The sequence below is a fragment of the Trifolium pratense genome, linkage group LG2 (assembly GCF_020283565.1).
Source record: "Trifolium pratense cultivar HEN17-A07 linkage group LG2, ARS_RC_1.1, whole genome shotgun sequence".
NCBI classification, from domain to species: Eukaryota; Viridiplantae; Streptophyta; class Magnoliopsida; order Fabales; family Fabaceae; genus Trifolium; species Trifolium pratense.
In genome coordinates this window covers 55,184,765-55,256,853 of record NC_060060.1, presented here as the reverse complement: position 1 = coordinate 55,256,853, position 72,089 = coordinate 55,184,765, and the positions used below count along the sequence as shown (strand labels likewise).

At 35.0% G+C, this 72,089-nt stretch overlaps 4 protein-coding genes and 1 pseudogene across 4 annotated transcripts in view; 2 read left to right on the top strand and 3 right to left on the bottom strand.

Annotated features, from left to right (window-relative positions):
* Positions 1–549, top strand: part of LOC123903956 (FCS-Like Zinc finger 6-like) — a 1,820-nt gene extending 1,271 nt beyond the window's left edge. The window contains exon 2 of the mRNA XM_045953644.1: positions 73–549. Within this exon, the coding sequence (XP_045809600.1) occupies positions 73–232 (160 nt within the window). The 3' untranslated portion in view covers positions 233–549. The remainder of the gene's footprint in view (positions 1–72) is intronic.
* Positions 550–20,047: 19,498 nt separating this feature from the next.
* On the bottom strand, positions 20,048–23,754 carry LOC123903955 (inositol-3-phosphate synthase). Its single transcript, XM_045953643.1, has 10 exons — positions 23,280–23,754; positions 23,117–23,185; positions 22,889–23,024; positions 21,799–22,046; positions 21,466–21,692; positions 21,265–21,380; positions 20,933–21,109; positions 20,653–20,841; positions 20,500–20,562; positions 20,048–20,376 (listed from the first exon to the last, which is right to left on the bottom strand). Exons 1-10 carry the CDS (start codon positions 23,465–23,467, stop codon positions 20,257–20,259), a joined length of 1,533 nt encoding a protein of 510 aa, XP_045809599.1. The 5' UTR covers positions 23,468–23,754; the 3' UTR covers positions 20,048–20,256.
* Positions 23,755–37,121: 13,367 nt separating this feature from the next.
* Positions 37,122–43,693, bottom strand: LOC123904980. Its single transcript, XM_045954582.1, has 2 exons — positions 39,771–43,693; positions 37,122–37,215 (listed from the first exon to the last, which is right to left on the bottom strand). The coding sequence occupies exons 1-2, from the start codon at positions 43,691–43,693 to the stop codon at positions 37,122–37,124; spliced, it is 4,017 nt and encodes a 1,338-aa protein (XP_045810538.1).
* Positions 43,694–56,872: 13,179 nt separating this feature from the next.
* Positions 56,873–57,842, top strand: LOC123903954 (protein DOWNSTREAM OF FLC-like). The gene is made up of 2 exons (XM_045953642.1): positions 56,873–57,141; positions 57,371–57,842. Exons 1-2 carry the CDS (start codon positions 56,994–56,996, stop codon positions 57,700–57,702), a joined length of 480 nt encoding a protein of 159 aa, XP_045809598.1. The 5' UTR covers positions 56,873–56,993; the 3' UTR covers positions 57,703–57,842.
* Positions 57,843–58,613: 771 nt separating this feature from the next.
* Positions 58,614–59,950, bottom strand: LOC123904979 (annotated as a pseudogene).
* Between the last annotated feature and the right edge of the window lie 12,139 nt (positions 59,951–72,089).

The window sequence follows — 72,089 nt, the reverse complement described above, 5'->3', positions numbered from 1 at the left end:
AGTATAAAGTAGTTAAGTCTTGTTTTGAGCTAGCTGATTAATTGATTGAAACAAAATTATTATTGATTTCAGGGGAGATACAGCATTTTGCAGTTTGGAGTGTAGGGAGGAGCAAATGAAACAAGATAGGAGGAAAGAAAAGTGGAAAATGGGCGTTTCCAAGAAAGAAGACCACCGTGTATCACCACCGTGCACGGCCACCGCTAAAGCTTCAACTGCAACTTGTACTTGAAGTTGAAGGGTTGCAAACTTGAATAATTATAATAATAGAATAGTATTAGTATTATTATTATTATTATTATTAACTAAGAATGAAAAAAGTTTGTTCACGCTTACCATGCTTCTCATGTGTGTGCACTTAGGACAAAGAAGGACCACCCCATTTCTCTCCCTTGTCCCAATCAATATGTTCCTTATGGCTTTTTTATATTGATCTTTGTTAACATAATGATTCTGCTACAAACTTTGTAAAGAAGGACTTATTGCTGTATTATTAGTATTACTACAGCTATTCAACTTTACTGATATCTTAATCTTTTAAATTTCTCATGTCTATTATTATTATGCCATAAATTCAAGTATTTCCTCCATAAAAAAAATACAACTTTGGTTGTAAGATACCTTATCATCTCCACAATGCTCTTAATATAGTAAGATACCTTACCTAAAGAATTTTAAGTCAAGTTTCACTTGAATAAATGATAATAATGTTGCATTAATAATTTCTCGATGGATAGACCAAATGACAACTCGTTAAAAACTCACCCATTTAAACTGGAAATTGAATTTGAATCATAATATCTAACTTAACAATTTTGATATTTTTAAAAATAACAGCGGTAAAACTATATTATACTGAATTTGCTTCCCTTTGGTTTGTTCCAAAAAGTCACACCTCATAGTATATTTATTAAGATTTATATGACGCACAGCATTAACATTTAACACTAGCAAACTCCAATATACTCCCTCCGTCCCAAATTATAAGGAAAAATAAAAAAATCACACTTATTAAGAAAAAGTAAAACATGAGAATTTGAAGTATGTTTTTGTGGGTTTTACTTGGAATAAGTTGCATAGGAAGTTGTAAAAACAATTTTTATTGGTTGTTGTTTATTGAGAAAATGAGAGAGAGAAGAAATTAAATGCAATTTGCATTTAATTTTATGAAAATAAGGAAAAAAACATTCTTGAAAATGATTTTTCTCTTATAATTTGGGACAAAAAAAATGGGTTTTTTTCCCTTATAATTTGGGACGGAGGGAGTATATGTGTTACTTTTGCAAAGTGGTAAACGTAATAGAGAGGCAGTTGACAAATTCAAATACAACAAAACTAAAGAAATTAATATTGGGCCCACTTCAAATTCATAAAAGCCATGTTTGAGCTATCAAGTATCAACAAAAAACAAGAATCTCAAGCTTTAATTTTTTTTTAGTCCATTTCTTTATCACTCTCTCATTGAGTGGTAGATCTCAGGGCCAAGAAAGCATGCACATTCTATTCCTTTTGTCTTTTCCTCCCTAAAATAATTGAAAAGTTTAATAAACTAAAAAATGTGATTAAAGAATGAAGGAGATTGATGGTACATCAACTCATCACACCTCTAAAGATCGAAGAGGGAACTTGGTTTGGTGACGCCATGTAGCACTCTTTATTTCTCTTTATTTTCTCCCACATATTATAATGTTTTATTTAGAGCCTTAAAATATGGTCACTTACCACTATAAAAAAGTAAAATAGTCACATAATTATTTAGTGTCACTCACAATGCAGACACTACTTATGTATGTCGTAATCAACTTAAGTATATACTTTAAAATTAATTTTGAATAAAATAATTTTGGAAAAATATTGAATAATGAAATGAGTTAAAAATAAATTTGAGATTAAAAAAAAAAAAAACTACACAAAAACAAATATTAACTCTAAATTGAAATCAAACATACTTTTATAATATATTTTATTTGTGTTTTTCTTATAAACTATTAAAAACTTACACATATAAGTGGATGGACTATTTGTCAAAAAAAAAAAATTAGTGTCATTGTGTCCAACACAAAGAAGATATTAAAGTAATAATAGGAAGACAAATTATTCCCTCGACAACCGTCTCTCTCTTAGAAATTGCCACAATGGTCATCTACTCATCTTAGAGGTCGATTTCAAGAGAAGGTTAGAGTATGTATCTTATGACTCTTTCGATGATCGGCGAAGCATTATCCATGATAGAGAGGGTTTTAATTTCCAACCCATACCCTTGTGACAGTCAGATTGATAATAATTTTATTTGATATTAGTGATTGTTTAAGCGACTTTAAATCCAATGTTCACTTAACTAATTATGGGTACATATACAACTTTCTCTTTCAGTCTCAAATTAATAGCCAAGATAAACTACTACATGAAATTATATATGTGAAATTGCAATTATATAAAATTTGGCTCCCAAAATATAACTAGATTGATGATATTTTCATCCGATGGCTGAAAATAATTCATTTTATTCTCATATGGCATGCGCTACAATTGATAATTTGTAAGTATTTATCCAAAATGAGAACAAGACATGCATGTGAAATAAAATATGATTAAAAATTAGTTGTAGGTATTACATGCAAATCTATTTATGTTTCATGATGAATACATAGATATAAAATGCAGTGTTCAACAATAAATGGAATAGACTGAATTGGGGTCTTGTGGCGAAAGAGATGACCTCCGTAGGGACGTGGGGGTCGTTATAGCAAGTTGTAATAACACATAAAAGTCCCACTTCTTTTTGTCACGATCGAACCATATTTCAAGAGGTCCCCCTCCCATCCCAATTGGCACTTTTGTTCAATCAATGAACCTGAAGATTCCATGAATATCATCAGTGCACTTGAAGGTAAAAAAAGAGCTGAAGAGAAAGGAAAAGAAAAGTACAAAATAAAAAGGTGAAAAAAGAAAAAGTTTGTGACCGTGAAATGCACTGGTTGTTGGTAATAAAGGGTGAAGTTTTGGGTGGGCACAACAATTTGGTTACACTATTTGGTCATACACATAAAAAGTAGAAAAATATAATAAAAGAAAATGCTATGAATTTTACCTATTTATTCTTTTTTTTTTATTGTTTCCATTTTTTGACACCTAATTAAATTAAATGGTACAAATATCAATTTGCAACATCTCAAGTCAAAAAAATATTAAAATAAACCTTGACAAAAAATATTAAAATAATCAACTATACACTCATATTAAAAATTATTAAAATATTAAAATAATCGACTTCATCTCAAGTCAAATTAGGAAATGAATCAAGTAAACATGATAAAAATAGTAATTTCACTTTAAAATAGTAATTCATATTTTTTTAATATTAATAATTTTTACCGAAACCTATATTCTACTGATATATATTTAGGGATGAATATAGTAATTTTTATGGATCTATATTTCTAATCATATATATTTAAAGTTGGAGGTAATAATTTTTACGGGACCTATATTTTTTTTTAAAAAGTAATACAAACAAAGATTTCAAAGGTGATACTATGAAACTTAGATAATATTTTCTTAATCGGGATAGCATGCCAAAGAGATAACACATTTTCACATAAAAATTGTTGCATAATGAAATATATTGTAGCTTCCGTTTGGTTGGTGGTAAACCAACTAACCAAACGGTATTCAACAATATTAACAAAGTAAGTATATTCTTTTGAATTTAATTTATATGTACCATCAGTATGAAATTATTTTACACATGCATCCAGTAATATACTAACACATCATGTATGGTATTTAAAAACATATGATGTGTCACATTCATTAAGGCTATGTTTGGATTGATGGTACATAACGGAATAGAGTGGAATGGAACATAATGGAATGGAATGGAGCGGAACGGAATGGAACACAAATTCTGTTCCATTGTTTGGATATTCAATGATGGAATGGAACAAAATTACCACTCCGTTGTTTGGGAAGTGAACGGAATGGAATAAAATATAACATTTTTATTCCAATTTTACCCTTATTGTAAAACATATGTTATAGACAATAACTTCAACATTGAATATCAATTTGAAAGTTTTTTCAACTATGAATTGTCTTATTTAATTAACTATACTAATGATCAAGACTTATTTAATTATCAAAACCTACTGATGGAACTAACATACTTTACTACTTTCTTATCTCTGCATATATTTGAGATATTGCTTAGCTTTCAAAGTTGGATGTTTAGGGCTCCAAAACCAATCAATCATATTGTAGCACATTCATGACTGGTTTCAAAACTGAACTGACAGTCTAATAGAACACCTTCAAATGAATCTGTCATGGTGGTGGGTAGGAAGGATGAAAAAGATACAATAAAGAAAATGTTGCTATCACAGAATAGTCAAATAGCAAATAGCAAATTCATAATCAAGTCTTTTGGATTCATAATCAAATAGCAAAAGTATGGCTTTTGGAAGCCAATCCATAAGACAGAGAAAATTCCAAAACCTGGTCTTAAAATAAAATTACAATCCATAAACATCCAAATCACAACTTGGACTGAAAATCAGTACTTAAAACAAAATTACAATTCATAAGCAACTAAATCACAACTTGGACTCAAAATCATTACTTAAACAAAATAAGTCAAGCATTGGATTCACTACATATGTTAATACTCTTCTTTAAGGTTTGTTCGGCACAATGAAAGGTAACATTGCCTTGCGCTTATCAATTGGAACTCCATTAAAAGCTTTCAATGAAAGGCATGTGGCCAAATTTTTACGATGTTCTACTTGATTAACCAGGCTTCCTCATAATGTCTTGTTTCTTGGAACAAAATATATGTACTTAATAATCTAATCAAGCATGACACAATAAGTTAATTTGACGAGAGAAAAAAACGATTCAAGTAATCTTATATGCATAACTGAAACCAGACAACAAAGCAAAACCAACAAAACCAGGAACAATCTATTTTAAAGAAAATGCATCAGAAATATGGGTATTAACCAGAACAATTTATTTTCAATTTCTGGGCAAACAATGATCAATAAAAATGGCATACCTTGTTGGGAAAACGTGAAGAAATGAGCCGTCGGAAGAACACAGAGGAAGAGGTGAAGTAGAGAGTGTTGTGAAGAAATAAACCCTTCTTGCGTGAAATATGAGTATTTGAGAAGAGGAAGAGACAAATAGAATAAGGGTAAAAAGGTAATATAAAAAATATGAAATTTCATTCCATTGGATACACCCCAAATTGGGGGGAATGGAAAATTGGAGGATTGAGTGGTATACAATGGAATTGGTTCCATTGGGTTCCATTCCATTCCATCAGCTTTTTGCAAATCCAAACAATGGAATTCAATTATTTACCTTTCCATTCCATTCCACCATATATCACCAATCCAAACATAGCCTAAATGATGTGGCAACACACCATTGGATGCATGTGTAAAAAATCTTTACACTGATAGTCCACAACAATTAAACTCTATTCTTTTAGGTCCGTGTCAAATAATAAAAGGAGAAACCTTAGGTTAAATACCATATATTTTTTTGTCCACTTCTTCACTTAAAATTTGACACATCAACAATTTTTTTTATGTCAGTTTTTAACAAATTAACACTAAAAATGGAAACATAGGATGTATATGAAGCCCTGATACATGACACGATATCGATACGATACTACACCGATACGGCGATATGGGAAAATTTTAAAAATTCTTGATACGATGCGTCCGGGATACGTTATTTAAAAATTAAATTTAAAATTAAATATATAAATGCACAATATATAAACATAACTAAAGTTGATAATGATAAAAATTAACATTAAATTACTCAAAATAAGAAAACAAGTGACAATTACATATATTAAGTTAAGTAATACCCAAAAAGGGGGGTTGGATGGGTAGCTTAATTGGTTAAGCTAGTTGAACTAAGGGTTAAGGAGTTTGAGGTCCAGAGTTAAAGTCATGACAAGGAGAAAAACTAATAAAGACATAGTTGGTAACATCATACTCTAACATTCAATACTTCAGAGAAAATATGAATTGTATCAGTCTCCTCTCCTACGTTTCCATCATCAAAGAACATTAATTGCCCGATACTTTTTCGATCGATACGCGTATCAGAGAAGTATCCGACAAGTATTGGTTATATTTTATTTTAAAAGATGATATTAATTGTCGATACTTCTCCGATACGATACTTCTCTGATACGTGTATCGGAAAGTATCGGACGAGTATCTGTATCGAGTACGTATCGGACACGATACTTTGTCATTTTTGGAGTATCGGGGCTTCACGTGATGTATGGTAAAAAACTGTTGATGTGTCAAATTTTAAGTGGAGAACAAGAGCAAAAGGATGTATGGTACTTTACCTAAGTTTTCTCCATAATAAAAATGGATTCATAACGAAGAAAAAAAAAATCAACAACTTTTTTTTAAAAACAAACATCTCTATTTAAATTGCAAATAACAACATAATAAGATTAAAAATAATAGTCAATTATCCTAACATTAAAAAAGTTGAAATTCTAGCAGACTGGTGGAAAGATGATGCGAAAGATGCTACAGCATCTCGTACCAGTACAGAACACAATAGACAAGTTAAAAATAAAATAAGTGCAGGAAGATAAATAAGACATATCGTTTGTTAACCCAGTTCAGTGCAACGTCACCTAATCTGGAGGATTATCAATCCATGAATGAATTCATTATAATAGCTCTAGTTCAAAGCCCTCGACCAACACCCGGTACTTGACTTCTCGTCTAGACACTACCCGTGCAATCCTATCTAGGAACCTCCTAGATAATGAGACCCCGTCCCAAATTCCCTCTAACAACACGTATCATGTTGCTGAACTTTATAACGATCAAAGATGGAGTTACCCTTTTAAGAAACTAATACCTAGCCAATACTTGACTAAGTTCACAATTTGGAGTTGCTTACAAGCTTCCTCCAAGTACAAAACTCAACTCATTACCTATAGGTTTCTGAGTGAGGACATAATGACCATCTCACAACCCGAGTGGTTCACTTACACCAACTCTCCTAGAGAGTGGCTCAAAGACACGAAACCTTAAAGACTACATCTTGTTGAACAATGGCTTCGGTGCACAAATAGGTCTGAGTCTTCATGTATTTATAGCCTTGAATTGTCTTGATGTGTAAGCTAGGTTTTCAGACCCTCATAGCTGGAGTATTACGGCCAGCCCTAAATTATTTTCAAAAATATAACCAAGTTTTATTTAACGCAAAAATATAACATGTTATATTTTTGTTTTAAATAATACAAACAACCTTTCAGAAACTTGAGGAGCAAGGCTTCAAATAAACAGCTGGAATCTTCATTGGCCAGCTCACAAGATTAATTTCAAAAATATATCCAGTTTTTTTCTTCACGCACAAAAACACAAAAATATAATCAAGTTATATTTTTGTTTTAAATAATATTCCTTAAGCCCACTTCCTGAAGCTTGGAGAAACAGGCTCGTTTTGGTTAGACGCACATGCTTGCATATATAATTGAAGCAAATCTTGTCTGAGATTTGAAATAAAAATTCTGCGCAAAAACAGAGCATGATAGTGCGGTACGATAATGCTACAGCATCTTGTCCAGCATCTGGCTATAATTTATTTTTGCAAAATGTAGCCAACATAAAAACCTCAATAAAAGTTATAGTAAAAAAAAAATTAAAAAAAGTTGAAGTTGAACTAAATAGACAACGTTGAAGTTGCACTAATAAATAAAAAAATTAAGAGTTGATTAGCAAATTGGGTAGGGTTGGGGTAGCTGAATCGGTTTGAGCCGAGTTAAGAAATAAAAGTACATGATTCAAGTTATGGTGAGGTGAAAAAATTAACACTAACAACTTAATAGTAGTAACTTTGGCCGTTTAATGTAAAAAAAAAAAAAAAAAAAAGACTTTGGCCGTTTAAACAAAAATTAAAGGGTTGATTTGCAAATTAGTAAATAAAAGTAACTTTTAAACAACATTTACAAATTTCAATTTGATGCCAAAGTATGAAGCATCAACACAACATGATTAACAAGATATGATATAATTCTTTTTAACGATATGAAGCATTTTCACAATTAAGAATTCACACATTAACATTACCAGGATGAAAGGGGTGTGAGTTACTGGTGTGGGAGGGAGATGGTTCCTTGATATGGTGAAAGAGGCCTAGGAGGAAGATAAGCAAGCCAACGTGACTTACAAATTGAGGAAGAGAGAAGTTTGAAATTTGATGTTCTATTTTATATTTCAATTTTGTCCTTGCAGAAAAATTCGGTTCGCATAAATTGAATTTTTTCTAGTGCAAATTCAGAGTAAATTTCGGTTTTTAAAAACCAATTTTTTTTTTCAAAACAAAGAAAAATTCAGTTTCTAGAAACCGAAGTTTTTTGCAAGAGCAAAATTGGAAATTCAGGGGTATAAAAAAAATACGAGGGTCAGAAGGGAAAACATCTTGAAATTTGTTAGGCCTATTATCATATTGGGCTTTTTTTCACATATATTCCTCTTCTTTTTTGAGATTTACTTTTGCCACCCGGCTGGTTTTCAGGCGCACCCTATGAAATTACCAAAATACCCCTGTCTGCTACTTAAGTAGCGAATTCTACGTAGGAGGGTGTTTTTCTCTCAAAAATCTCATTTTTATAACATCCGCTACTTAAGTAGCGGATTTTAATGAGAAATTTTCATGTTAGAGGGTTGTTTTTTCTCTCAAATTTCACATTTTTATAATGTCCGCTACTTAAGTAGATGAATCTATCCTCTACTTAAGTAGAGAACTGGTAAAAATCTTGGTAAGGTGTTTTTTCCTCAAAATTTCTCATTTTTATAACGTCTACTACTTAAGTAGCGGAAGGGTAAAATGGAAATGTGTAGGGTGCGCAAATAATCAGTAGGATGACAAAAGTAAATCTCTTTTTTTTTTGGTCTGGGCTTGAGCTACCTAAATTTTGTTAGGCCGTTCATTTTTTGAGACCCTAGGCTATGGGGCTGGTCGCCCTGACCCAAGGTCGGCCCTGACATCAAGATGTTTTCTCTTCCGACCCCCCTGTTTCTTTTATACCCCCTGAATTTCCAATTTTACCCTTGAAAAAACTTCGATTTGTAGAAACCGGAGTTTTTTCTGCCTTTGAAACAAATTTCGGTTTCTAAAAACCGAAATTTATTCTGAATTTTCACTAGAAATAATTCAGTTTCTGCGAACCGAATTTTTCTGCAAGGGCAAAATTGAAATATTGGGGGGTAGAAAAGAATCACGGGGGGTCGGGAGAGAAAGCATCTGACATCAATCATTACATGAGCAAATTGTCGTATAATTCTAGAATTGGTTGCTTAATCAAGTTGTATCTTAGGCTAAGTTGAGGAAAACATGTTTATGTCTTCAACACATTTTTAATTGATGTAAAAGTGTTAAAAATGTGTCGAAATAAAGATTTTTTTTTAAAAAAAAACACTTGTCAAAGTTGACGGATATGTTTCCTACGAGTGTTTGACACCGATGCGTATTGAACACACCTAATTCTAGAAAATGTCCATGCTTCATAGTTTAGAGTGGGGTTGAACAACAATGGTGTTGATCAACAGTGAGGTTGAATTTGGTTATGCTAACATACCGATGAATTCTCTTTAGGCTTTTAATATACCCTAACGCCCCAACGTACTTGGAAAATTTGGGGGACTTAGAGATATTGAGAAGTCCAACGAGAATCATCAAACATACTTTAAGAATTATTGTGGGTTGAGTAGAGCTTTAAACCCAATTTTATTTAATCCAATCGACCCAACTTGAATTGGGTCAGGCTGGGTCGGGTCATACATTAAGGTGTTGAAAATTACAAATCTATTACACTTACACCAGAGAAAAAGAAGAAACATGAAAAGGTAGCATATGGAAAGACCTTTGCACCAGACATCCAAACTAGGCAACAATAACTAATACAATGTAAAGTTTCCATACGTGACACGATACCGATACAATACGACATCGATACGGGAAAATTTTTAAAATTCTCGATACGTTACGACCGCGATACGTTATTTAAAAATTAAATTTAAAATTAAATATATATAAATGCACAATATACAAACACAACTAAAATTGATAATGATAAAAAAAATAACATTCAAATTACTCAAATTGAGCAAACAAGTAACAGTTACCAAAAAAAGAGAGTGGGATGAGTAACTTAACTGGTTAAGCTAATTGAGCTAAGAGTTAAGAAGTTGAAGATTCAGGTTCAAGTCCTAACAAGGAGAAAAACTAATATAACAATATAATATACTAATAATTTGCTTATAAAAAAAATACGTACTACCCAAAAACATAGTTGGTAACATCATACTCTAACATTCAATACTTAAGAGAAAACATGAATTGTATCAGTCTCCTTTCTTACATTTCCATTATCAAAGAATATTAATTGTCCGACATTTTTCCGATATGCGTATCTGAGAAGTATCTGACACGTATCAGTTATATTTTTTTTTAAAAAAATTAATATTAATTTCCGATATTTTTCCGATACTTGTATCGAAGAGTATCAAATGAGTATCAATATCAAGTACGTATCGAACACGATACTTCACTATTTTTAGAATATCGGGGCTTCACAGCTAATACAAAGATACAACTTGCCACTTCTACTCTCTTCGACCTTTTTGATGTTGTGAGATTCTTTAATGTTTCAAAGAGTTTGAGAGAGAGAAAAAGGGCAATTGAACTAGAACGATTTAATGTATTTTTAGAAGTTTAAAACAAATTTTAAAATGATACAATATTTCTATATTTATACTTATATATAAATAGATACAAAAAAATTTGGTGTCGACTTTTATAATACTAACAATACCATTGACTTTTATTTTTACCAGCAAAAATCTTTTATTAACACACTCACAATAACATAAAACTTTTTTTGACATAAATTTGCATAATAAAAAATATGGATCACACATACAAGCGCGTGGCTACTAGTTTTATATAAACAAAAGGGTAAATAGTGTTATACCCCTGCAAAATAGGCGAGTTTTGCGTTACCCCCTGCAAAATATTTTTTTGAGATTACCCCTTGCAATGTCAAAATTCCTTGCGTTACCCCCCTGGCTCAACAAGTGGGCATATGACATGGACGAATCTTGACGTGGCATGACACGTGGAAATTAATTAATTTTTTATTTATTTTTAATTGTCAACTCAGTAATTATTTATTTTTTAATTAAAAAAAATGAAAAAAAAAACCTTTTTTTTTTTAAAGAAACTTTTTTTTTACGAACCTAGGTAAAAGAAAGTTATAATTTTTTTTTTACAGGGGGTAACGCAGAACTCGCTTATTTTGCAGGGGGTAACGTAAAACGCGATTTTGCCCAAATTGAAAACTTTCTTCGTTTTTGCCCTAATCCCCTTGGTTTGATAAAAAATTCGGCAACATAAGACTTAATTTATAAGGTCTTCCTTACTTGACAAGATAATAAAATCAGAATAAAGTACATAATGTACACTTGGTAACTACTGCACTTAAAGTGCATCATTCATTAGATAGTAATAAGCACATCTAGTGCATAAGTCATTACAACACCAAAAATAAGCACATAGAGTACTGTACTGGGCCATGGACCAGGGTGTGATTTGTTAAGGCAAAAATAACGACAATTCTAGTGTCAACACTTTGCAAGCCGCTGTCGTGGAAATACGGCGTTTGCAGACTCAGATTGCGGCCATTGAGGCTGAAAGGGCAGATGAGAAAGAAACAGACGTTACAACTTGACATCTCTTTTTGGATATATCTCTATGTTCTTATTATTATTATTACTATTATTATAGTTTGGATCCGGATTTTGTTTGGCTCCACTCATCAATTAAGAAAGAAGCGTGTATGCGGAGAATCGCATCGTGTCTTCGTCTTCGCATCACCATGCATATGTTCTCACACCATCCAAGAACCGCCACGCCGCCACTAACACACTGTTTTCTTCACGGCAACTCTGCTCTCAATCCGGGTCGTGTTTTGTTCCAAAACTCACGCGTCCTCTGCAGCACCGACGTTGTGCATCACTGAGAGAGAAGGCTTTATTCATACGTTTTCGTTGTTGTCATGTTGGCCAAGCTCCAGGCGGAAACAATGAAGTCGCTATCGCCGCCGTTATATTCGTTAAGAAATCGCCTCCGACGTCAGTTGTGGAGAAATTGTCATAGCCGCGGTCGGTTATGGAGGAATCGCCATCTCACCGTCGGTCGTTTTGTTCGTCTCGATCAGGTGTTAACGTTCTTTTCTTTTAACCTACTATTTAATCATATAGTTCTATTTTAACAAACATGCTATTTCTACATGTGTATATATTGTCGGTTTCAACATGATTGAATTATAGTTGATGAATCATGTTTTATTTTCATCGAGTAAAAGAGAAGAGAATCAGTACTTATATCTTTCAAGTTTGATTACTAAGAGCGTCGCCCTTGTTTGTTATCACTGTCAAAATCACTTTTGAGTCATTCAAATATAATTTGGTAAACACACACAAGAACACCTTTATTTGCTTTCATTTATTTGAAAATGAGATTTATACTACAAACATATGATTAACAATTAATAAAATCGATGATAAGTTGATAATGAATTAGATAGCAAGTTAAAATTTGGCAAGGATAATCAGTCACCTTTGAACAACGTTTGTTTCCGAGAATGTAAAGAGAAAGTAGTGTATTTTGGCTTTAGAATATATTTTACTGCTATAAGTAAAGTCAGCACATATTCTATGTTTTTGGTGACGGTGGAACGTAGTTAAATTCTAACAATATCTCTTGGTCCTTGTTTATTGATGAAAGTTACTTTCTTGCAAGTATTACTTTGTTTCTACTTGCAAATAATGTTCTCATCATGATAAATAGTATTAGTGGCAGTCCTAGTCTAGGCGTTTGCCGGATCTTGCTATTTATGCATCTATCTAATTTGTAATATCGCTCCACAAGTAACATCCTTATTACATATTATTTTGGAGATCCTTGTTGCTTGCTTCATGCACATGTTTATGTTTAATCTATCGTTTCCTTTATGCACAAGATATCCTTGTTACTAAAGAGCTGCTGTAGATGAGAAGATCAATGCATAAGTGTAACGACATGGCTTTCATTAAGTCCCTGACACACACAATCAGGAAGGACACCTACATAGGAGATCATAAAACACAAGCAACTGATCATGGATATCATTCGGCGAGATAGAAGTCGCCAACTAATATTTCAGGTTGAAGCATATTACGCGATGACTACCGCAAAGGAACTCAGTCTCGCCTCGCCAAAACATAATTGGTTTTCTTGCTAGACGAGGAGCATCGCAACAAACCGCCCATGGCGGTATCATTTTCGTTTGTTTTATTTTTCATATATTATTATTGTTGAACTTCTAATGTATCAAAGCTTGTTTGCAGAAAATAAAGGAGCAATGTGACACTCTTTTCTCTTGAAAAAAAAAAAAGAGGTTGCAAGGCCTTGGCGTTACCTGTAAGTCTTACGAGTTGGGTACGTCAGAAAAAGAAAAATTAAACAAGGTTGCAAGGCCTTGGCGTTACCTGTAAGTCTTACGAGTTGGGTACGTCAGAAAAAGAAAAATTAAACAAGGTTGCAAGGCCTTGGCGTTACCTGTAAGTCTTACAAGTTGGGTACGTCAGAAAAAGAAAAATTAAACAAGGTTGCAAGGCCTTGGCGTTACCTGTAAGTCTTACGAGTTGGGTACGTCAGAAAAAGAAAAATTAAACAAGGTTGCAAGACCTTGGCGTTACCTGTAAGTCTTACGAGTTGGGTACGTCAGAAAAAGAAAAATTAAACAAGGTTGCAAGGCCTTGGCGTTACCTGTAAGTCTTACGAGTTGGGTACGTCAGAAAAAGAAAAATTAAACAAGGTTGCAAGGCCTTGGCGTTACCTGTAAGTCTTACGAGTTGGGTACGTCAGAAAAAGAAAAATTAAACAAGGTTGCAAGGCCTTGGCGTTACCTGTAAACCTTACGAGTAGGGGGCGTCAGAAAAAGAAAAAACAAGGTTGAAAGGCCTTGGCGTTACCTGTAAACCTTACGAGTAGGGGGCGTCAGAAAAAGAAAAAACAAGGTTGAAAGGCCTTGACGTTACCTGTAAACCTTACGAGTAGGGGGCGTCAGAAAAAGAAAAAAACAAGGTTGAAAGGCCTTGGCGTTACCTGTAAACCTTACGAGTAGGGGGCGTCAGAAAAAGAAAAAACAAGGTTGAAAGGCCTTGGCGCTACTTGTAAATCTTACGAGTAGGGGGCGTCAGGAAAATATACAGCAAAGAAAGGTAAGATTATCAACACCACCAACAGAAAAAGCTTACACACAGTCAAAACAAGGCGATTCATTATAACGTCAAATCGTAAAATACTAAAGGCAAGGAGGGCACAACCAAATCGTTCGTCACGCTAGCAGAAACAGTCGTCATGCAGCGAAACAAGGCGACATATCGCCATATTAGTTACAACCGCCAAAAGGCAACAGGTATAAAGTTATTCATAAATGATATATAATTATATTTAAAGAGCTAAAGACATTGCAGGTGCAAAGTTAAAAAATTTCAAAGGCGAGATTATTTTCAACACCAGACACAAAGTATAATGGAAAGGCGACTCCGAGCAGCGCCAATTCTTTTTAAATCGCCAAGAAGTTACAAAATAAGGCGTGCAAGTCTGGCAGTACGAAAATCAACTACAACAAAGAAGTGGCGAGACAGATTACGCCAGAATACCTATAATCCTCAAATTTAGAATGTCAAAAGAAAATAAGAAACTCATGTTGAGTAGAAGAAGCAGAAGTACAGACCAACAAAGTTACTAGCCTCAAAGTTTCAATTTGATTTCAAGAAGACAAGGAGGGACGAATCGCGAAAGATGAAGAGGCGAGATTGGTGACAACGCTAGCTTGAAAATGCAAATACAATGAAAAAAGAGGAAGGGCGACTTGCCAACTTGCTCAAAGTCGCCAAGAAACAATGACAACAATATTCAAAGCCACAAATGGCGTACATCAAGATATTCAAAAGTCATAGAAGGGCGAACAAATTATCTAAGAAATATCAACAACAAAAGGAAGGACAAGGCGACAAGCAAACAAAGAATATGAGTCAGCAACAAATAGGCGACATAGAACAACATCGAGGCATAATAATTGCCAAGTGATTTCAATCAAAAGCACTTCGCCTTCCTGAAGCCTCGTGCTTGGGGGGCTGTGTACTGGGCCATGGACCAGGGTGTGATTTGTTAAGGCCCAATACAAAAAAGCCCAATCAATTATAGTCCATGAGGTTCACACCAAAATATCTTATGTTTCTCACCATGATGATGACACGTAAAGATTACCACCACCTCCATGATCTACCATAGCTTGGAGAAGAAGGAAAAGAAGCTTGGAGAAGAAGGAGAAGAAACCACCCACTACCCATGAATTCCTCCACAAGCAAGGCGGTTATCAGCAACAAGAGGGAGATGTTTTGCCTATAAATAGGATCTTCTTCAAGAGAATAAGGGAGGGACTCTCATTCTGAGAAACCACCATACTTTCATTCTTGTAAAGAGACCATACTTTCATTCTTGTAAAGAGAATCAATTTTTTCTCTGATCATACTTGTATCAATTATCAATCTTGAATAATACAAACCCCCTATGTTCTGATCTTCTTCCGACTTGTAAAACTCTCAGGGTTGTTGGGATTGAACCAAGTGTAATCACACTATTTAATCAATAATACAACCCCCTTTGAGTTTTTACCAGAACAAGTACATACTAATTCATAACACCACCAAAATAAGCACATATAGTGTATAAGTCATAATAAGCACATATAGTGCATAAGTCATTGCAATATATGCATCCGCACTTGACCAATTGAGCTATATGGGAATTATACAAAACTAGAACTTTGACCCATGCGGTGCATGGGTCTAATTAGGTATAATATGTAACAATAAAAAATAAAATACAAAAGTTCTAAGAGCATTTTCAATAAGAGTAGTATAGGGAATTTCATGGACTAATTATTCTATATTTGTTTATGTGCTTATTTTATATTTTATATATTTTTTATATAATTTTTGAACCCCATCGTTTTGTTTACTTATTAAAAAAAAATTGTTGATAACTAAAGGTTAAAAAATTGATGATAATTAAAGGTTAAAAAAAAAATTAAAGACGTAATCAAGAACATAAACTTAAGTAGACATCCATAAATAAATAAAAATTGTGATTAATTCCACCGTTCAAATTTATTGAAAACAAGGTTAACATATTAGGATTCCTAAATTTTTTCATAATTGAAGCACATATTTTAGCGGTTGAAAGGTTTTATTGTAAGTAAGAGATGCAGGTTCGATGATAAATCTGTATATTTTTAATATAAAGCTACAATAAAAAGAAAGAGAAAATGAGGGGAAAAAAATTTTGTTTAGGGTTAGCTTATGTTAGCAAGCTTATAATATAAGAGATTATCAGTTTTTAATTGTTTAAATTGTGCAATGAAAATTGATGGTGCTTAATTGTCGTATGAAATCTTTCCTATGAAAGTTGATGGAGCTTAACACTTTGTGGACATAATTTAAATCACAATTGGTCTGCTAGTGCATATTATATCAATTGATCATCGGTTAATATTAAATCTGCAATATTAAAAACAAAATAATGAATATGATTAGTGACATGACTATGGTTGTGTTGCAAAAAAAATTGATTTAATAGAATTGAGTTTGATAATAACTTTCCAAATCTTTGCGTCAAAAAAAAAAAAACTTTCCAAATCTCACATGATAATTATTCTCTAAATTTATGATCCGGTAGAAAAAAAAAATCATTGATCAGGAAAGACATAAAAATATTTCGTGATGAATAATATAGTCAACAGTAATTTTGATATGATATACTTTTAAAATTGATGGTGCTTATCAATTATTGCACATAATTTTAATCAGAATTGGTATACTTGCTATAATGGTTGGAAATATTGCCTTTCATTGAAGGGTTGCGTGTTCGAATCCTAGTTAAGACAAAATTGTATTATTTTTTAATAAAAATTGCAAGATAAAATGGAGGAAAAACAGGGGAAACAAATTAGGGTTTAGAGTTTGCTTGTGTATACAAGCTTATAATATAAAAGATATCAACTTGTTGGTCTTAAATAATTTTTTTCCAAAACCGAAAAACTTTTAAAAAAACTGTTTTTCTTTTTTTAGATTTAAAGCAAGAGTTTGAACCGTCCGACATCATCAAACACATAAAAAAGTTATGAGACTTATCAAGATAACTAAGGAAGTACATAATTAAAACATTGAATCCACATAGAAAAAATAGTTTATGATTTATCTCTCTTAACTAGTAAAAACATTGAACCATTTTTTTTTTGGGGTACAAATTGAACCATTTATTTTAGTTTTATAATATTTTATATCATATATGGTTGTCTAACATTCCTACATGGTTCAAAGATGATGATAAAAGCTAACTCAATTGCTAGGAACGTCATATATAAATATGCAGATATCAGAACTCGAACACTCCACTTAGGGATGTCAACGGGGCAGGGAATGTGCGGAGGAAGTTTCCCTGTTCCCCGCCCCAAAGTGCATGAGTGGGAGATTTTGCCTCCATCCCCGTCCTCACGAGGGAATATTTATCCCCATCCCCATCTCCACAGATCCCACAGTTCCCGCGGAGATCCATGAATATCAAATATTAACAAAATTTCTATATTTTTTGGTCAAATAATGATAGTAGTATGACATTATTTTTTCTTATCTTATTTAAAAAAACAAATATTTTGCATCTTTCTTTTTTAAAAAAATGAAAACAACACAGAATGCATTCATAACCAAAAAATATTGCAAAAACATTTGCCTACTAATAATCATACAAAATCTAACAGCCAAATATTCCATAGAAAAGTATGCATAATCATACAAAAGTTCATATGGACGGATTCGAGGAATCCGCAGGGACGGATGCTTCGTCTTCGATCCCCGTCCCAAAGTGTCTGCGGGGGAATTTTTGGCTCCATCTCCGTCCCCACGGGGATAAAATCCTTGTTTTCGGAGCTCCGAACGGGGCAATCCCCGCGAAGATCCGCTCTGGCGGATGCAAATTGACAACCCTAACTCCACTCATTCATTTAAGGGTGAAATTTCAACTACTAAACTATTTAACCCTTAAACAAAACAAAACAAAGAAAAGTGTCTGTAAGTGAACATGATTGAAGGTTTGATAGAAGACAGGATGTCCATTCGAATAAATGGGCCATGGACGAATTTTGGACTAGTACCATAAGAAAATTGCTCTTTCGACCCCCCTATGTTGCTCTAAGGACTCCCGTTCTAACTAAATTACCCCTAGTTAGTTTTGGAACTTACATTCCGAAATGACTTTTTTTTCAGATATTTCGGAAGTTACAATTCAAAATTAACTAATGTTGGAACGTACGTTCCAAAGTGACTTTTTTTTTTCTTTCAATTTTTGATATATTTCGGAAGTTACAATCCAAAATTAACTAATTTTGGATTGTAGGATCCGAAATTAATTTTTTATTTTCAGTTTTTTATTTTATTTCGGAAGTTACAATCCAAAATTAGGCGTTTTCAGATTGTATCTTCCAAACCATCCCAAATCCAAAAAGCAAGGGTATTTTTGGGTTTTTGAAGGGCCTAAAACCACTGCGGCGGGTCTAAAAAGCAATTTTCGTACCATAAAGGCCACCAATGCATTATGGTCCAATAATATGTTTTGGCATTTGAGTGCAGTGACCAGTGATGTTGAAACCATGGAAGATCCATTCTATTGTAGGGTCTCATAACTAATTATTGTATTGGTACCACGTTGCTAAATTTCACTAATAATTCAGCTCTTTTATGTAGACTGATTGTGATTTTTTTTTTTTTTTAATTTTATCAAGACTGATTGTGATATTGTTGATTCCTTATTGTGGAAAAAACAAACCATAGTCGACATTGTTTGGTAATGACATGTTGATAATGAGTAAATTTAATCAAGGGTTAAAGGAATAAATACACGTGATTACTCAGATGATTTGTTAAAATACCCGTGAAATATTTGGTTTGGTAGGTTGTGTAGTGTAATCTACTTGGTTAATGAGAAACAATATTTTATTTAAAGATGAGTTAGCAGATTATAGTACATTATTAGTGGCAAAGATAAAAAAGCTGGTGTCTATATGGTTCATAGGAAAAATGAGTAGAAAAGTCGGATTAACTTGATTGGTGTTTGTTAGCTCTATAATGTTTGTAATGTGATTTTTGTTGTTTTCTTGTGTTGGATTAGGGCTGTCAATTTGCATCCGGTGGAGCGGATTCCCGCCGAGATTGTCCCGTTCGGAGCTCCGAAAATAAAGATTTTATCCCCGTGGGGATGAGGATGGAGGCAAAAATCCCCCCGTAGGCACTTTGGGGTGGGGATTGGGGACGAAGCATCCGTCCCCGCAGATTTCCTGAATCCGTCCATATATACACTATATATTATTATTAGTATGATTATTAGTAGCCAAATGTTTTTGCAATGTTTTCAATATGATTATTATTAGTATGATTATTAGTCCATTCCCCGAACTGCCATACTTTGCAGGACCGGTCCCGAGTATTTGGAGGCCCTGTTTGAAAATTAAAAATATATTTTAATAAAAAATACATTTTTTTTAAAGAAGTTATTCTTTATTTGAATTGTAAATAACATAAAAAATAGTCACCATAGTAAATACCATCTAAAAGCAACATATTTTAATCAATAACATTAAAATATTCCCCCGCGGGGATGGAGATGGAGGCAAAATCTTCCCCGCATGCATTTTGGGGCGGGAAACGGGGAAGCTTCCCCTACACATTCCCTGCCCCGTTCACATCCCTAGTTGGGATACCCTTGTACAGTTGTACTCTTTAGAATAATATTTATTTTGATTATGAAAAAAAGTAAACAGGTTGCAAAATTAAAGGTTATATATATTATATTATACCATTAAAAGAAAAGGTAGAGCCATAAACACTAATTGAGCACAAAGCACATAAATATTTATAGATTTTCATGTACTAAAACACAAGCTAAGCTCTGCTCTAAAGCCACTTGGGAGCAAAGACTACCAAATATTACACTTGTGAAAACATCAGCAAACATTCTCAAAAGAAGAATAAAAGGGATGAAAAGAGCAAGTTCTGATTCAGCTAGAGGGAGTTCCGACTATGATTCTATCCACCGGCTTCACTTGTACTCGAGGATCATGTTGTTCTCTGGAGCCAATCCAACACAAGCCCTCATGATGTTTTCGAGCATTGCTCTCTGCTTGGACAATGCATTCACCACTGGTGTGCCCGGTGGAACCTGTGATATAATGATGTAATATTATAATAACAGGATTTGTTTCTTAAAACTGAATTTCTATATGAAAGTAAAAATAATCATGTGGATATGTAATCCAAATTGAATCAGATAGATTGAACTCACCAAAGGAGCCTTGGTCAGGTAACTGAGGATGGTAGCTACAGGGTGGAATGTGTGAAACTTGTTCTGCAAGAACCAAAACATAGTTAACCTCAAATAATACACAGATTATATAGTACAGCCAAGAAAAGAAATTAATTAGCATTGCATACAGACCTCAGCTTCAGATTTGAACTGAATTCTAGTGCTGAGCTCAGCAAGAAGAACCAAATCCAAGATAATAGGAGCAGCCAAGAGGGAATCTTCACACGTGTTGTGCAACACGATAGTGTTCTTTCCACCCATGAAAATTTCTGAAGTGTACTCATCCATGGCTCTCTTGCTGTCACCAACATAAGGCACATACTACAAAGGCACCAAAGTGAAGAGAATAAAAGACTTGAAAAGGTGTGACAGTGTAGAGAATCATAGAAAAGTTGTGTGAAATAAAAATTACCTTAATGACTACAACATGGTCTGGATGCTCGCCAGGCGCATAGAGGATGGCATTGCTGTTGACCATATCGTCAACAACATTGCTCTTTGAAATTTCCTTGGAGCGGAAAGTTTGTGGTGCTGAGAGGTTCATACCATCATTGTTTCCAAGATGATTGTAACTCACTATTGATGTTGGCTGCATTATCAACAAGACGCTTAAAATTCTTTCCATGTTGCCAAAATTAAATCAGCATAATGCAAACATAACATACACAGAAATGCTGAAATTCATACATAAAAGTAACACCGAAAACACATGATATAACAATAATCTAAAGAATAATAATGTACCTTGATACCAGCTCCTACAAGGAAATCAACCAAAACAGATTTCATTTTGGTTTGACCACTCTTGAAGTCATCACCACCAATCAAACTGTTGTTCTTGATGGCAAGATCAATCAGCCCTGACAAGAACAAAAGCAAAGTTAACAACCATGAACAAATACAATCAAGTGAAAGATTTAGGGAAAATAATGACAAACAACAAACCTGGGACAAAGGTGTTCTGAGGGCTTCCATTAATGAAAGGAACATTTTCCAAAACACAAGCAATACCAAACAAGGTGGAAGGAGAAATCTCAGACTCATTTCTGTCCACAGCAGCAAAAAGGTTCTCTGTGGTGTCATTGAGTCCAACAACCAAATTACTGTACCTCTCTGTGTTAGCAGTCCAGAGGACAACAACCCTGTCCACTTTGTTAGCTTCCTTAAATTCCCTGAGTTCATGTCAACACAGGAACATATTCAGCAAATTTTAAGCTGGTTAAAAGTACAAGTGTATTAACATAAACCCGAAAGTAGGTAGATTAAAATCAGACATACCTAATGTCTTTGATGATTTGGTTAATTTGTTCTCTCTTTGTACCCTTGATAACATTATTAGCACGTTCTCCTTGATTGGCAGCAATGAAATCCGGGTCATAAATACCGGGAAGTGGAACCATGGATTCCATATAAGGCCTCAATTGCTTTTGCAAATCGATGTCGAAAACCCTGGCCCTGGCCATGGCATCAGCAAGGTTCATGTTACTGATATCCCATCCGCCAAAAACAATGTCATCAGGGTTGACCTGCATATGATTTTTAACAAAAATAAGGTCAAGTTTATCATCCTTAATTCAAAGCCTCTATGACTCCAATTGTTTTTCATAAAAAAAAATAAGAATGTCACATATTAAAAGCTTCAGTTCCAACATTTTTTTTCTTCCAATTCACTGTAATTAGGATCTTTGACCCAGTAGGGGCCAAGGTTCCCACAAGTTAGGCCCATTGGGCCCACTATGGAACTAATTCTCGAGTCGGCAGCGGAATATCTATTTTCGTTTTTTGCCAGGTTGGACTACCTCCCAAATGGTACGTAGGCTCCACGAATCAAACCCGGATTCTTTTATGGTAGAGTGTTTCCAACTTTCCACATCATGTTGGTTCAATAACTACTAACCCTTACTTATAGTATGCTTAGACTGATAGAAACTTACTAAATAAGTAATACAGAAAAGAACACTAAATTTCATCATTAATTTACAACGCTCAAATAAAGAATGGTTCAAATAACCATTAGTGCTCTTTTATTTAACAGGACAAGAAATGATTCATTCATTTCTTTTATTCTTATATTTAATCACATCATTTTATTTCTTCACATCATAGTATCATAGTATAATTATACAATAAAATAATTGTCCCAGTGAACCTAATTCAATTGGTATAGATGTTGCATTTTATATGTAGAGGTACGAACCCAGGATCTCCCGCTTATTCATCTCAAGGGGTGAATTTTCAGTCAGGAGTCTACTTGACCAAAATAAATAAATAACTGATTTATTTTATTTTATAACAATAATCACATATGAAAATTAAAGTTTCAATTAAACCAATTAATTAAAACAAAAGGGGTTAAGAAATTGTTTACCATTGGAAGCAAGCTCTTGAAGGGAGCATGAATTTCCTCTCCTTGGAAAGATCCAACACGGATAGCTGAAGCTTGAGTTAGGGATCCAAAGTAATTAGCTTGTTGAATATTATCTTTGGTTGCCCATGAAATTCCCCTAAAAATCATAATCAAATGTTAATCAACCATAATTATTTATCACTTCTCATCAATTAGTAAAATACACAAATCAAGAATTAAGAAACTAACTCTCGATTAGCAATAACACCACCAGTCAGGGTTGAACCGTTGTTTCCACCCCATCCCACAAGCATTACCCTAACAAAATCAAACCAATAAGTAAATAAATAAATCAGAAAATAGGAAATTAAATAAAGAAAAAAGAGATTATGAATGAGATTAGGGAACTAACCCCAATTTAGGAACCTTGATATCAGTTTTAAATTCATATTTAACAGTTTTAGGTTTAACAATCCACTGATAAGTGCCATTTCTGTTTTCATGAACGAGTTCAGTGGTTTCATAATTGTACACAGACTGAATCTCAGTTTCAGTGTACTTAACATTGGGACTTTCAACTTTGAAATTCTCGATAAACATTTTTAGTGATTCTACTTCCTAATTAACAAAAATGAATTTCAAAGTAGAAGAAGAAAGTGAAGAAAAGGAAGATGGTTGATCTATGCATCTAAATGAAGAAGAAGGTGGTTGTATATATAGAAGAAAAAAAATAGAACATGTGACTGTGCTGATCACGTGAGATGAATTGAACGGGTTTTACTTTTTCATTTTTTTGATAACTGAATGGGTTTTACTGATTCCTCTGTAGAGTAGCGAACTCTTATTTGAATACTCACTCTTTAGTGAAGTGGCACCACATCACTCTCATATTCCTCCAAATCAACATCTTCAAATATTATTAAATAAATACACTATCTTTTTTGAAAATGGTTAACAAAACTTTCTTTTTCAAAAATTAAATTATTCAACTCAAATAATTAATGAGATTTTTTTATTTATATTGCGACTAAACTCTAAATTATCATGATTTATTTATATAGGATCTATTTTTAAAATGAAAAATAAACATGGATAAAAACGTTCTATTTCAAAGGCTCGCGTCTTGCCATATAGAGCCGTGTTTTCTTTGTCCTCCACTGTTTCATTCCCTTCTACTTTTCGGTTATCAACCAATTTCATATACTGTAACTTTTTTTTTAAGTTTTATATAGTGACTAAATTCCACTTTTAAAATGAATATGTTAAATATTTAGAGTTGAACTTCAATTCATGTATGTATAACGTAATATCTCTACTAATTAAGTTAAACTCGCGAGAATCTCAAACACTAACTTCTTTTTTTTTTCTTCCCCTTTTCTATTTTTTATTATTATTAAATTTGAAATTAATAAAAATAATAATAATAATAATTTATTTGACAATAATAATAATAATTCTTATTTTACTTCAACTTGACAAAAACACATAAATTTAAATTATATACACTGTAGATTTTTGTCAAGTAATGGGAAATGATTAAATTAAGTGAAAATAATAATAATCTTGTTGTCTTATTTTATAAAGGTTCTTTTTTAAAAGTTAAGATGTATTAATTAAATTTACACAATAATAATTTTTTTGTAGTCTAGTGGACTAAAATTTCACTCTTAAGGTAGATAAGTGGGATGACCGGAATTCAAACTTCGGCCTCTTGCATATATAATGTGATGTCTCTATCAACTAAATTAAGTTCACGGGACTACAAAATAATAACTCTAATTAAATGAGAAAAAAAAAATGAAAGATCACAATATTTATCACTTTAATAATTGAAAAATAGTTTTAAAAAGAGAATATATGTATATTATTGATAAATTTAATCTAAAAATAATTTTTCTTAATTTTTATTCTTTTGTCAAAGAATATATTCTTTTTCAATATGTGGCTTATATTTCACTCAAGGAGCTTTTTACATGAGCGAGAATTCACTCTTTCAATGTGTGTGGCTTATATTTTGCTTAAAGAGCTTTTTATATGAGAGAATTCTCTCTTTCAATGATGTATTGTCGTTTTATTTAATGGATTAAAAAATATATACTTCTATTTTTGGTACAAAGCATCTCATACTTATTAAATAATGGGTTAAATATATTTGTTTGCTCCTATAAGATTAACAATAAAAAAATTCTCATGTGTATAGTGTATATAAATTAAATAAAATATATATTACGATATCATATGAAATTCATATTACATTTTTCTTTTCCAATATGAGTCCATAACCAATAGAAGATAAAAAATTTCATCAATTTTTTAAATAAAAATTGAAATGGGAATTATAACTAGTTCTGCATAAAACAAATAATTTATAAATTATTGATTGTAAAATATCCCTATTATTACACAACTAAATGTATTTAATTAGCTAACCTTATTATAAACGTAATAAAATTAATATCAAACGAATTGAGGTCTTATTACTTAGGCGTGTAGTCATGATATTATTAGGCTTTTTGCTTAGGTGTGTAGTCAAATTCTTGGAGAAAATTTTGATTAATTAAAATTAAATTAATTATTACAATTAAATTTATACCCCATGGACAATTTTTCATGAGATTAATCTTGCAAACTATTTACAAAAAAATTATTTAAAAATACAAAGTTTCAGCTAGTTTAAAGACTCATCTTACATATAATTTACTTTGAACTTTAATACAAATTATGTATAAGTTTTTTTTTTTATCAAAATTATATGTACAAGTTATGCTTATAAAAAATAATTTCAACTAATGAATGTTGATTTAGTTGTTAAATATATAGTCGGCATATTTCCTTAGTTTAAATATTAATTTTCATCTATATGTTGAGTTTCAAGTGTGAGTGGTTAAGTCTCACATTGATTTTGTATTGAAAGAATGTTGGATTTATAAGAGAGGTACCCGATTAACCTAATGTCTTAAGGTTTTGGGTGGAGATGTGGTGCCTCCCGTCTTTTGAGAATCCTGGAGCATTAACTCATTGTTTCTCCCGAGTTCCTCCAGACTCTCCAACAAGTGGTGGTTCGGCTTGGTGAGGAAATGGAAGGGGATCCTGGTATTGGATCAACTATAGGATGTGAGAATTCATACTTGGGAGAAAATGTTGGGTTTCAAGTGTTAGTGGTCAAGTCCCACATGGACTTTGTATGAGAAGAATGTTTGATTTATAAGAGATGTGACCTATTATAACCTAATGTCTTAAAGTTTTGGGTGGAGATGTGGCGTCTCCAATCTCTTGAGAATCCTGGAGCATTGACCAATTGTTTCTTCTGAGCTCCCCCAAACTCACCAACACGATCTTTGTTATAAGAAACAATTTATATTTTTAAATTTATTGAATAATTTGATCTATAATTTAGTCTAAATAGTATTCAATTAATCTAAAAGTGTAAAATGTTGTGGCAGTACAAGTTAAGTCTTATATTATTTAGAAAAGTGAAGGTTCAACACTTTATAAATAATATGACTCATAAACCTAACACGTTAAAGTTTTGAGTTAAAATGTGATATTAAACCCACTTATAAAATTGTTCTTAAACATAATATGCAGATGATCTCCGGCTGGCTCCTTATGAACGAGTGACCCAACATAAATTGTCTCGTATATATATAAAGAACACGAGGGAGTAGTAAATTATTGATATATGAGGGGTCGGGGACGGATGCAGATTTCCTGCAGTAGTTTTTCACAAAGTTTTCACACAGTTTTAATTCTGGACCGTTGATCATAGATCAGACAGTTCAGATCAACTCAGTTGAAAAATCACATGAAATAATCTCTACCACAGGTTTTTGATCGGATGGCTGTAATGCAAAATTTTGTGGAAACTGTGTCAAAATAAACTGCAGGATATCTGTTTCCGTCGGGGACATGCATGTAACAGTGATTGAAAATTGAGATGTTTGATTCAAAGGTATATTCGTGGCAATGGGGTAAGAGGCCAAGTGCATAATAATGGTGGGTTTGTGAAAAGAAGAAGTAAAAGACAGACTCGTGAATACGTAACACAGATTCAGGAAAATTCGATGAGTTCTGGAATCTTGAACTTGGCGCGTATTTGCACGCTCAAATGCTACCGGTTAGTTATCACTTGTCACACATTCATTCAGTGCATGACTGTTAACAAGTGCTCCTCAAGACACGTGGTATGGATTGATCAATAAAGTTGAAGATGACTCGGTCTCAGTGAAAATAATTGCAGGATCAAATGCCAAGTAGGATTTTCACCATGACCATTAATATGATTGGTCCAGATCATAAAAAGAGTGTGATTTATTAATCATTTGGTACAAGATCACATAATGGTTTCATAAAGACATACCGTAAAGACATTGTATCGCTCATGTCAAAATATAAATAAAAAAAGGAAAATGCTAACCAGTGCCTAGGGACACTAGTTAAGGATACTAATTATAGTAAAATTACATTGAAACTTGTGTAGTCAATGTTTGTAAAGTATAAAAAGTGTCATTTCCAATACAAAAATTGCTTTTTTTGTATCCTTAACTAGTGCCCGGGGCACTAGTTAGCATAACCCATAAAAAAATTCCTTAAATAAAATTGGTGTATTTAATCCAAATTTATATTTTGAGACGAATGGAGTATAAGAGTTGGATTTTAAGTTTATTTATTTTAAAGAGTAAGTTTTTAGTTATGGAAAATGCTAAACAGTGTTCCCGGGGCATTATTTAAGGAACCAAATATAGTAATATCATATTGAAGTTTGTGTAGTCAATGCCTCGAAAGTCTAAAAAGTGTTATTTTCAATTTTAAAATTTCCTTTTTTGGTTTCCTTAACCAGTGCCCCGGGGGCACCGGCTAGCATGACCCTTTAGTTATTAAATTACTCGATAAAAAAATGTTCTATTAACTTTAAAGAATTCACATACTCCAAAATAAGTATATGTGAATGAAACACAAACCGACAATAAATTGCACCATTAAAACTAATATTTTTGAAAACAATGCGGACAAATCTCTTTGATGCTAGGGGTGGCCATAGCCACACCAGCCCAATCCAGCCCAATTTATTTTTTAAAAAAATATATCTATAATCTATAATAACAATAATAAAGGCAAAACATTGTTTTGGTGTAACTTTTTTTTTCTTCCAAATATACCCTTCAACTTACTATTTCATTGGTATTTTTTTTTTCATATCTCTTTCTCTCTATTATCTTTAATCCATTGTATATCTCCAACACAAACTTTAAAATAACTGATATATTATCAATTATGCCTCTCTTCCTCTCTTTTTTATGTTTCTCTCGTATCTATTTTGCTTCACAACGAGGGTACATGCGCTGCAATGTATAGGCACTTGGTATGTGCTTTTTTTTTCCCCTTTCTTTTCATCGAAACAAATTTAATTTACTTTGTCAAAGGAAACCATAAATTTTCACTTACTTGCAAGCAATCAATTATTATTTCAAAGTTTTTTTTTTCCTTTTGTTTGGATGTCATGTCATTGTCTATGCATTTAACATTTCTTTTAATTGTTTTGTAGGCATATTGTATGGACATGTTTCAAATCAAAGATAAAGATTGAAGTAAAGAACTATGTTAATAAAATATGAATCACTTAATTTGTGTACTTATTTTTATTTTTGTCAAAAAACCACTCGATTTCTAAAGGTATATTACATTGTTGTGAACATCGACTAATTGATTAAATCATATTCTTTCTTGCCTTTTTTTAAATAAAAAAATTATTTTTGTATAGATGTCATTAATTTGTTAATCTATATTCTCTATAATTTAGTAATCGTTATTAGTGATCATTAATGGATGCAGAAAAGAGGAAATTGCGTTCGGAATACCAATACCATGCTGCTCATTAGTTCTGGCATCTTTTCTTTTCTTTACAAGCAAGCATGTATCGATCAACCGTGGGTTGGATTCTCGTTAGACTATTTTTCTCAACATGATATGATTAAATCGGGAAAGAATATACTCCAATTGCATGCATGTATATATTTATTATTCTCTTGTTAATAGTGGATATTTATTTATGTTAACAAAAGTGAAAGTGACAACAATTATCATCGATCATTATTAGTTGGTTAAGTGGTGATTGACGGTGAACTTGTTAGGGAGGATCACGATTATATCCCCGCAACTACGATCGGAAGGGGCTGGAACAACTTGATGCCGAAACTGACCCCCAAACCATATTAAACTGATGGTGAAAGGAAAAAAAAAGACAACAACACCGAAAACCAAAAAAAGAAGAAGTGACAACAACATCACTCCCCGTGAGCTTAGCTCAGCTAGGTGGGACATCGCATTATATATGCAGGAGTTGAAGTTCGAATTCTGAACATCTCACTTGTTCAATTAAAGGTGAAATTTGTATCCACTAAGCTACTTGAAAAAAAATGACAACAACACCAAAAATTCTTATACGAAATTATGAAATTTTGAGTTCGAAATCAAATAAAGATATTCAACCTAATGATATTATCAGTTTTGTTAGATTTTATAAACAGAGTAATAATGATTTATTTTTTTTGGTTAGGTAACCTATTAGTTAGAAATTTCACCGTTAAGGAGAATAAATAAGGGTGTTTGGGTTCGAACCTCTACTCCTATATAATAATAATAATAAATCTATATAATATTATAAATGTATTATTAATGGATTATGATATTCAGATTGAGGTGTGTTATTTTTACACAATACTGAGACGTGTTATTTTTTTTGACTCAAAATACTGAGACGTGTTATTGAAAACACATATTTTGACACAAAATGACACATTTCACACGGCTCATAATATTTTTGTGGCTTGAGGCTTTGGGATGGTCAAGATTAAAAGCAAGAGGCATGACAATCGTGTGGCTCTTCTTAACCGAAAATTTTATTCATACTACAAAGTGTCAAATTAAAATTGCCAATTGTGTCCTGTAAATCCCTTCCACTCTTTTTGTTTCCCAATTGGCATCACAATCTCGATCAGAAACCAACTAAAAACTTCATACCAAATAGGGAAATAGAAATTACAAATCTAATACCTTAAATTTTATAAATATAAGAGGTCGAACATTTTATAAGTTAGATGACCAATAAATCTAAGATTTAAATTTTTGGATAAAGATGTAGTGTCTTTCTCACTTGTGTAGTTGCACCCAATTTGGATGATATTCTAGTTACCCACATATTTCAACAGTAGAATTAGAGTAGATGATCACTTTGCTTGGAAAAATAGCACTATATAACTAACTAACTCCCCTTGTGCAAAAATATATTAGTGTCTAAGTCACTTGTTTGGTTGTTATTTATATATGAGTACATAAAATACACGAGATTGCTCTAGATTTGAATAATTGTGCTTTTGGAATGCCAATAAAATTGAATTTGAAAAAGAGTAGATGGTGTTGTTGTATCATTATACACCACAAAATTTCTTTGGATGCATTTGATGCTCTCTTCTTATTTTAGGCCATTTTGCTAGGAAAACACAATTTTATGAACCACAAATATAAAAGGGCCGATTGTGGGCCCTGTAAAATAAAAAGCTCAGCCTCCTTTAGAAATTGCGTGTAATTTTGATGTATGAGTTTTTTTTTTATAAGCAAAAAATTGTATTAATAAGGAGTACAAGAAGTACTCAAATCCTTACAATACAATGAAATTCCTCAAATGCTAATAATACATTCTACAGGATTAACACACCAGTCATAGTACGAATATGAGCAATCTCTACCCGACCGACCAATAAACCAAAACCACGAAATGAACTTAATTTGATCTACCAACTGATTACAATCAAATATAGTCCCCCTAAAAATGATGTTATTACGTACCCTCCAAGTACACCAAGTGGTTGCTAGCCATATTAAATGTTTCACTTTCGATCCCTTTTTCGATTTAACAATATCACCAAAGAAATTAAAATGCTTCCATCCTTCCTCATAATGATGATACGCACAGCCTACCCATTGATAGATACTTTTCCACACTTGTTGCATCAAGTTACAATTGAAAAAGAGATGTTTACAGTCCTCTAATTCCTTGAAACAAAATACACAAAATAAATCATGAGAATTAGTTAAAATACCTCGATAAGCAAGAGCTGCTCTTGTAGGTAATTTTTCAATAAGTAATCGCCAACCAAAAACACCAACTTTTGATGGGATATTGTTATTCCACATCCCCTGCAAAGATGTTAATATATTTGTGTTCAATTCCCGCGCAGTTCTACCATTTTGCAGTAAAGAATAGACAGATTTAACTGAAAACATCCCCGTATTGTCCGGCGTCCATCTCCACTGATCTGACTTATCCTGCATCACATCCACATCCAGCAGCAGCTGCTGTAAGTATGAGTTGAATAATGGACGGGTTTTCCAGACGCAAATAGAATACACCAGTGTTTCAATTTTTTGAAAATATATAGTTATTTGGTGTTATTTTTGTTGACAAATTTGGTGTTTTGTTTTAGTTATTCCGAAATATGTTCATATAAAAATTAGTTGTTGTTGTCGTCGTCATCTTGTTTGTGTAGTTATGTTGTTAATTATTAGATATATTTCCTCCGTCCTATGTTATAAGCAAAAAAAATCTTTTTTTTTGTCCCAAATTATAAGCAAAAGTAATCAACTTTTATCATTTTCAAAATTTGCTTTTACTTATTCTCATGAAATTTGATGTAAATTGCATTTAATTTACTCTCTCTCTCTTCTTTTTTCCATAATCAATAACCTATCACATTTCACTTTTCTTAATAAATGTGATTTTTTTTTTTTGCTTATAATATGGAACGGATGGAGTATTATAATAGAACTAGTATAACTTACCCGTGCAAATGCACGGGTTAATGTTCAATGAAAAATATAGATATTTTTTTGACACATGAAAAATATGGATTATTAAATTTTCAATATTTTGTGGTTTTTTTTAATTATTTGTAAAATTAATTTTATATTTAATGTAATAATTTATTTAAATATGATAAATGATCCAAATTTTGGAGATTTTAAGGAGAAATGGTAAAACGGAGAGTGATACTCCACTCCCCGTTCCCAACCCACATGTTCATATATTTGTTCTTTTATTTTCATAAAAAAGGTCATTAAGCAAAAACTAATCTAATGGTTAATGTATATTAGTTCTTAATCGTCATCTCTCTCCTTTAGACATTTGTTTTCTTCTGGAGTATTTTAGTTCATGTCCCCGTGTGAAAAAATTTCACATTTGTGTAATGAACAGTAGAATTATTTGTGTTCTGGTAAAAACTCAAAGGGGGTTGTATTATTGATTAAATGGTATGATTACACTTGGTTCAATCCCAACAACCCTGGGAGTCTTATCAGTCAGAAAAAAGGTCTCTTTACAAATGAAAGTATGAAACTATTTATAGAGCCTCTAGTCTTCTTCTCCAAGCAAGGATTCCTAGAAATTCGGTCTTCAGCACCTTCTTCGGTGATACAGCATGAAAATAGGGATAGTAACCTTGGTCTCCAAGCTATGGCGGTTATGAGAAGTTAATTTCTTTCTTTTCAAGTCAATCGGTTAACACTGGGAAGAAGAAGATATTTATGCGATACGGGATTACCCTTCTGGGCGTTACCACGCTGTTGTTAGCCACGCCTTGGCCACTCGTCGCCTAATGGATATTTAGGTTTTGCTGGATTTGGGCCTATTCCCCTTCTTATACTAATTGGGCTTACTGGATATGTCCTTAAGCCCATTGCCCAGTCCACAGCCCCCCAAGCACGAAGTCCAAAGGAGTGAAGTGCTTGAGTATGATTCGAATTTTCCCTCTAAAACTTGTAGCGCGGGAACAATTTCATCACGTTTCTTCCCACTTTCTGGTGCACGTTCTCGCTCTCCTATACCATATCTATCAACCGTCTCTCCATTTACTGATGCCACGATTGGATATTTCCTCTATAAAATGGATCATTCGATGATAGGATCCACTCATCACATTTTCACCTGCTTGCCTAACAGTTTTCTTTCTACAGTATGTCTCCCAAAAATCCTCCCTTTGAATGTGGTCAATCCCCTGCTTCCCCCGTCATCAAGCGGCTCCGGCGTATGTTGACCCTGAGTACGGAGGACTTAATGGACGATTTTGGTGAGTTCTCGGAGTTTGTCAAAGAGCTTAATGATTATTGCTGGAGGTTGACCAAGGAAGAGAAGCGTTTTCTGGACAGTGTGCTGTGTCTGGAGAAGGAGTTGAAGGATAGTGCATCCTTTGTGATTGCTGTGGAGAATGTCAAAGAATGCCATGTCGAAGTTACCGAGGCTGTCGACAGCCAGATAGAGATCACGAAAGAGACCATGGATGTGCAGGAGGAGATCTTGGGTATATGCTTTAACGAGGAGCGAAGGGTGGATGATCGTCTGGCGATGTTGAACAAAGAGATGAAGCCACTCTTGAAGAGGAAGAGGGCTCTTCAGGGTGAGATTAGGGATGATGTTACTAAGCTGATTTCCAGACGTCACTCTTTGGTGGACCTTTTGGACAAGCAGGGCGAGCTAAAAGAAGATCTGAAGCCCATTGAAGAAAACATGGTGAAGGCGAAGAGGGTGAAACGGGCACTGGAGGAAATGCACCGTATCGCCGTCGCTAATGCTGGTGAATTGGGGAATTCTACCATGCCATGAAATCTTTACTTGCTTGCTCTTTTATGTCTTTTTTCCTATGTTTGTAATTTGTTTCCGTATTTTTGAACCTTCGTTATTTTCATTCTGTTTCTTTGCTTCCGTTGTATTTCCTTTGCAAAAAATTTGAATATTAAGCAATTTCCTTTCCTTATGTGTTGTTCTTTTGTTCCTTTTAGTACCGCCTCCCTTTGCAGTCTTCAATAACTAAAATGGGTCAAATTTTGACTTCTTGGAAACATAAAAGTGGCATTTCTCGAGACAGTCAAAACTTGGTGGTTGCAACCGTCCAAGCATTTATTACTACCGTTAATCACGATGTTAAGGTTAAACATTGACTATAAATATCACCTGATAAACTCAAATTTATATCAACTTGTTTTGAATCATCACGATGGAAAAGAACAATGCCAAAATACCTGCTGCTGAGAAGTCTGAACCTCAGCGAAGGAAGAAAAGGGTAGAGGTATCTACCTCTAACTCCACTCGCTCCCGAAGGTCTAAAGAGGTCAAGAAGGTGGAGGTTATCATTCTTTCCTCTGATACCTCTGAATCTGACAGCGCCGATGGGGATTACGTTTCGTTTCTGGAGACGTATGTTCCTCCCGAGCTTTCTTCCCGTGCTTCTTCATCGGGTGAAGAAGATGGATCCCGGATTACTGTGGAATCCAAGATGACGCTTCCTGAGCCTGTGCAGAGGGATTCGGAGTCCGAGTGATAGGATTTTTAGGACTAGTTTTTCTTTGTAACTTTGCTTTATATCATTGTACCTTTATTTTCCGAAATAAATAAAGATCTCTTTTTTGGTCTAGGACTGAATTTATTGTTCCTGTGTTTTGCTTTCTCCTTAATCTTGAATCCTTTCCTTTTGGGCGTTTTTTCCCTTTTAACTTCTGTTACGCCTAAAAAAAGGCGAGGCTCGTACTTTTGGCGTGGTCATTCTTGAGGCGCGTTGTGCTCCGAGGCGACTTCAACTTCTCCTTTAGGATAATAACTATTTGACGATAAATCTTCCAAAACTTACTCTCGGGATACACGCTTTTTGACACGTATTTAATCCGACGACGCACTCGTTCGAACCTTACAACTTCAAATTAACTATTTGGACTAAAGTCTTATAAATAGGGGTTTTACTCTTTCTTTTTCCTTTATTTCTTCTGCAAAATCTTCTACTCCCATTCCGATCCAGTTTATGCTCTCTTCTTCATTCTCCCGATAAAGGTTTTCAACGGTCTCCGTTTTAAGACGACTTTATCTCCTTGCTTCGAGGTCTTCATCCGTTTCATAAGGTATTTCACTTCATACCTTTCTTCTTCTCGTTAATTAGGTCTGTTCTGAGTAGGAACCCTAATTTCTATAATTAGGTTTAGAACAAATGGTTATCTTGAGGGAGCTAGATGAGGATGAGGGGAGAGTTCCTATTTCTTCTCCTAGTTATCTCGAGTGGGCGCAACAAGATCGCGCCCACTATACTAGGGCTAACGGCGTTCTTAATAGCCGGGGGTTTTATTCGGAATTGTGGGGTTTTGATGTTGGGAGTAGTAGTAGTGATAGCGATAGCAGTAGTGATAGTGGTAATGACAGTGATTGCGTCATAATCTTCCCTTCCTCTTTCACAGGAAAGCGGAAGAACCCCTGCCGAGATCTGGTCGTTGCTGACTACACTCCAGTCACCATGGAAGTTCCTTCGAAGTATACTAGTGTGGAAATGGTGAAGAGCTTTAGGAAAGCTGTCAAACTCTCTGACTCCCCTCCTCGTGAAGATTTGATTATAACCGAGCCCGTCAAGGAGGGCGAGTTCGTGTTTTTCAAGAATGATACCCCGCCAGATTATTTCTATCTTTATACTGGCGTGATCCAGCCCCTCAATATTTGGTTGCCTTTCACTTCTTTCGAGGCGGAGATGTTGAAGGAGGTTAACGTCGCCCCCACCCAACTTCATCCTAATAGTTGGGCCTTTATAAAAGCTTTTGAGGTAATGTGCTCAGGTTTTAACCTGGATCCCTCTGTTGGTGTTTTCTTCTCTTTTTACCAAGTAAAGAACCTAAAACCTCAATCTCTAGTTTCCCTTAGTAGTCAACCCAACCGTCGTCTCCTAAGTTTATATGCCTCCAATTTCAAAAACTTCAAAGACTCTTTCTTTCGGGTTCGCAATGATGAGAAATTTTCTGATCTGATGTATGATGAGGTTGACGACCCTCTATTTCCTTTCTATTGGACCAATAACCCTAGGCTTATCAAGGGAGCCATCTTTGAGGCTTTGAGTGATTTTGAACAAGATACCGTCAACTTCCTTGATTCCTATGCCCTTATGGATACCGCTGACATTCTTAGGTGTGAGGGTAATAGTGACGCCTTGGAAGAGTATTTGCGTAAGTACTGATTTTGATATTTTTCTATTTCTGTTTAATGTTGATCTCGCCTTATTGCTAACTTGTGTTTCTTTGTCTCTTTTATTTTTGCAGAGAGAATGAGGACTATTTCTAATGAGGAGAGATTGGCATTTTTGGCAAAAGCTCGCCAGCAGAAAGCCAATCCCGCCGTTGCTGTGGTCGACCCATTGAAGCAGCTACAAGTGGAGGAAGCTGCTGCCAAAGAAGGGCGAAGTAAGAAGAAGCACGAAGGGCGGATCCGTGTCGAGATCCCGGGGAAAACAGCTCCTGGAGCCAAGGCAAACGAGGGTGTCGCTCCTCCTCCTCCCAAAAAGCAGAGGGTCGAGAGTACTACTCAAACTATCAAGGACGCCTCCAAAGGCAAAGGCGTGGCTTCCAGTTCTTCTCAGCCTCCCTCTCAGGACGCCGATGCCGGTGCTTCTCTTACTTGGAGCTCTTTTGACCCTTTTGAATTCATTGAAAGGGGAGTGACTATGGTTGGCGATATGACTCGCTTCACCAACACTCCTACTGAGGACCTGAGGAGGAAAGCTTTGGAGTACGAGGTTAAGGGCACTCTTCTCAACTATTTGCTGACTAATCGCCAAGAACAAGAGGTCCAAGAGGCGAAGCAGAAGGTGAAGACCGTTGATGATAATCTAGCTGATATTGAGAAGAGGTATACTGAGACCAAGATCAAGCTGGAGGCAGATATTAAGAAGCTGAAGGAAAAACAGGAAGGCGAGGCGGAGAGGTTGAGGAAAGAGTACGAAGAGAAGTTGGTCAAGATTAAAGAAAGCTATGCCGCTTCTGAGACCAGGCTTAAGGAGAATGCTGCTGCCCAGGATGAGAAACTTTCTAAGCTTTCCAAGGAGAAGGATGAAGCGGTACTGTCCGTTGGGACCTTGGCTGATGAGAAAGCTAGATTGGAGAGTGATGTCACAGAGCTTCAGCTCTATGCCGCCAACCAATATGACGAGGGTTTTTCTTTTGCTATAGAACAGGTCAAGCTTCTTTTTCCAGATCTCGACGCTAAGCGCCTTGGCGAAGCTGATGCAATGAATCAAATTGTTGACGGCAAGCTCTTTCCCTACGTTCCTCCTCAGTGAATGATCTCTTTTGTAATGATCTTGTTTTTGCCCTTCTGTGGCTTTTTTTTTTTGTAACTATCTTGTATGCCCTTTTGTGGCTTTAAACAATTTGCCCTTTGTTGGGTCCTTTATTAATTTCTTCATTCGCCCTTAAGTTTTTTCTTCATACTTTCGCGGATTGTTTTGACATAACGCCTCTTATCATTCTTGCTTTTGGAACTTTTACCTCTACACCTGTGATGTCTTTGACAATTTAACATAATTGTGAGCTGTTTGAGAGTAAATTTATACCTGTTGCCTTTTTGGCGATTGTAGCTGGTATGGCGATATGTCGCCTTGTTTTGAGTGCGTGCAAGCTTTTCCTCTTGGTGATGTTGATAATCTTGCTTTTCTTCGCTGTTCATTTTCTGTTTTTGGCGCCCCCTACGGGTGACGCCAGGGCCTTTCAACCTTGATTTAATTTCTGTTCTTGACGTCCCCTACGGGTGACGCCAGGGCCTTTCAACCTTAATTTCTATTCTTGACGTCCCCTACTCGTAAGGTTTACAGGTAACGTCAGGGCCTTTCAACCTTGATTTGATTTCTATTCTTGACATCCCCTACGGGTGACGCCAGGGCCTTTCAACCTTGATTTGATTTCTATTCTTGACGTACCCTACTCGTAAGGTTTACAGGTAACGTCAGGGCCTTTCAACCTTGATTTAATTTCTATTCTTGACGTTCCCTACGGGTAACGCCAGGGCCTTTCAACCTTGATTTAATTTCTATTCTTGACGTACCCTACTCGTAAGGTTTACAGGTAACGTCAGGGCCTTTCAACCTTGATTTAATTTCTATTCTTGACGTCCCCTACGGGTGACGCCAGGGCCTTTCAACCTTGATTTAATTTCTATTCTTGACGTACCCTACTCGTAAGGTTTACAGGTAACGTCAGGGCCTTTCAACCTTGATTTAATTTCTATTCTTGACGTCCCCTACGGGTGACGCCAGGGCCTTTCAACCTTGATTTGATTTCTATTCTTGACGTACCCTACTCGTAAGGTTTACAGGTAACGTCAGGGCCTTTCAACCTTGATTTAATTTCTATTCTTGACGTCCCCTACGGGTGACGCCAGGGCCTTTCAACCTTGATTTAATTTATATTCTTGACGTACCCTACTCGTAAGGTTTACAGGTAACGTCAAGGCCTTTCAACCTTGATTTAATTTCTATTCTTGACGTACCCTACTCGTAAGGTTTACAGGTAACGTCAGGGCCTTTCAACCTTGATTTAATTTCTATTCTTGACGTCCCCTACGGGTGACGCCAGGGCCTTTCAACCTTGATTTAATTTCTATTCTTGACGTACCCTACTCGTAAGGTTTACAGGTAACGTCAGGGCCTTTCAACCTTGATTTAATTTCTATTCTTGACGTCCCCTATGGGTGACGCCAGGGCCTTTCAACTTTGATTTCATTTCTATTCTTGACGTACCCTACTCGTAAGGTTTACAGGTAACGTCAGGGCCTTTCAACCTTGATTTAATTTCTATTCTTGACGTCCCCTACGGGTGACGTCAGGGCCTTTCAACCTTGATTTAATTTCTTAGTCTATTCAGAGTTCATAACTTAATTAGGTTGACCTTGATTGACGTAAATGTTTTGACTGTGTAAGAAAACATGTGTAATAAAGTAAAAGAACTACTAAGATTTTGAAATTTAATGAGCCTCGATAAAAACCCTAGTTTGCACAAGGGAAAAGAGTGTCTCATTGTTTTTATTTATTAATGAAAATGGTTCTTGTACATCATTAAAATTGTGCTGAAAAGGCATGAATTTACTTGTTCTTCCACCAGTGGCGTGATGCTCCGTAACTAGCTATAGTAGAACTTTAAGTTTGCTATGTTCCACGTCCTGGGGAGGGTTCTTCCTTCCATAGTCTCTAAGCGATATGCTCCTCCTTCAAAGGCTTCTTGTATACGAAAGGGGCCTTCCCAGTTTGCCGCGAACTTCCCTCCTTTATCCTTTCCCATGGGTCTTTTCAACACTAGATCGCCCTCTTGAAAACTTCTCTGTTTGACTCTCGTATTATAACGCCTAGCGGCCCTTTGCTTTATGGCGAATTCTCTGAAGTGTGCTCTCTCTCTTCTTTCTTCGATCATGTCTAGGTTCTCCTCCAAAGCTCTATCGTTCTCCCCCTGCGTTATGGTTTCTCTGCGCCAACTGGGAGGATTTATTTCCACCGGGATCATTGCATCTGAGCCATAAACCATTGTAAATGGTGCTTCTCCCGTTGAGGATTGGGGGGTGGTATGATAGGACCACAGGATGGGCGAGATGTGGGCTACCCAAGCCACGCCCTTGCTATCTAGCCTCCTTTTCAATGCCCTTAATATAACCTTATTTGCCGATTCAGCCTGTCCGTTAGCCTGTGGGTGCTCCACTGATATAAAGGTGTTTTTGATTCCTTTGCTTCGACAAAATTCCACGACCTTTTCGCTGGCGAACTGAGTGCCGTTATCGGACACGATGTATTTAGGCAAGCCGAATCTGCAGATGATTCTTTTCCAATAAAAAATCTTGACCTGTTCCGCCGAAATACTAGATACTGGCTCTGCTTCAATCCATTTTGTAAAATAATCAACGGCGACGATGATCCATCTTGCTTGTTTGTAGCCAACTGGGAATGGTCCCACGATATCCACCCCCCACATGAAAAAAGGCCATGGGGATAATACTGATTTCAATGGCTCTCCAGGCATGTGATGTAAATTAGCGTGTCTTTGGCATTTGTCACAGTTTCTTACGTACATGGCGGTGTCATCGTGTATATCCGGCCAGTAAAAACCTGCCCTTAATATTTTTCCTGCCAAAGCCCTTGAACCGATATGGCTGCCACATGAGCCCTCATGCACTTCAGACATAATATGCTTTGCTTCTTCCTTGCTGACGCATAAGAGGAGGGGGGATGCAAATCCCCTTTTGTATAGCCTATCCCCTACCATAGAGTACCATGCCGCCGTCTTCTTCAATTTGAAAGCTATTTCCCTTTCTTTTGGGAGTTCATCCTTTTGGAGGTATCGTATAATGGGCGATCTCCAATCTTCTTCCTCTATCACCATCATTAAATCTTCTCCACCGATGCTGGGAGTTTTGATCGTTTCTTGGATAACGGTTCTATGGCTCCCTGGTTTCTTTGTGCTCGCTAGTTTTGACAATAGATCTGCTCTCATGTTTTGCTCGCGAGGGACATAAACTAATTCGAACGAGTCGAAGTGTTTAGCTAGATTTTGCACTCCCTCTACGTATTTGATTAACTGTGGTTCCTTCGTCTGAAACTTTCCTGACACTTGGTTGGTTACCAGTTGGGAATCACTCATGGCTTTTAACTCCTTCACTTCCATGTCTTTTGCTAACTTCATTCCTGCTATCAAGGCTTCGTACTCAGCCTGGTTATTGCTGGCTTTGAAGGCGAAACGTAATGATTGCTCTATCATCACGCCATCTGGTCCTTCCAGCACTACTCCGGCTCCACTTCCCCGTACGTTGGAGGCTCCGTCTACTGAGAGGGTCCACGCCGCAGCTTTCTCAGTTGTTGGCGGGGTAGACATTTCTAATACAAAGTCAGCCAGCCTTTGCGATTTGATGGCCCCTCTAGGCGAGAAAGTGATATCAAATTCTGATAATTCCACGGACCATGCTACCATCCTTCCTGCTAGGTCTGGCTTTCTGAGGACGTTCTTGATAGGGTAATCTGTTCTAACAACTATCTTGTGGCTTTGAAAGTATTGTCTTAATTTTCTAGCTGTGACAACCACCGCAAGAGATAACCTCTCTATCCTCTGGTATCTTGTTTCTGCTCCTCTAAGGGTTCTACTTACAAAATATATAGGCTTTTCTTCGCCCTCCACTTCCTGAACCAGAGCTGAGCTTAAGGCTCTGTCAGAAACTGCGAGATAAAGGTAGAGGATATTACCTGGTAATGGGCGCGTCAAGATGGGCGGCGATGCCAAAAATTCCTTTAGTTGTATGAAGGCTTCTTCGCATTCGGGCGTCCAGGAGAATCTTTCATTCTTCCTAAGGGATGCGAAGAAGTGAAAACCCTTTTCGCCCGCGCATGATAAGAATCTGGATAATGCCGCTATTCTGCCCGTCAAAGTTTGGACCTCTTTCACAGATGTAGGACTTCTCATGTCTATGATAGCTTGACATTTTTCTGGATTGGCTTCTATTTCTCTGTTGGTGAGCATGAAACCTAGGAATTTTCCTGCTTGCACCCCGAAGGAACATTTCGCTGGGTTTAATCTCATGTTGTACTTTCTTACTGATCCCAGGATGTCTAAAAGGTCTTCGTCATGGTGATTTCCTTCGGGAGTTTTTACTACCATATCGTCAATGTATACCTCTAAGTTCTTTCCTATTTGCTCGGAAAAAACCCTGTCCATTAACCTTTGGTATGTTGCTCCTGCGTTCTTCAACCCGAAAGGCATAACGTTGTAAAAATAATTACAGGTATTCGACATGAAGGCTGTATGACAGGCATCTATAGGGTTCATCTTTATTTGATTATACCCTGAGTAGGCGTCCATAAAACTCAACATTTTGCATCCTGAAGCACCATCAATCAACCTGTCTATGTTGGGCAAAGGATATGGGTCTTTGGGGCATGCCTTATTTAGATCCGTAAAATCCACGCACATCCTCCACTTTCCGTTGGCTTTTTTCACCATGACGACGTTAGCCAACCAAGAGGGATATTTTATCTCTTCAATGAATCCCGCCTCTTTTAGTTTCTCCACTTCCTCTGCTATTGCAGCTCGCCTTTCCTCCCCAACTTTTCTTTTTCTCTGGGAGACAGGTTTTGTGTTGGGTGATATTGATAGTTTATGTGTTATCACCCCTTCATCTATTCCTGACATATCTGAGGGTTTCCATGCAAATAGGTCAGCGTTGTCCTTCAATATTTTGATGATTCTTCTTCTCTCCTCATTAGGCAACGACGTTCCTAAACTGGTTGTTTGGTGCGGGTGATCGCCGATTTGAACCTGCTCCAGGTCTTCTATAGGGCTCACCCTTCTGTCTTGAAATTCTTCTCTTGGATCCATGTCTGAATTTTCTATGATGTTTATGCCACCTGGAACTGTGGCTTGTCTTCTTTCGGACGCTCCATTCGTATTGGATGCTCGATGCCGTATCTTTAAGCTGGACTCGTAACATTTTTTGGCGAGGATCTGATCGCCTCTAACTGTTCCCACTCCTCCGTTATCTAGAGGGTATTTAATTGCTAGGTACAGAGTGGACATGGCCGCCCCTAAGGTGTTGAAAGCAGGTCTTCCTATGATAATGTTGTAGGAGGTGAACGGAGTTTTGACTACCAAATATCGCACTTTGATAGTCTTGGCGTTACTTCCCTCCCCGAAGGTAGTGAGTAGGGAGGCGTAACCCATCACATCTACCTGTTCTCCGGAAAACCCAACTAGAGCTCCTGCGTAAGGCTGCAATTGTTCTTCCGCTAATTGCATGGCCTTGAAAGCTTCCCAGTACATGATGTCTGCTGAGCTCCCTGAATCAATTAGTACTCTCTTTACATCGCAGTTCAGGATTTGGACTTGTATTACTAAAGGGTCATCGTCATGGGGCGCTACCTCCAGGCCATCCCTTGCCGTAAATGCCAAATCCGGGACGTCGAGTGGTTGGGGTTGTCTCACGAGATATATCTCTGAGATGGCTCGACGCACGTATCTTTTCCTTGCTGAGCTTGACTCCCCTCCTCCTGAGAATCCCCCCGCTATTGTATTAACAGCGATCCTCTCCTTTGGAGGTTCTTTACTTGGTCCCGGAGTATCTCGTGGCTCATGCCTGGGGATTTTTGGCACGACGACTCGGCCTTGCGCTGCATCGTCAATGAACCTTCGGAGGTGTCCGCTTTTAATCAGTTCTTCGATCAAATCTCTTAGGCGGAAGCACTTTTCCGTAGAATGACCTCTGCACCTATGGTAGGCACACCAGGCATTGTCGTTGAGTCCCATGGGAATATTGTTGGCTCTTTTTGGGGGGAGATTTGCCAAGCCACTGGCCAGAATTTCGTTTAACACGTACACTTTTGCAGTGTTTAATGGCGTAAACCCTTCCTCGGCGGGGTGATTCCTGAACTCTCTCCTTGGTGGTTGATGGTATGGCTTACCATGGTGCCTTTGCCATGTGTTTCCTTGATGGCTTCCCTTTTTTGGTCGCGGGTGTTCTGGGGCTCTAGTAGCACGGCCTTCATATTCCTTCTCCTTGGCGTCTCTTTGCCTTTTCTCGGCGTTGCTTTCTTCGCCCTTTATGTAACACTCCGCTCTTTTGTTTACCTCCTGCATTGATGAGGCTGGTTTTTGGGCTAGGGATTCGTTCAAATGTCCTGCTCTTAGCCCATTATGGAAGGCCGCCACGAACATCTCCTGGTTTGGATTTGAGACCTTGATGGTGGCCTCGCTGAATCTGGCTAGAAAACTACACAATGATTTGCCGTGGTTTTCGCGAATGGAGAATAGGCTAGTTGACGTGACTTTCACGTGTTTCGATCCGGCGAACTGGTGAACGAATTTTTTGTGAAAATCCGCGTAGCTTTCTATTGAATTTCTTGTAAGGTTCATATACCAACGCAAGGCTACATCTTTGAAGGTGTCGGCTAGTAGTTTACATTTTAGGTGTTCTGGAGCATTGATTATGGCAGTTTGTGTTCCAATTGCCATCAGATGCTCTCAAGGGTCAGTTTTTCCATCAAAGGTAGGAAGGTGAGGAACTTTGATCGCTTCCGTGACTTGTGTATCCCATAAATGTTGTGCCAAAGGCTGTACATCCATGATGTTCTCTCCTTCCTCCTCTTCTGAAATCATTTTTGCTTTTTCTTTCTCATGTGTTCTTTCGGCTTCGATAGCCGCGATCTGGGTCTGCAAACGCCGAATTTCTACGACGGCGGCTTGCAAGGTGTTAACGCTAGAATTATCGTTGTTTCCATGTTCTCCAGCCATGTGGAGATGTTTGATTTTTCGTCTAGTTGATGTGATAGGCTGGGATCAAATGATTTTACCGCAGCCCCACGGTGGGCGCCAAAATGTTCTGGTAAAAACTCAAAGGGGGTTGTATTATTGATTAAATGGTATGATTACACTTGGTTCAATCCCAACAACACTGGGAGTCTTATCAGTCAGAAAAAAGGTCTCTTTACAAATGAAAGTATGAAACTATTTATAGAGCCTCTAGTCTTCTTCTCCAAGCAAGGATTCCTAGAAATTCGGTCTTCAGCACCTTCTTCGGTGATACAGCATGAAAATAGGGATAGTAACCTTGGTCTCCAAGCTATGGCGGTTATGAGAAGTTAATTTCTTTCTTTTCAAGTCAATCGGTTAACACTGGGAAGAAGAAGATATTTATGCGATACGGGATTACCCTTCTGGGCGTTACCACGCTGTTGTTAGCCACGCCTTGGCCACTCGTCGCCTAATGGATATTTAGGTTTTGCTGGATTTGGGCCTATTCCCCTTCTTATACTAATTGGGCTTACTGGATATGTCCTTAAGCCCATTGCCCAGTCCAATTTGTCATTTGCTTGACACAAAAAAAATTTATATCATTTTTTTTTTATGCATATCTCATTTGTTAATGGTGCAAATTTTAAAAAATTTATCTATTTGTTTATCTTACAGTGATGTTTGGAAAATAAAAACAAAGTAATACATGATATTATTACTTTTAATTCTTTCTTTTTTTATATATAAAATCATTGTTACTTTCCTTACTTTCAATTGATATTTATCGTATTTTTTATATAATAAAATCTACAAATGTATGTCCCACCCCGTGTAAGTTATTTTTTGCTTAATACCTCCATGTAGATTATTTTTTTATCAATACCCCCTATTGTAATATTATGTTTGGTATAAATCACTATGTAACTTTTTTTTATTAATAAAATTAATAAAATAATAAAATAAAATAGAAAAATAATCTATGAAGTCAATTACTTCATTCCTTTTATATTTCAGACAATCACACCATTTTCTCTGTTCGATAAGTATGAAGTTTAAGAATAACTTTTTTTGTGAACAATTAAATTACTATTTTTATTTTTTTTTTTATATTCCTTTTAAGGTAAGTATTTTTGTTCAGAGATTCTTTAGCCTTCAATTTTGTTTTGAAACATATTAAGCCTTCAATTTCTCAGTTCCACATTTGGCCAATTCGTTCTATATAATTTTTTTTTATAAGCAACTTGTTCTATAGTATAGTCCTTCGAGGAGTTTCTATTATTTTATCAGTATATTTGTTAAATATCACATGAAAAATTAGACAAACAAAAAAATAATGAGTAAAAAAAAGAGTACAACATTTATTAATAATAGTAAAAAAAACATTTATAAGCATGATTTACACCAATAAAAAATAATATGAACAAAAAGTGTTTTTTAATAAGTAAACATGATTAAAAAAAATGACAATAAAATATAAATAAATATAAATAAATACTTAAACTTTTTTTTTTATAAGCAACCATTTTTTTTTTTACAATACTATTACAATTTTTAAAACTATAATGTAAGAAAATTAAACTTATTTTTTAGGAAAATGTTTCGATAAACATCATTTAAATACAAAGCTTATATATATATATATATATATATATATATATATATATATATAAATGCATATAACATCTTCAAAAATAAGAAAATAGAACAACGAAAAAGTTGAAGATTATCTCCTTGTAAGCACAAAAAAGACGGGCACCTGGTGTAAAATAAGAAAAGAAGATTATCTCCTTGTAGGCACAAAAAATAATAGCATCAAAATACAAAAATATACTATATAATATTAAACTTGAAAAAAAAACATTGAAAGAAGAAAATAGAACAACGAAAAAGTTGAAGAAAATGAGAGTGAAATCACCCAAAAAAAAGAATAGAGATAAAAGATTGCAAAAAGTATAATTTTGAATTGCAATAGTGTGTGAAATCGGTTGCAAATCACAACTATTTATATTAATAGAATGAAGATCGAAATTATAAATGTCATTTAATAGCAATTATCTAATTGACAAATTATGGGGCAAAATGATTTTGTTTCTAAAATATAATATAATAATAATAATGTAATGTAATAATAATAATAATGAATAAAATATCAAATAATCAAATTAGAAGTAAAAATTGACATTGTCATTAAAAAAATTGAAATGTATTCAATTGTTTCCTTTTGAATGATTATTTTTGAATTAGCATTAAATTTTGATTGAGAAGGACACAAAAAAAAAAGTAAAAATTGACATTGTCATTAAAAAAATTGAAATGTATTCAATTGTTTCCTTTAGAATGATTATTTTTGAATTAGCATTAAATTTTGATTGAGAAGGACACAAAAAAAAAAATTCCTTATATGAGTACATACATTACATAATTTCTATTGAAGTTCTCAAAGGTTGCCACATAGGAAAATATGCTCTCACAAGTTGCCACATAGATTATGATAAATGAGAGGATGCCATATATGAGAGTGATCAAGAGAGAGAAACTCCTAAACATATAAATAATAGATAGATGCATCGTAATTTAAATATCGGATTTTTCATTTTTCAATATTTAAATAGTATGAGTTTAAAAACTAAATTATTTGACTTAAAAAAATCTTGATTATAACAAAAAATAAAAAGAAATTAGTCTCTGTAAGTTTTTAGTCTTTATTTTAAGAGGCTAAAATCAAATATTCAAAATATTACATAGATGAATTTCAACATGAACATTTTACAGCATTATAAATTAAAAAAACATTATAAATTAAAAATAGAAAGTGTTATATTTGCAAAGATCCAAAACAAAGAAACATTTTTACAATGATCAAAACCAAAATCTTTGATACAAGACTATTTACATATTTATCTCTATTTTGAAATATACATTTGAAAATAAATTGCATTCGGTAAAAACCCACTTGGGTTGGTGCATTGGTATTGAATTGGGACCTGGGATGGGAGTGTGCTCCTCTTGAGGTCTGAGGTTCGATTCTCTCTGGCGCCAATTTGGGTGGACTGATTTAGCTTCTTCAAAAAAAAAAAAATTGCATTCGGTAAAATAAAAACTAAAGTGATATGAAATATATCAAACTACTTGATATTAGGTTCGATCCCCAGCTAATTATAAACTAAAAAAATATACCAAATTGCTTGATGAAAAAATAGAAATTGACGTGATGTTTAAACCATTTTTAAAACAGTGATATCCATTTTTGAAACCATAAAATTTATTTTAGAATTCATTTTTCAATTTAAAAAATAAGACTATTCATCTTAAATCATTATTATTGCTATTAACATGTGACACCGATATATTGGATGTTGAAAGCGGAAAATTACTCCGTGGCAATATGCTACTGTGGCATGTCAATACCACATGGCAATAACATTAGTGACAAATTACTCTCATAATTTTTTTAGTAGATAGATATAATTGACAATAATTATATTGAGAATTTATACATATAAGAAAAAAACAGTTAGAGTTTAAACTTTGTTAAATCATTTGATTTAACAATTTCGATAATGTTAGTAGTTCATTTAAAATTTATATGGACAACTACTGTGATGATTCAGTAATGATAAGGCAAATGGAATCTCTAATCTTTATTGATCATAGCAAGGCCTTATATAGCAAATGTACAAGCTTACAAGTTAGTTACAACAAACTTAACTAACTCTAAACAGATTACTTGGGCCTTAAGCTACAGCTGCAGCCGCGCGTGCCTTAGCAGCAGGCCTGCTCATAGGCTTGGCAAGCTTGCTTATGAGCATTGCAGTTTGCTAGGCTTACATTGATCAACACATATCTAACATTGCCTCTCCTAAACTGAATCATATCAAGGCTTCAGTTTATGTCTTCAAGCTTACACAATCCAAGCAAGTCTCTGAATTTGCAAAAACTCTCAAGGGACAAGGCTTTAGTCATGATGTCTGCAGTTTGCTCAAAGGATGAGCAGTGCAGCAGCTGTATCTTTCCATCTTTGGTCAAATCTCTGAGAAAATGAAACCTAACATCAATGTGCTTACTCCTTCCATGCATCACTGTATTCTTTGACAGTTTGATTGTTGAACTGTTGTCACAATACAGAGTAATGCAGTCTTTCTTTCTGCTGCTGATGTGATCAAGCACTCTACTTAGCCAAATGGCTTGACAAGCAAAGTTAGCTGCTGCTATGAATTCAGCCTCAGTAGTGGATAGGGTTACAATTGGTTGCTTTTTTGATGACCATGACACAACTTTTGAACCAACCATGAACACATACCCTGATGTACTCTTTCTATCATCAAGATCTCCTACATAATCTGAATCTGACCAACCAATAAGCTCATCATCCTTTCCTTTCTCAAACCACAGTCCATAGCTCATAGTCCCTTTTACATATATAAGGATTCTTTTCACTGCTGCAACATGTAATTCTATAGGCCTCTCCATAAATCTAGCTACCAAGCACACTGAAAATGCTAAATCAGGTCTAGTGGCAAGCAGATACATCAAACAGCCTACCATCTGTTTATAGCTAGTTGAATCACAAGCTATTCCATCTTCATCTTTCTTCAATTTGCTTCCAGGCACAATAGGGTTGCAGACACTATTGCAGTTTTCCAAATTGAACCTTTTCAGAATTTCACAAGCATATTTCTGCTGAAACATGAAGATGCCTTCTTTTGTCTGTTTTACTTCAATCCCAAGGAAGTACCTCATCTTTCCCAAATCAGTCATAGCAAAATTTCTTTCCATTGATGTTTTGAATTTTTCAAACAGGTTTTGATCATTGCCTGTAAAGATGAGATCATCTACATACAAGCTCACAATGATAATTCTCCCATCTGATTCTTTTTTTACAAACAATGTATGCTCATGAGTACACTTGACAAAACCTTCTTTACTAAAGTAGGCCTCAATTTTGCTATACCAAGCTCTTGGAGCCTGCTTTAATCCATAGAGAGATTTCTTCAGTCTATACACCATCTCCCTTTTCTCCTTCTGATAGCCTAATTGTTGCTCCACATATATTGTTTCATCTAACTCACCATGCAAAAAAGCACTTTTCACATCAAGTTGAAACACATACCAGTTGTTTGTTGCAGCTATAGCTAGTATTGTTCTTATGGTATCCCATCTGGCCACAGGTGCAAACACCTCATTGTAATCAATGCCATGTTGCTGAGAATACCCTTTAGCTACTAATCTAGCTTTATGTTTCTCAATCTTTCCTTCTTCATTGTACTTAGTCTTATACACTCATTTAACACCAATTTTCTTTGCTCCAGCAGGTAAGTGTGTCAGTTCCCAGGTATCATTGCTTTCAATTGCTGCTATTTCTGTGTCCATAGCCTTTTCCATACTTCATGTTTAGCTGCATCATTGTATGTTATTGGATCTTCACTAGGGCTGAAAAAGGCTCGACTGTCACTACTTTCTCCTGTTTCATAATCTCCAATTTCATAATCATTCAGATAACCAGGTTTCTTTGAAACTCTTTTGCCTAGTTCATTCACCTCATTGTCTCCCTCTTCTTCTGAATCAAATACAGTTAGATCCATCTCTTCACTGAGGGCATTGCTGGCATTACTAGTATTATCTTCTGCATCATTTGGATTATCATGATGATTACTTGTTGAACAAGTTTTTGTATCAACTTCACAGTCAATCACTTGATTACTTGAATTTGATTTATCAGCTACTTTGTTCTCCCAATTCCATTGCTTTTTCTCATCAAACTTGACATCTTTGCTGACAAGAATTCTTCTCTTTATAGGATCATACAGCTTGTATGCTTTTGATTCTTCACTTATACCTAAGTGAACACATATTATGCTTTTGTCATCTAGCTTTTTTCTCAGATTGTCTGGTATGTGCACATAAGCAATGCAACCAAAAACTTTGAAGTGGCTTACAGATGGTTTGATCCCACTCCAGGCTTCTTTTGGTGTGACATCTTTTACTGCAAAAGTGGGGGATCTGTTAAGTATGTGCACAGACCAGTTTACTGCTTTAGGCCAAAATGTCTTTGGTACATTTCTTTCACTGATCATGCATCTAACCATATTCATTATGGTTCTATTCTTCCTTTCAGATACTCCATTTTGATGAGGAGTGTAAGCAGTTGTGAGTTGCCTTTTAATTCCATGAAGATCACATAATTCACTGAACTCATTTGAAGTGTATTCACCACCTCTGTCTGTTCTTAAGCACTGAATAGACTCTTTTGACTCATTTTCAACCATTACTTTGAATTTCTTGAACATTGCTAGAGCTTCTGACTTTTCATTCATGAAGTAAATCCATGTTCTTCTGCTCAAATCATCTGTGAAAGTAATGAAATACCTTTTCTTTCCATTGGATTCAGGGTTGATAGGTCCACATATATCTAAATGAACAAGTTCCAATTTGGTACTAGCTCTCCATGAACTTTTCTTTGGCACATTCTTTCTCTGTTGTTTACCCTTCATACAGTTGGAGCATTCCTCATTTGGTTGCTTCAACTTTGGCAAACCAGTCACCATTTCCTTATGAACCAGCACATTCATATCCTTGAAGCTGAGGTGACCATATCTCTGATGCCATAAGTTGGCATTGACATGACTATAATTTGATGTTTTCATGCAGTGAGGAACTATAACTGGTGCTTTAATAACAAACAGTCTATTCAATGTCATATGTGTGGCCATGATCAACCCTTTTTCCTCATGAAAAACTTTGCAAGTATCATTCTTAAAGATAACAGTCAAATTCTTTTGCTGTAATTGACCTATGCTTAACAAATTATTCATCAGGCCAGACAAATAGTATACATTTGTAAGTACTTGAGTAAAACCTTCAATATGCAATTTCAAGTTACCTTTTCCTCAACTGCCATCTTTGAATCATCACCAAGCTTGACTGAATCTTTGAAAGTGCTATCATACTCAAAGAGCCAATCTTTATTCCCAACCATATGATTGCTACATCCAGAGTCTAAAAACCACAGTTCATTCTTTGCATCAGATTCTTGAGCCTAACTAAGCTTTGTTTCTTGAGCCATTAGTAAGATCTACCCCTTCTCATTAAACTCAGCATACTCAGCATAATTTGCATTGTCTTCCTCCTAGTTAGGACACTCTGATTGGAAGTGACCTAATTTATGACATTTGTAGCATTCAACCAATTCTTTGTTGAATTTTGGTCCTCTTCCTTCACGAGCTCTGCCTCTACCACGACCCCTTGCATTAGAGTTATCTCCTCTACCACCTGAGCCTCTTCCACCATTAGAAACTTTCAGAATCTGCTCTTGTTCATCTCTCTGATGCTTCATTCTTTGTTCTTGAACAAGCAAACTACTCTGCAGCTGATCCACAGTCATTGTGGTGGTGTCATTAGACTCTTCAATCGAACAAACCACATAGTTGAATCTTGAGGTTAAAGAACGCAAGATCTTCTCAACTATTGTGCTCTGAGTGATGGTGTCACCATGACTCGCCATCTTGTTTGCAATACTCAGTGTTCTTGAAAAATAGTCATCAATGGATTCACCAATTCGCATGTTCAGAATCTCAAATTCCTTCCTCAGAGCTTGCAGCTGAGCTCTCTTGACCTCGAGTGAGGATTGTTTCAAGAATTGATCTTTCAATTGCTTGAAACAAGTAGTTCTTCGCCTTCAGATCCTTCAATTTGCTCTCATTCGCAGCTTGAATTTGATCTTGTGTTGCTCCTACAGGAGCTACGATTACTCCATCCTCGATGAGACTCCAATACTCTTTGGATCTCAATAGATTCTCCATTAACATTGACCATAGTGTCCATCAAACTTGGGAATTGATGGTTGCAGATAATTGCTTGATTCCGCCATGGAAGCTTCAAGCAAGAACACGATGAAACTTTGTAACTAACAACGGTTATTCAAAGAACTTGATCTTTTAGAAGGTAAACTGATACCAATTGATAAGGCAAATGGAACCTCTAATCTTTATTGATCATAGCAAGGCCTTATATAATCAATGTACAAGCTTACAAGTTAGTTACAACAAACTTAACAAACTCTAAACAGATTACTTGAGCCTTAAGCTACAACTGCAGCCGCACATGCCTTAGCAGCAGGCCTGCTCATAGGCCTGGCAAACTTGCATATGAGCATTGCAGTTTGCTAGGCTTACATTGATCAACACATATCTAACAAGTAAGTTATTAAATAATTATTATAATTTACTAATATTGTTGTAGTTTTTGGATTGTGACATGTCATGTAGTAATGTTGTAGTTCAATGCCACATGACAATGCTGGCATCACATGTTAATGTCACGTGATGATGATGTACGTTGAGATCAACCAATGACAAGTGGCATACTAAACCTATGTGGCCACAATGATGTCTTGCCATTTCAATATTTGTTGGGAGTGAGCATGAAAAAGAGGATGAAAAGTATCTACAATGTGTCAATATCATGTGGTAGTTCTGACGTGTAATACCAATAATAATAATATCATGCGGTAGTTGCGAAATTCTACGGGACATCTATCAAATTTCAATGTACCGAGATACATTAGATCAAATAATTATTTAATAAGATATTATAATAACTAAATTCTATTTATCAAAATTGTAAAAAAATAAAACTTTATATTTTTTTGAATTTTTTATCCCTCATAATAGTTATTATTGAGACTTTTTAAGAAAAAATGTAAAAATGTTAGCATAATGCTTATAAAATAATGAAATCGTGTTTTTTTCTTATGAAATCATCATTTATGAAATATAATAATCGACAAATAATATTTTGATACATAAAATAATCGTTAATTTAGTAATTATTTTATCTAATATACCGGTATATTAAAATTTGATACCGTGCTGGTTACCGTCGATAAAAATAAAATGAATAACATGTGGTAGTTCTGAAGTATAGTTTATTTATTTAGATGAAAAGTATAGTTCTGCCTCCAAAATCCAAATCTCCAAAGAACGGGACAATCTCTAGGGAGATTTTATCTGATACAACTAACATTTAATGCAAACTCAACGAGACATCACATACCTATTATCGCAAGGGTCTAATTAGCCTAATATATAATAAAAAATTGTAATATTAAAAGATATTTTAAAAAAAAATTTATTGTAAGCAAATGATGCGGGTTTGATTTCCACCGTAAACAAATTTATTTTTTATTTTTTAAATTTAAAACTGCAATAAAAAGAGAGGGAAAATGAGCGAAAAAAAAATTAAGTTTAGGGTTAGCTTATCAGAATAAGCTTAGAATATATAAGAGATAAAAGAACATTATAAATACATTTAATATTATGTTAACATATTAGGATTTTTAACTTTAATCACAATTGAAGCACATGCTCTAGTGGTTGAAAAAGTTTATTGTAAGCAAATGTTGCAGGTTCGATACTCACAGTAGATAAATTATATTTTTTTAATATAAAACTACAATAAAAAGATAGGAAAAATGATTAGATTTAAGGTTAGTTTATCGGAATAAACTTAAAATATAAGAGATGTGGCGCTAATGATTTATGTCATGTTATCACTTTTATAACAAGTCACAATAAAGAGGGGTAGAAAACTCAATGCAACAGTACATTGTTAATGTAACAACCCAATTTTTAAAATTTTAATTTGAGATTATAGTGAGGGTAATTGATGGAATAATAATTCTAAGTGAACAAATTATTACAAAATAAAAATCATAATTTGGATATGGTATATGATGAGACTTAGCGGTATAAATTCAAAGGTAAAAGTCACATGAAACTTAAGCATTTTTATGTCATGATTCAAAGAATGATAATATTAGGATTAGATATATTAGAATGATTTCAAATGTGCTTTTATTTTTTAACTTCAGAATAATACACTACATTATCTTCATTTACCTTATCACTTGTATAGCTAATACATTATTACCTCTCACAAAATTTATACTTGAGAAATGATTGAGAGCTAGCAAACTTAACTCATTTCTATACATCCATGATCCATCATCACAAAGGTCCAAGAGTGGTTCAAATGGACTAAACAATTCTTTAAAGACCAAGTCTTCATTGTACATGACTTACATGCCATCATCATTTTCAAATTTTTCTCTTCCTACCTCCGGATTTTTTTCTATCCCCCATTTTTCCATTTTTGCCATTGTATAAAAACTTCGGAACGTATTTTCTGAAGTTTTTCTAATTCAAATTCTGAAAAAATTTAAAAAACCGAAGTTTTTTTCAAGACAAAAAAAATTCAAAAAACGCGTTATGAAATATTTATTCAAGGGCAAAAATGAAAAATCGAAGGTGGAAAAGAAACACGGGGCTGGGAAGAGAAACACCATTTTCTCTTCATAGACTAAAGGGAATAAACTTATAAGCAAATAATTGTTGGGTTGTGAGGGGAAGTTTCATTGGATTAAATTGACATACTCGGCAATGAACGATTATACAAGTAATTTGACACCATATTTTTCCTCAAAAATTTAAGGCATTAAATTTATTGGTTCTCTCACTTATAAATGATTCAACTTTAACTCTTCCAACCAATGTGAGACTTAACTCACACTTGATAGATCTCAACATCTTCCATTAAGTGTGAGTCTATCCGTGTCTGCGATCCAGGAGCCTCACTGGATTATATCAGCACATTGGATATTGAGCATTTACACAAGTCTCTTCCAACCAATGTGAGACTTAACTCATTTGATACCACACTGTTACCCAAAACGAGAAGAAGTAACACACAATATTATTTACCCCGGTTGATCCAACGTTAGATCATCTCTCTACACAGAATTTCACTCCTAAAATACAAAGAAAAAAATAACCGGCTCATTGTAAAATAAAAAAAATAAATAAAGAAAAAAAAAACCAAATTCTTATACATCAAAGTTGGCGTGTAGCGTCTGGGAGAAAATTGCCTACGCCTAATAGCGCAAATTATTAGCATAATAATAGAGTAAAACTCTAAGCATATGGGAGGCAATCTTCCACGCCGGAGCATAAACTACATGATGTTCCAAAAACATACTCCCTCCAATCACATTTATAAGAAAAAAACACTTCAAATTTTAATCACTATTATAAGCAAAAGTTAATTACTTTTAAACTAATTAATACTACTATTTCTAATATACCCCTTATTTATTTCTATTTTTTTAGGCATTTTTACACTTTTCAAAAGGAGTAATATAGTAAACTTAACTCATATTTTGCATTAAATCAAAAAAATTAACTAAACTTAACTAAATTTCGTAAACACTGCGTAAACAGTTTTTTTTGCTAATATTTATGTCTGGAGGGAGTATTTTTTATATTTTCAAGTAAATTCTCCGCAGTGAAAAATCAAAGCAATGGAAAACAAAAGGAAACAAACAATTTTTTTGACATATACATGAAAGTTGCCTGTTGATATGAATCATTGTCTTCTATAGTTAATGTCTAAACTAAACAATTTACAAAGTAGATGTATTTCAAGTGACATGTTAGATCCACTTATTAGTAAGTTTGACTTTGACTATTAGACATAAATGACTAACTTGCATTAACATACTCAAGTTAAAGGCAACTCATATTTAGATCGGTTAAGAGAAAAAAATGAATCTAAAAAATAAGTCAAGATGCAAAAGATGCATGTAATCCAAATTTTTAATACTACATTTGCTAATCGTTGGGCTTTGATGGGTATTATTGGATTAGATTGGTACATTGAGCTAAGAGCAACCATACAAATGGTTTTAACACCACACGGTTACTCAAAATATTAAGATATTGGGTTTATGAATTCTTTCACTTTTTATGTTGTTCAACATCAACTCTTCCGATTAATATGAGACTTAACTTACACTTGATATATCTGAACTCTGATACACTTTAAATCGACACATTGGACTAAAAGCAACCACACAAGTGATCTAACACCACAATTTCACAAATACTGTTGACTGCATCCCAACTACTTCCTCCAATCCTTTTTACTATGAACACTTTGAAAAAATCACAATATATTTTTTCTCATTAATAATTCAAAAATTTTATATTTTAATCCAAAACTAATCCTAGATTTGCATGAGAAATAAGTCTCTCTAATTTATGCATTAGGATTAGAATGATTATTTGATTTTATTTGATAAAGGTACAAATAGAATTGTGTATTTAATAAAGAATAAATTTTAAAAGTGTTTCTTATAAAAAAAAGACTAAATTTTATTTTTTCAAAATATTCCTTATTAAAAAGGCTTTAATACAGTTTTGATCCCCCTATTTTGAAAAACCTGAACTTTTGATCCCCCTATTTTAAAACTCAGCACTTTTGATCCCCCTATTTTAGTTTTTTGTTAGTTTTAGTCCCCCACCTCAATTTGGTCAAACTTTTGCTAATGTGTCATGTTCACTGATGACGTGGCATTGTACATGTGGACAACTTGCTATGATGATGTCAGAAAAATTGATGACACACAATATTTGACCTATAGAGATGCAAGTTTTGCAATGGGATTCCTTAAAGATGGTCGTGTTTACATCAATGCAATCAAAGAAGCAAAAGATTGGGGCTCGGGACACTATCTAAGGAAATTGTTTGTCCACATGTACAAAGCCACGTCATTAGTGAGCATGACATATTAGCAAAAGTTTGACCAAATTGAGGTGGGGGACTAAAACTAACAAAAAACTAAAATAGGGGGATCAAAAGTGCTGAGTTTTAAAATAGGGGGATCAAAAGTTCAGGTTTTTCAAAATAGGGGGATCAAAACTGCATTAAAACCTATTAAAAAAGACTGGAGGAAGAACTTGCTAGTACGTTGAAACCTCGATCTCTTTAAACAAATATAAATCATAAAAACGGAAGCCACTAAGAAGGAATGAGCATGTGGAATTTAATGCCACCAATCTCACTTCAGTTGTAGTGTTAGACATGATTCACTTCTTATGGCGCAAGGAACGCGCGCACTGAAAAATATATAGTCCTCTCTTCCTCTCATTTTGGTATCCAATTCATTGCTATAATTCTCATTTCAAACATGGCAAAAATAGTGTTAATGTTAATGTCCCTTTCCCTTATCTCTGTCCTCCCTTTACTTACTACAGCAATGTTCCATGTCAAAGGTTGTGTTTATTGTGATACATGTCGTGCCGGATTCGAAACCAACGCCACCTTCTACATTCAAGGTAAACACACACACACACCACTTAATTTAATGTTCTTGTGTTTGATATGTGTCGAGAAGCATGCTAGAGCCGAACAAATGAACCAAATACATTAGTTATTGAATGAACTTAAAAAATGAACATTTGCTTATATATAAGACCAGAGGAAGTATTCGAGTAATATTCCTAACGAATCTCAAACTATGTCTAACAATGTGTATGTTATTGTGACGCGCGCTTCTTAATTTAGGTGCAAGAGTTGGAATTCGATGCCAAGACAGAAAGACTATGAACCAAGTTTTCTACACAGAAGGAGTGACAGATTCAACAGGAACATACAACATTATAGTTGAGACTGATCACCATGATCATATTTGCAAAACTGTGCTTGTTAAGAGTCCAATAGCAGGGTGTAATACTCCAGATCCGGGGCGAAACAGATCCAGTATTGTCCTTAGTCACTACAAAAATGGTGTTCTCAACCATCTTCACTATGCAAATTCTATGGGTTACTTGATAGATGAGCCATTGCCTCAATGCCAAAAACTCCTCAAATATTACTTGTCTGATTCAGATATTTGATCAATAACATTGATCTGTTTCTGTTCTGTTTGTTATGTTTTATTCACTAATAATTACTAGGATATGTTTCTTTTACTAGTGTTGAAGTATTTGTACTTGTGGACATCATAGAAGGTGTACTAAGTTCTAGTTACTATTTACAATTACGTTTTACTTTGTCTAAGTAATTAGGCCACTTGATTGTGGTATATATTAATTAATTATAATTATTATAAATGATGTATTGCTGTTGATGTTTTACAATTTAATGTGGCAGTTAGTTACTAGATTCAATTTTTTGTTGGTAGATAAACGAAATGACAAACCATTGGAAACTCATACATACAAAGTGGAGGGATCAGGGTTCGAACTCCGATCATAGCGTCAACCAAACAATTTCGACATTTTTATTAGTTGAGCTAGAATTTGTGGACGTTTCAATTTAGATATGTGTTGTTTAAGTATTTTTATCAATGAATCAAATTAATAAAAGGAAAATGTTGTTTGTCACTAAAAATAACTCAAGAAGAATAAACAAACAAATTGCATACACTTTGGATGAATAATCCATCCTAATCTCAGAGTCAGACCTATCAAGAACATAGCTCTTTATTGCATCTTTAAAAATGGATCAAGTTACAACTTAGAGGTTTCATGAATCATGGAAATATTATTCTGATATTTATCATCTCTCTTGATAAAACACTCAAATACATTCCACTGAGAGATACTCAATAATTAAAGAAGAAAACACTACAATACATTCTAGTATCTCCTATAATTACTTTATTCTTAGTAACAAATATGAAAAGAATTAGGATATATCTAAAAATATGGTAACTAGCTTGCTAAGGCGACGCTGTGTCAAAACTCTTGAGGGAGAGTTTCGGCGACAATTGTGATTATACCTGACTTGACAAATTAGTCTCTGCAATTGCAAGCATAAGATACCTAACCAGCTAAAGAAATAAATCTAAGGCATTACAACAAATTAAAAGTGTGACATAGATACTAATATATAAATAGCATGGAGACAAGATAATTAACTGCATTAAACATGTTAATTAGTCTTGCTCTGGATGGTATTGATATTTAAAGTCCCAAATAGAGTTCTCTTCCTCTTGATCTTGAAGATAATGCACTGAATTTTGAGGAATAACATCTATGTTATGATTACCTTTCACTATTTCAAGTGCAGCTTCCATATCATGATCATCCACATCATTCAACCAATGTTCTACATCCCATCCAAATTTCCCACCTTCATATTCAATCTCTCCCATTTTCATCCAATCATCAACATTTTCAACTCTTGCTTCACAATCAAGAAAATTAGCCAAACTCATAGGTAATTTACTTTGTTGTGGATACTCTGCATCATCACCACCAACATCAAACACACACTTTCTTTTCTCGTTTCTACTACTACTGCTACTACTACTATTGCCAGAGCTTTCACCTTCCTCCGAAATAGACATTTTAAAACACTTATTAGTGATACCAAGCAAGGCTTCTTCTTGATTCATAACTTTAGACCAAGTAGCACTATCTCTTGCTGTCATCTTATCTTGCAAAGTTTTCGACTGAGTAACCAACCTCCTTAATTTCTCCAAATCAGGTGACATATGTTTTATAACACTGGCCAAAACAGAAACTTTCCAAGCCTTTTTAAGGTCATGTGGTTTCTTATAAGGTGGTGGGCCTTGTTCTTGCGCCGTTAAACCTTGTTCGCCCCACCAATTTTCCAATCCTGTGGGCCATCACGGAGGAGATATCCCTCTCTCCAGAGGGAATCTTCTCTGTGGTGGCACACAGTGTTGCATTAAAGCAGAAAGAAGCGAACCAAGAGTTGAATCTTGTAAATCTTGGAGGAGATGTATGTAAGAATTCGGATCAGCCATCATAGTATTAAATTGTTCATCTTGTTCAAGAAGTGGCAAGTATTTCGCAACAGCAAGAGGCGCGCTATGATCAAAACGGATTTGATCTTTCCACCATTCGCGTAAACTATCAGATGAACCTGATACCGGTTTCCCCTTTTTCGGTATAATTCCATAGACAAAACCTTTGGAAAATGAGTGATAGTGAATAATTTTATAGATAGAATAAAAAGTGTGTGATAGACTGATAGTGAGCTTGTAATTTCACTAATTTGGCCATGATGATGTAGTCATGTTTAGTCATAATTTTTTGGGAATTGAATGGATAGGCTGAGACCTTTCAGTGAAGAGGCCAGAATAATTTTTCTAAATTTGTTTGTCGGGCGCATCTTGACAGAAATTAGATCAAATTGGCAAGTCTTATGAGTTGGTTTAATTTAAAACAGCCTACTCTAAATTTTCCTTGAATTTTTTATTATCAAATCTAAGGCTGATATTCCACTAGATCATAAATTGACTGCAGAGGATCCTTTCTCGTTCAACTGGTTTAATCTCGGCTAACATGATCTAATGGTATGGTATAAAAACAGGTTAAGAATCCTGCGGTTTCAAGATCTCACTATTTCTTTGCTGTAATTTTTTCTTTTTCACATAAAAAAATGACAAATAGCTAGAGCCGGGTATATGGACCAAGGTCCGCGGACCGACCCGTTTAACCCACAGCCCGCACGAACTTAAGACCAAATTTTTTTGGCCCGTTTACATTTTTGCCCGTGTGGGTTGGACAGTTAAAACCGCGGGTTATGCGGGTTAAATCCACGGGTTCGCGGGTTAGCCCGTGGCCCGCCTTCTTTTTTTTATATAATTAATTACAATATTTATCAAATATAAATAATTTGGTCCATGTCCAAATTCAACATTCTTAACCACAAAAAAAAAAGACTTAGTCTAAACCCTAATTATAAAAAGCAACAACACACTTCAATTTTAATCACGTAGACAACAACACAAAACATCAGGATTCAAACATGTTTTTCTACTTATAATCTTTTGTTTTTTTCATTATCTTTTACTTTGTTTTAGTTGTATATACATTTGCTAGTATTTAAAAGATACATGTCCAAATGGGTAGTTATTTTTCTTGGGGGTATTTTCCGCTATTATGTTTTGAATAATTTGGTTATCTTGATGTGATTTAGTTAAGTTGAATCTGTTAATCTTTTTATGCTTTTTTGGGTACATGTAAAAAGTTTTTCTCACTAAAATGGATAGTACAAAAATGACGATAAGAATCAATTGAGTTTGATTTTAGTTGCATTACTTACAAAGAGAAGATAGGTAAATTCAATGATATCACAAACTTTATTTATTTTTATTTGTTAGTTACAATTTATGGTGGATTCTAAGGTGAGGATTCTATCAAGTGTCTGTTGAAAGTACAAAAGTAAGTTTTAGAATTATCGTCTCCACAGGGACTAGTGTGATATTAAAAACCGTTCAACAATTACCATAATTTTAAGTGAAGTATTTAAAGTTTGTTTTGTTGTAAAAACTTGCAAAAGCATATAAATGCAAATAAAAATGTGATTAAAGATTCAGAGAGAAAAGGTTGTCGGGATTAGACTTCACTCTTTCACTTATATGTACGTTTCTAAAACATTCATATATATTTTAACTAATCATCAACATATCACGTATTGCTCACGGATGTTTCTGTGTCCAGATAACGATAAGAATCACGTTATACTTATTAATCCTCGATGTCTCGATTGAATAATTAATATAACGACTAAATTGTATTATTTAAACTCCGATGTCTCGAAACATTTGAATAACACAACAGCATTAAGTTTCAATACAAAAGTGAATATTAAAAACCTAAATCTATGTCTAGAGTTTTAGGATTTAAAAAGTGATTATCTTTTCCATTTGATTCAAAGTGAAATATGTCTATAACAATTCAAATCTTAAAGATAAACATGCAAATCAAAGATAACACTAAGTTGATGATAAATTAAAACATATATAACATGATTAAGAGTTGTACATATTTATGAATGAGCTACACCTAATCCCAACAACAAAAGATTTAGCCACTCATTGTCATGGTGGTAAACTTACAAATGTGGAAAGAGGAACAAAGAGTGCACATCAATCCCTTGATCTCTCAAGTTGGATGGATCCACCTTCCCTTGCCTATGACCTAAGCTTAATTCTAATTTGATTGCTTTGTCTTTGAACTCTCTGAATTGTCTGGTTTGTAATGAGAGTGAATTGCTATTTATAGGCATCAAGTGGTCGCTCAGCCACCAACTTGGTCGCTCAGCCATCAACTTGCCTTGGTGAAGGGTTTTCTTGACACGTACAAAAGTTGAAGCTTGATGCCCAAGATTTCCTTCAATTTGGTCGCTCAGCCACCAACTGGTCGCTCAGCCACCAACTTGGCTTGGTGAAGAGGTTATTTGACACGTGTGGAATTCTTTGCTTGTTTCCCAAGATTTCTTTTAAATTGGTCGCTCAGCCATCACCTGGTAGCTCAGCCACCAGCCTCTTGGAAAAAGAATTAAATTTTTGCTCCTCTTTTAATCATGAAAGCTTAAAAAGCTAGGATTAGGACATAAAACATCTTTAGTTAAAAAGTACAAAGTTTTGGGGTTTTAATTATAAATATCTTTGAAAATAAGTCGATAATTGCCTTAATTGAATAAGAATTTTAACTACTTTTTGGCACTTATCAACTCTCCCCAACTTAGGACTTTGTTTGTCCTCAAACAAAAGGTAATATCACAATATAGACAAACTTAAAAATTGCGATCTCAAGAGTGGGTTTGTAATCAATCAAAGTTTGAAAATCTTCTTCTTCTAGCATAAGTAAAACAATGCCTACTAAAGACTAATCCTCAAAATATTCAAAGAAACAAAGCATGATTATGAAGTGATTGCTATGCCTAAGCAAAATTCTCAACATTCTTATCAAACAATTAAGATTCAAGTGTTATCACAAATTTCTCACAAATATATCACTCAAGGGTAAGTGTTTCACTCCATCCAAGCAATGTGCATGCAACAGTTTAATTCAAACATTTATCCAAGCAATATCACAAAACATGCTATCAGTCGTGGATCACTAAGGACTTTATAAAGCTTGTAACGGGGCTGGGCTAAAAAAAATTCATTGTTTTTCTTTGGATTCAAAATGCCTTAAGGATAAGAGAGCATAATTCTTGAGAATTTCATCACATAAACTATTCATCCTCTTTCACATTCCCCATTCTTTCTTTTGGTAATTCTTTTTGTATGCCACAATCTTTTTTTTTTTTTTTTTTTTTTTTTTTTTTTTTTGATGATTGAATGACTTCTTTTGATTGTAACATCTTTTTCAAAATTCTTTTTCTTTTTCACAATTACCATTTTCAACTACTTCTTTCTTTTTTTTTTTTTTTTTTTTTTTTTTCAAACAAACAAATAACCTCTTTCTCCCCAACTTGTTTTCAACCCTACTTAAATTCAATGCTCAATCATCCTAAGACAAGGGTTAAGTCATTGTTTTTCTTTATTGTGGTTCAAGGGTTCAAAATCAAACAAAATTTCAAAATTTTTGGCTCAAGGGGGGTAGCAAAGGATCACACTAACTCACAAGGTAGGTTATTTTGGCTTAAGTAGTTACCACTCAAAAAGAAACAAGGCCTTGATCATATCCACAACATCAAACACATCAATGACAGCAAGATTAAGTTAAAATCAAATGAGCATACACAATTGTCGGCTCTCAAATATTTATGTAAACAATGGAAAGTTCACACATTCTCACCCGGCTAGATTGGATAACACAAGCTTCAATCATGTTTAACAAAAATAATGAGAATCATCTTAGGACAAACAACACACTTCAAGAACATATTAAGTTCCTAAGCATATTTTAAACATTAATCAAAAGTTGACATAAAGTTCTACAAATCAAAATTATCATGCTTGATCATTTGATTTTACAACCCATCCTCTTGATTCACTTAAAATTTTAAAGCTTGTTTCTAACATACATGCATAAATTAAAACTATTTTTACTTAGAAATTTAAACACATGCTTCCAAACTATTTTACACAGATATTAAAGTTCACCAAACCATACATGCTTGTCTTAAACCAAAACATTTTTTCAAAGTTCATGCATCATAGGTTCACCAAAACATTCTTTTAGAGTGCATGCATCAAGAGTTTTGTTTTCAAAAAGTATACCACATATATCACAAATAAGAAATAAACGACTGAAAGATTTTAAAATATCACTCTTTTTTGGCGAGTTTCAGTCGTTATCTGATCTCCTCTCAAAACTCATCTGAGATTGAAGTATGGTCCTCTTCAGCCATCTCGTCATCGCTTCCACCCCTGTTCAAAGAATCCATCATCTGCCTCAAAGTCGTCTGATCATCAATGTCAAAATCACCAGGATCATCAAATGTGTTTGCTCCACTTCCTACACCAGCACCTGTATCTCCCAAATTAGCATTTGTACCTGAGGTGCTACCCCCTCCTGGAATAAAAGGCCTGTCCCCAGGCCACTGAACATAAGTGGCAAACTGGTCTGGAGTCATGACTGGCTGCACAACCTGAGTATTATAGATGGACTGATGCACAGCCTGCATAGCCCTGTAACCTGCATCATGCAAATCCCAATTATAAGAAACCATATTGTGGAAAGTAAGGGGATCCATGGGTGGGTATCCTGTGGGAGGAAATGAGGGAGGATTAGCGGGTTGTGGCACAGAAGATTGCCTCCTAGAGGTTCGCCTTCTATGTTTGCAAAGTCGCCTAGCTTCAGCATCATCAATTTCTTTTAATTTGAAATCTACTGCTTCTTCAGGAATAGTCATGTGGGCTTGTTCTTTAATTAAGCCCATTATGAGGCCTGGATATCCTAAAGAAGCATTGCCTCTGAGCTGGGTTGGTCGGAGTCCGGTTAACACTATCTCCTTCATTTGATCAGCAATTACCCGAGCAACATCTATCTCTTTGTTATTTTCCACGAAATGCATGAACTGTAGCACTCTCATAGTAGCATCTGAGGTGTGGGAACGAGGGATGATATTATGAAGAGTGAAAAGCAGCAAAAGTTGGCTTGGAATTGTTAAATCCTCCTTCAAAGCACGGATAGGGTGAGTGTTGTTTCGGTTCCACACGAACTCATGTCCAGTTTCCAATAGTGTCTGGGTGATAGCAGGAATGTCCCAATTTCTTTGGACTACACTTCTGGTATAAGCACAGTAAGTATCAGTGGGAAGGTCACTTGGTTGGCCAAGGAAAGTGTTAATTGTATCTCGGTCAAATCTGATGGTGTGTCCTCTCACCATGGTTTTGAAGGACACTGGATCTTGATCGTCCAAAGACATGGCATTAGCATAAAATTCACGAACTAAATCCTCATTGATCTCTTCAACTGGGCTGGCTAAGACGCCCCAATTCCTTTCATCAATAATCTCTTGGAAGCGTGAAAAGATGCCTCTCCTTTCAATTCTAAAAACATTTTCTCCCCAAATAGTTCTTGCTTCCAACTCTTCGAACCGAGCGTATTGTGGGTGGCCAAGGAAACGGATGGGATCAATTTGGGCACGTGAAGAACTACCTTGGTTGGTTGCTGCTTTTTTTGGTGCCATTACCTGTTTACAAACACAAAGTGTTACATGTGCAAAACAGATCAGAATGTGAAAATTTTTCAAAACTGAGGCCTGGTCGCTCAGGCCAGCAATGGTGGCATAGCGACCAGAACAGGAAGCAGGCAAAAAGTTTCATGGTCGCTCTGGCCAGCAATGGTGGCTCAGGCGACTGGGCAGAACAGGGGAAAAAATTAGCGGGTTAAGCCACATTCAAATTGAAAAACAGAGCAATATCAAACAAAGTTACAAATAAACACCCATTTCATCACAAATACTCAATTAAATGTTGAATAAATCACAACTAAGTATGTAGAGCTACATGCATTTCTCATGACCTTTTAACAACTTATGGGTAAGTGATTTTCAAAGGTTTTGCCAAAACATGCACAAAGTGTGATTTCTATCTTAAATAAAAAAATGGGTATTTCCTAAGTAGAACATGTAACATTGAAATGGTTTTGCCCCTTTCTAACCCTAACCTTCAAGATTCAAAATTTAATTTTGAAGTGAACATACCTTTGAAAGATGAACTAAAATAAGAATAGAAGGTGTGGAAGAGATTGCTTAGAAATTTGCTTGAAATACTTTGAATTTGATAAATTTTTTGAAATGGAGTTGATTTAGAATGAAATGTGGAAGTGGGTGTTTAGAGAGAATGAGTTTTGGGATGAGAAAGAGTTGGGGTAGTTTGTTTTTAGGGTTTTCTAAGCAAAAACCGTGTTTTGAGTGGTGAGGGTGATGAGTCATCAAGTGACTCAGTGAGTGGGCCAGCTGGCGCCATTCTGCAGAGTGCAGGTGTCACTCTGGTCGCTGAGCCAAGGATTGGTGGCCTGGGCGACCAAGCCAGCAAAATGGTGGCTGAGCCAAGAATTGGTGGCCTGGGCGACTAAATCTGAATTTTTGCCTAGTTCCTTTATTCATGTTACCCTTGCTGAAAAATAAATAAAAAAAACAAGGTTGGGTTGCCTCCCAACAAGCGCTTGTTTAACGTCATTAGCTCGACGCCTTTTCGTTGAAATTATGGATCGGAAAGTGGCATTTTTGTGGTGAACCGATCAAATTCGCCACCAAAATAGAGCTTGAGCCTTTGTCCATTGACAGTCCATGTATCCTTTGTCTTTGGATCCTCCAAAAGAACTGCACCATAGGGTTTTATTTCTTTGATTCTAAAAGGTCCGGACCATTTTGATTTTAATTTTCCGGGAAACAATTTTAATCTTGAATTGAACAAAAGAACCATTTGCCCGGGCTTGAATTCTTTACTGAGAATTTTTTTATCATGGTAACTCTTGACTTTTTCTTTATACAATTTGGAGGACTCATAAGCTTGAGCTCTCATTTCCTCAAGTTCATGTAGCTGCAGTTTTCTCTTATCTCCTGAAAAACATGGATCAAAGTTAAGAAATTTCAAAGCCCAATAGGCTTTATGTTCTAACTCGACTGGCAGGTGACATGCTTTGCCGTATACCATCTGGAAAGGGGTGAGACCTATTGGTGACTTGAAAGCAGTTCTGTATGCCCACAATGCATCATCAAGTTTTGAAGACCAATCCTTTCTTGATGTAGAAACCGTCTTTTCAAGAATCCGTTTTATCTCACGGTTTGAAACTTCTGCCTGCCCATTTGTTTGCGGATGGTATGGGGATGCAACCTTGTGTCTGACTCCATAGTGTTCAAGGGCTTTCTCCAGTTGTGAATTACAAAAATGTGACCCTCCGTCACTTATGAGCACCCGAGGAGTTCCAAAGCGAGTAAAAATGTTCTTTTTGAGAAATTTTATCACCGTCTTGCCGTCAGCTTTAGGTGATGCAATTGCTTCAACCCACTTTGATACATAATCTACTGCCACAAGTATATATTCGTTTGAGAATGATGAAGGAAATGGGCCGACAAAGTCAATGCCCCAACAATCAAACACCTCAACCACAAGAATGTTTTGTAATGGCATTTCATTCCGCTTTGAAATTCCACCCGTCATTTGACATTTGTCACATTTCTGAGCATGCTGATATGCATCTTTAAACAATGTTGGCCAAAAGAACCCTGATTGTAACACTTTTGCAGCTGTCCTTTCTCCATTGTAATGACCCCCATATGGTGAATTGTGGCAATGCCATAGAATGCTAGTGGCCTCCTCAGTAGTAACGCATCTTCTTAACAAGTTATCAGCTCCTATTTTGAACAAATACGGATCGTCCCAAACATATTGATTTGCATTACGGAGGAATTTCTTCTTTTGATGCCAATTTAAATCTTCCGGAATCAATCCAGAAGCTTTATAATTAGCCATGTCAGCAAACCACGGTCTTTCCTGCATCATTAGTAATTTTTCATCTGGAAACTCCTCACGAACTTCATGCTCATGCTTGGTCACCTCTTTGTTCACCAACCTTGACAAATGATCAGCTACCAAATTTTCTGTACCTTTCTTATCTTTGATCTCAAGATTAAACTCTTGCAACAAGAGCATCCATCTAATGAGTCTTGGCTTGGAATCAGTTTTTGTGATGAGATACTTGATAGCTGCATGGTCAGTGTATACAACAATTTTTGAACCAATTAAATAAGAACGAAATTTTTCCAGCGCATACACTATTGCAAGCAATTCTTTTTCTGTTGTTGCATAATTAATTTGAGCTTCATTTAGTACTTTGCTTGCATAGTGTATAGCATGAAAAATTTTGTCCTTTCTTTGACCAAGGACTGCACCAACCGCATAATCACTAGCATCGCACATAAGTTCAAATTTAAGTGTCCAATCGGGTGCTATGATTATGGGTGCAGTGGTCAATCTCATTTTTAATTCTTCAAAAGCATTTAAACAAGAGTTATCAAAGTTAAAAGACTTATCTTTATTAAGCAGGTTGCTTAAAGGCTTTGCAATTTTGGAGAAGTCTTTGATGAATCGCCGGTAGAATCCTGCATGGCCAAGAAAACTTCTGATTCCTTTCACATTGACTGGTGGTGGAAGCTTTTCAATTACTTCAACTTTTGCTTTATCCACCTCAATACCTTTTGCAGAAATTTTGTGGCCTAACACGATGCCTTCCGTTACCATGAAGTGACACTTCTCCCAATTAAGAACCAAGTTAGTTTCCACACATCGCTTCAGAACGGTGTCCAAATTCTTCAAACAGCCATGAAAAGAGGGGCCAAACACCGAGAAATCATCCATAAACACTTCAATGCATTTCTCAATCAAATCAGAAAAAATAGCTTGCATACATCTTTGAAATGTTGCTGGAGCGTTACACAACCCGAATGGCATTCGTCTGTACGCAAAGACACCGAAAGGACATGTGAAAGCTGTTTTTTCATGATCCTCGGGGTTGACTGAAATCTGATTGTACCCCGAATATCCATCTAGAAAGCAATAGAACTTCTGACCGGATAATCTCTCAAGCATTTGATCCATAAATGGTAATGGAAAATGATCTTTTCTGGTTGCTTTGTTGAGTCTCCGGTAATCTATACACATCCGCCACCCGGTGACGGTTCTTGATGGAATCAATTCATTTTTGTCATTCGCAATCACTGTTATCCCTCCTTTCTTTGGAACCACCTGGACTGGACTAACCCAAGCACTGTCGGAAATCGGATAGATCATACCAGCTTCAAGTAACTTTACCACTTCTTTTCTTACAACCTCCTTCATTGTTGGATTCAATCGACGTTGAGGCTGTGCAACTGGCTTATAATCATCCTCCATCATAATACTATGCATACAATAAGATGGACTAATACCTTTTAAGTCGGATAATGCCCATCCTATTGCTTCTTTGTTGTTCTTTAGCACTTGGATCAGACTTTCTTCTTCATCTTTTGATAGAGAATTACTGATTATTACTGGTTTTTGACCATCATCTCCAAGGAAAACATACTTGAGGTGTGATGGTAGTGTCTTCAGCTCAAGTTTGTCTTTTACCGGCTTTCCATCCTCCTTCAACTCGTCAATCTTTACTTTTTCAGGTTGAGGTAATTCTTCAAAAGCATCAAGTTGCTTCAAGAAGTCCTCAATCTCTTCTTCTTTCTCGGGGTCAAGTGCTTCGAAAGCATCTGTCAAGGCCTGTTCAAGAGATGAAGGTCTATGTGCTTGCTTTCTTACATCTAATATGGCTTCTTCAGTTGCATCAAGTTTGAAGCACATATCTTTCTCATGTGGATGCTTCATAGCTTCCCACAAATTAAAACTAACCTCTTCATCTTGAACTCGAACTTTCATCACCCCGTCATCAATATCAATCATCATACGAGCAGTTTTCATGAATGGCCTTCCAAGAATTAACGGAACATCATCATCCTCTTCAATATCCATCACCACAAAGTCTATAGGGAATATAAACTTATCAACTTTTACAAGAACATCTTCAGCCATTCCCGATGGACGAGTGATGGATTTATCAGCAAGTTGCAACGTCATTCTTGTACGGGTGATGTCAAGACCACCAACCCGTTGAATCACCGATAAAGGAATAAGATTGATGCTTGACCCTAAATCAATAAGGGCTTTTCCAACATTCACATTACCAATGGTAACCGGCAACGTGACTCTCCCCGGATCTTTTTCTTTTGTCGGAAGAGTTCGTTGAATAATGGCACTACAGCTTGCATCAAGTTGAATAACTTCATCATCATTGTACCTTCTCTTCTTGGTAAGGATTTCTTTCATGAATTTTGCATATGTTGGCATCTGCTCCAAGGCTTCGGAAAATGGAATGTTAATTTGCAATCTTTTAAAGATATCCAAAAACCTTGCATACTGCCTTTCTTTATCCTTCTTTGATGGAGCATGTGGATATGGCAGATGTTGAGGTAAACTACCCTTTTCTTTTCTCACTTCAAGATACTCAAAGTTTATGCTCTCTCATCCTTAAGGCTTTTTGAATCCAAAGAAAAACAATTATTTTTTGTAGCCTAGCCCCATTACAAGCTTAAGAAAGACCTTAGTGATCCATGATTGATAACATGTTTTGTGATTTGTTGAGATGTATGTTTGAATTGATTTGTTGTGAACACATTGCTTGGATTGAGAGAAACACTACACCCTTGAGTTGAAACACTTGTGAGAATTGTGATTCTAGTTGATTATCTTGTTGATTTGGAAAGCTTGAAATCTTACTTGAATTTTGAAACTATTTCACATTCATGCTTTGATTGTTTGATGATAATGAAGGTTTGATTTTGAACTTGCAATAAATTGAAAATCATGCAAACTTGAAATGATTGAAATCCAAAGTTTTTTTATCATAAATCTTGATTGAATTGTGCACTAATGATGTTTGAACCATGTTTTGAAAGTTTATTGTGGACTTTTGTTTGAGGACAAACAAAGTTCTAAGTTGGGGAGAGTTGATAAGTGCTAAAAAGTAGTAAATTTTCACATATATTTTAAGCACTTATTGACTTGTTTTATAAAGTTATTTCAAGTAAAAACTAGTCTTTATAGCTAAATTAATATTTTAGCTATTTTAACTCATTTTCCCTCACTTTTATAGATTTTGTGAATTTATTGGGAAAATGGAGACTAAGCAAGTACTTGGAGACTAAGCAAGTTTATGATTGGACAAGAAAAATAAAGAGGCAACTTTTGTCCTTTGTTTAAACACACAAGAAGATTTTCTATTGGACCAAAATTAGCAAAGTACAGCACCGTTTCTTTTGACTCTTCACTAACTAAGTTGTCTTGGTTAGAGCAGTATCACATGTAGTCTGAAAAGCATGATCAAACCGCCTTCCTTCTACAAGTGGCTTACCATCCATAGTTACTTTTCAAGCCTATTTAAGCATTGCATCACCCATTGTGAAAAAAATTCAATTCATTCCATTCACTCTCACAACACGACCAACACGAGAGAACAGAGAGCTAAAAACATAGGAGAAAGGCAGAGAGTGAGCGAACGACGGAGGAAACGAGTTGGATGCACACCAACTGTTCGAGAAATCAACCGGTGCTGTTATTTCATCTCTTTTCTTACTTGTGTAAAGCTACCATGGTAATGAGTAGCTAAAGACACTTTTGTTGGGATTAGGTGTAAATTACTCTATTAGTATGTATTTCTATTGATCATGGTTTTATATATGGTTTTAGTTGTCTCTCAATATTGATGTTATCTTTGTTTTTATTGTTTTAATCTTTGATTTGAATTGTTATAGACATATACCTTTTGAATCTAAGAACTAGGATAATATCTATTGAACTCTAAATTCTAGACATAGATTTAGGTTTAATATTCACTTAGAGTATCGAATCTTAATGCTATTGTATTGATTGACGATCCGAGACATCGGAGGTTAATAGATGCAATAGATATCTCGGCGTTATCTGGATACGGAAACGTTCGACGAGCGATACGTGATAATATTGATAGATGACTAAAACCTGTGTAACTGATTAGGGGAATATGTATGAATGAGTAATTGAAATACACCAACTGGTCGCTCAGCCACCAACTTGGCTTGGTGAAGAGGTTATTTGACACGTGTGGAATTCTTTGCTTGTTTCCCAAGATTTCTTTTAAATTGGTCGCTCAGCCATCACCTGGTAGCTCAGCCACCAGCCTCTTGGAAAAAGAATTAAATTTTTGCTCCTCTTTTAATCATGAAAGCTTAAAAAGCTAGGATTAGGACATAAAACATCTTTAGTTAAAAAGTACAAAGTTTTGGGGTTTTAATTATAAATATCTTTGAAAATAAGTCGATAATTGCCTTAATTGAATAAGAATTTTAACTACTTTTTGGCACTTATCAGTGTCTCACCGGTGTATCACTTAATTTCACCGTTGGATTAAATGAACTTACTGTATCTAATATTTCATTACCACATAGGATCCAAATTCTTTCTCTCTTTCGCATCATAACTTCTCTCTTAGCATCACCC

Excerpts from the sequence above, each read along its gene's own strand:
- LOC123903955 (XM_045953643.1), bottom strand. The coding sequence starts at position 23,467 with ATGTTTATCGAGAATTTCAAAGTTGAAAGTCCCAATGTTAAGTACACT. Across the intron at positions 21,381-21,465 it reads TCAGAACACCTTTGTCCCAG|GGCTGATTGATCTTGCCATC; the intron begins GTTTGTTGTTTG and ends TGTTCTTGTCAG. Across the intron at positions 20,842-20,932 it reads ACCATGTTGTAGTCATTAAG|TATGTGCCTTATGTTGGTGA; the intron begins GTAATTTTTATT and ends GTGCCTTTGTAG.
- LOC123904980 (XM_045954582.1), bottom strand. The coding sequence starts at position 43,693 with ATGGCAATTGGAACACAAACTGCCATAATCAATGCTCCAGAACACCTA. Across the intron at positions 37,216-39,770 it reads ATACACGATGACACCGCCAT|GTGTAGAGGTAAAAGTTCCA; the intron begins GTACGTAAGAAA and ends AAGACATCACAG.
- LOC123903954 (XM_045953642.1), top strand. The coding sequence starts at position 56,994 with ATGGCAAAAATAGTGTTAATGTTAATGTCCCTTTCCCTTATCTCTGTC. Across the intron at positions 57,142-57,370 it reads CGCCACCTTCTACATTCAAG|GTGCAAGAGTTGGAATTCGA; the intron begins GTAAACACACAC and ends TTCTTAATTTAG.